General features: G+C 40.3%; 1 long non-coding RNA gene across 1 annotated transcript; it reads left to right on the top strand.

The window, feature by feature from the left end:
* The first annotated feature begins 3,273 nt into the window (after window positions 1–3,273).
* On the top strand, window positions 3,274–37,296 carry LOC307181505. Its single transcript, XR_013826931.1, has 11 exons — window positions 3,274–3,291; window positions 8,966–9,032; window positions 12,606–12,836; window positions 14,716–14,782; window positions 18,362–18,592; window positions 20,472–20,538; window positions 24,118–24,348; window positions 26,228–26,294; window positions 29,884–30,114; window positions 31,994–32,060; window positions 35,628–37,296. It is a non-coding gene; the product is annotated as an uncharacterized lncRNA (long non-coding RNA).
* Window positions 37,297–63,569: the final 26,273 nt, after the last annotated feature.

Here is a 63,569-nt window from a genome sequence, read left to right as displayed (position 1 = left end):
TGTGTCTTTCTAATTGTGTCTTCTTAGGTCATAGGCCCGGGAGCGTGCCTGCTGAATCCTATGGTGCTTCGATGGGTATCTGTTAAAGGCAGCTCCATTCTGTTTTCATTAGTGGCTCTTTCCAGTTTAGTCCCACTTAGAGATGAGGGTACGCATTTCTCCACAGCCCCTTCAGCATTTATTGTTTGCAGAATTTTTGCTGATGGTCATTCTGACCGGTGTGAGCTGATACGTTTTTGAAGATTGGATTTGCATATCTTTAACATTTCCTCATGATGAGCATTTTTCCATGACTTTTTTGTTGTTGTTGCTGTTAAAAAGGAAAAAAAAAAACCAGTGCGTGTAAAATATACCTCTTGAAATTGTCTTCTTGAAACCTTGCCCTCTTTTGAAACTTTGGGTCGATTTTCGACCGCAGGATTTTTTTTGAAGGCGTGTGGCACTTACAAGTTTGCAATTGTTGTTAATATTTAGTGACCATTAGCACTGGGTTGAATGCTGCCGCTGTGGGAAACGGCCGCACGGCGGCAGCGTTTCTCCTTTCCCAAACCTTGTTACTAGGGCAGCAGAGCTTTCCTGGAACTCGTGTTCCTAGGTTGTAAATTAGAGTGGAATGTGCCAGGAAAACAACGCATAAGTTTATGTCTCAGGACATCTTCTTCATTGTTATAATTTAACTTTTTTTAATCAGGGTAATGATTAGAATATTATTTGTTCTAGGTGTACACACACTGGTTCATTTCTAATATATATATATATATATACATATATATACACACACACACACACACACACATACATATATATATTCATGTACAGATCCTCTTTCCATGTAAATTAATACAGAGTGTTCAGTAGACCTCCCTTCGTATATGGTGAGTCTCTTATATGTATGTATTTCATATGTATTTGTGTACGTATGGCAGCCCTAACCTTAATTTGCCCATTGCTCCCACCTTTCGTTTTAGATAACCATAGTTGTTTTCTAAGTGTTTGTCTTTCTCTGTGGAAATAAGTTCATTTGTATCAGTTGTTAGATGCCACCCAGAAGTGGTATCATAAGATATTTGTCTTTTGCTTTCCGACTTACCTCATGTTCTGTGATTATCTCTAGGATCATCTATGGTGCTGCAAAGAGCAGTGTTTCCTTGTTTTCCACGGCTGATATTCCACTGTGCACATGGACCACTTCTTCTTTGTCCACTCATCTGCTGATGGCCATTTTGGTTGCTTCCGTGTCTTGGCTTTTGTGCATATTGCTGCAGTGCACCTTTGCCAGCCTGTGTCTTCTCGACTCTGGTCTGCTCGGGTGAAAGGCCCAGCGGTGGGCCTGCTGGATTGAACGGTACCTCAATTTTTACTTTGAAACACAGTTCCTTTGTGTTCTCATGATGGCCTCTTACTCCTTTACACCTCAACAGCAGCTAGAGGGTACACAGTTCTCTAAAACCTCTTCAGCATTCATTGTTTGTAGACCTTTTGCTTAGGGTCATTCGAGTGGTGTGTGTTGAAAGCTTTTCATAGATTAGATTGGCATGAGTCTAATAATTCCTGACGTTGAGCTTGTATCCATTTCCCTTTTTATTTGTAAAGAGTGTGTAAATCTTACCTCTCATAGGATCTTTTTGAAAACTTTGCTCTCTTTTAAGTGTTTTGGCCACTCCCTGCCTCAGAACATTTTTTTGAGGGCAGGTGTCCTTTACAGCCCTGAGTCCTTGTGAGTATGAAGTGACCATTAGCCGTGGTTTAAAGCCGCTCTTGCGGGAAACGGCCACAAGGCGGCACAATTTCTCCATTTACAACTCAGGGCATTTGGGCAACAGAGGCTTCCTGGAAATCGTGTCAGTAGGCTGTAAATTAGAGTGGAATGTGCCAAGGCAAACCCCTGACAGCTTATATCTCCTTACTTCTTGTTTGTTTTTTAAATGTAATTTTTCTTTTTCCTCAGCGCAAATGAGATAAAAATGTTGTGTATGTTCTAGGTGTACAGAATCTGGTTCATTATATCTATGTATCTATCTATTCATCTTTGCCTCCTTTCCCATGGACGTTATTACAGAGTGTTGAGTGGACCTCTCTTGGTATTCCATAGGTCTTTGGTGATTCTAGGTTTCATATGTATTAGTAGAGGTCTGACACCCCCATATCCTAATTTATCCATTCTTACCACCTTTCCGTTTGGTTAAACATAATCTTGATTTCTTAATCCATGAGTGTCCTTTTCTTTGAAATAAGTTCATGGGTATCATTTTTTAGGTAACACGTATAAGTGATATCATAGGATGTCTTTCTTTCGGTTTCTTTCTCACTTCAAGGTGTGTGATTATCTCTGGGTCCTTCTATGGTGGTGCAAACAGCACTGTTTCATGCTTTTCCATGGCTCATGTTCCACTGTGTACATGGACCACTTCTTCTTTGTCCATTCATCTGTTGACGGCCATTTTGGTTGCTTCCAAGTCTTGGCTGTGGTAAATATCACTGCAGTGTAGGATTGCCAGCCTGTGTCTTTTGGATTCTGGTCTTCTCAGGTGAGAGGCACAGCAGTGGGTCTACCAGACCCTATGGTAGCTCAATTTTTCCCTTGAAACGCATGTTCTTTCTGTTCTAACTACTGGCTGTTACCAGTTTACCTCCCACCAGCAGCTACAGGGTACACAGAGTTCTCTAAAACCCGTTCAGCATGTGTTGTTTGTGGACTGTTTTGCTGATGATCATTCTGACTGTTGTGAGGTGAACGCTTTCATAGATTGGATTTGCGTGACTTTATTAATTTCTGATGTTAAGCATTTTTTCCATGCACTTGCCTTGGTTAAAGAAAAAAAAACAGAAGAAAAGACAAAATGTGTGTCAAATATGCCTCTTGAAATTGTCTTCTTGAAAGGTTGCCTCTTTTGAAGTTTTTGGTCGATTTTCGACCCCAGAATTTTTTTTTGAGGACAGGTGTCATTTACAGGCCTGCAATTCAGGTGAATTTTAACTGACCATTTGCACTGGGTTTAAAACTGCTGTTGGAGGAAGGCCAAAATGCTGCAGGATTTCTCCACTCTGAAATCTGGTTACTAGGTCAACAGAGCCTTCCTGGGAGCTGTGTTCCAAGGTTGGAAGGTAGAATGGCATGAGCCAGGAAGAACGCCCATAATTTTATGCCCCATTATTTCTTGTTCATTTTTTTAATATAATCTTTTATGACAGCAAATTTGATTGCAATGTTTGCTTTGTTCTAGGTGCGCAAGATGTGTGTGTTTTTTACACCGAGACATATATGTATTCATCTTGGGATCCATTTGCCAGGTAGGTTATGACACAGTGTTGAGTAGTCTTCTCTTGGAATTCTGTAGGTCTTTGGCGATTATATATTTCACGTGTGTTTGTATACCTCTGTCGACCCCAATATCCTAATATATCCAATCTTTACAACTTTCCGATTGGTTAAGCATAAGTTTGTTTAATAAATCTGTGATTCCTGTTATCTGTGGAAATATCTTCGTTGGTATCCATTTCTAGGTAACACCTATAATTGATATCATAGGATATGTGTCTTTCGCTTTGTGACTTACTTCAAGTTGTGTGATCACCTCCAGAGTCATCTACGGTTCTTCAAACTGCTTCGTTTCACGTTTTTTCCATGGCTCATGTTCCATCTGTACACGTGCCAGTTCTTCTTGGTCCATTCGTATCTTGATGGACTTTTTGGTTGTTTCCATGTCTTGGCGATTGTAATACTGCTGCAGTGCCGTTTTGCCTGAATGTGTCATTCCATTTCCGTCTTCCTAGGTTATAGGCCAAGGAGTGGGCCTGCGGGATCATATGGTATCTCAGTGTTTACCTTTTAAGGGCTGCTCCATTCTCTTTTCATTGGTGGCACTTACCAGTTTACGAGCCACTTAAAGGTGAGAGTGCATTTGCTCACAGCCTCTGCAGCATGTATTGTTTGTATTTCTTTGCTGAGGGTCATTCTGACTGGTGTGAGCTGATACCATTTTGTGGCTGGATTTGCGTATGTCTAATAATTCCTTATATTGAGCTTATAGCCATGCATTTTTATTGTTTTTTAAAGAGTGAGTACAGCTTACCTATTCAAATAGTTTCTTGAAGTATGCGGCATATTTTGAATTTATTTTGCCATTACCTCCCTCAACACATTTTGTTGGCAGGTGTCATTTATAGCCCTGCAGTCCTTGTGAATGCGAAGTGACCTTTAGCACGGGTTGTAAAACTGCTGTTGCGGCAAACGGCCACAGGGCGGCAGCATTTCTACATTGCCTACCCTAGTTACTAGGGAAACAGTACCTTCTGGGAAGTAGTGTTCCTTGGTTGTAAATTAGAGTGGAATGTGCCCGGATAAACACACAAAGCTTATGTCTCCTCAGTTATGTTTGTTTTTTATATTGACTGTATTTATTGTATCGGAGTAATACTCCGTTGTGTACACGGACCACTTCTTTTTCGTGCATGGACCTTTTGGTTGTTCCAAGTCTTGGCTAGGGTAAATAGTGCTGCAGTGTAGGATTGTCAGCCTGTGTCTTTTTGATTCTGGTCTTCTCAGGTGATGGAGCCAGTAGTGGGCCGACCAGATCATATGGTAGCTCAATTTTTACCTCCTTTCTGTTCCCACTACTGACTGTTACCATTTGACATCCCAGCAGCAGCTAGAGGGTATACAGTTGTCTAAAACCCCTTGAGCATTTATTGTTTGGAGATTTTTTGCTGATGAACGTTCTGACTGTTGTCCCGTAAACGTTTTTGTAGATTGCATTTGCATGTCTTTAGTAATTCCTGATGTGGAGCTTTTTCCACGGCCTTTTTTGTTAAACGGAAATAAAGAAAAAAAGAAAGAATGTGAGTTAAATGTGCCTCTTGAAATCGTCTTCTTGAAAGATTGCCCTCTTTTGAATTTTTTCGTCGATATTCGAACCCAGGATTTTTTTGAGGGCAGGTGTCATTTACAGAGGTGCAATTCTTGTGGATAGTAAGAGACCCTGAACACTGTGTTTAAAGCTGCTTTTGCAGGAGACAGTCACAAGGCTGTGGCATGTCTCCATTCCCAAATCTGGTTACTAGGGTAAAAGAGCCTTCCTAGGTGTAATGTTCCAACCTGTAAGTTAGAATGGAATGGGCCAGGAAAAACCCCCATGAGTTTATGTCTCATTACTTCTTGTTGGTTTTCTTAATTTAATTTTTATTTGTTATCACAGCAAATTTGAATACAATGTTTTGTTTGTTCTGGGTGTGCAAGATGTGGTTCTTTTACATATATGCATATTATCTGTTCACCTTCGGATCCATTTCCCATGTGGGTTAGGACACAATGTTGAGTAGTCTTCTCTTGGTATTCCATAGGTCCTTGGTGCTTATATATTTCACATGTGTTGGTGTAGCTCTGTTTTCCTCAATATGCTAATTTATCCAGTCCTCAAACCTTTCCATTTGGTTAACCATACGTTTGTTGATCGTATCTTTGATTGCCTTGCTCTGTGAAAAATCTTCATTGGTATCAATTTTCAGGTAACATCATTAAGTGATGTCATAGGATATGTGTCCTTCGCTTTCTGACTTACTTCATGTTGTGATTACCTCCAGGCTCATCTATGGTGCTGCAAACGGCATTGTTTCATTTTTTTCCTTGGCTCCTATTCCATCTGTACATGTACCGGTTCTCCTTTTCCATTCATCTTTGGATGGACGTTTTGGTAGCTTCCCTGTCTGGCCTATTGTCATACTGTTGCAGTGCAGTTTTGCCTGCCTGTGTCTTTCTAATTGTGTCTTCTTAGGTCATAGGCCCGGGAGCGTGCCTGCTGAATCCTATGGTGCCTCGATGGGTATCTGTTAAAGGCAGCTCCATTCTGTTTTCATTAGTGGCTCTTTCCAGTTTAGTCCCACTTAGAGATGAGGGTACGCATTTCTCCACAGCCCCTTCAGCATTTATTGTTTGCAGAATTTTTGCTGATGGTCATTCTGACCGGTGTGAGCTGATACGTTTTTGAAGATTGGATTTGCATATCTTTAACATTTCCTCATGATGAGCATTTTTCCATGACTTTTTTGTTGTTGTTGCTGTTAAAAAGGAAAAAAAAAAACCAGTGCGTGTAAAATATACCTCTTGAAATTGTCTTCTTGAAACCTTGCCCTCTTTTGAAACTTTGGGTCGATTTTCGACCGCAGGATTTTTTTTGAAGGCGTGTGGCACTTACAAGTTTGCAATTGTTGTTAATATTTAGTGACCATTAGCACTGGGTTGAATGCTGCCGCTGTGGGAAACGGCCGCACGGCGGCAGCGTTTCTCCTTTCCCAAACCTTGTTACTAGGGCAGCAGAGCTTTCCTGGAACTCGTGTTCCTAGGTTGTAAATTAGAGTGGAATGTGCCAGGAAAACAACGCATAAGTTTATGTCTCAGGACATCTTCTTCATTGTTATAATTTAACTTTTTTTAATCAGGGTAATGATTAGAATATTATTTGTTCTAGGTGTACACACACTGGTTCATTTCTAATATATATATATATATACATATATATATACACACACACACACACACACACATACATATATATATTCATGTACAGATCCTCTTTCCATGTAAATTAATACAGAGTGTTCAGTAGACCTCCCTTCGTATATGGTGAGTCTCTTATATGTATGTATTTCATATGTATTTGTGTACGTATGGCAGCCCTAACCTTAATTTGCCCATTGCTCCCACCTTTCGTTTTAGATAACCATAGTTGTTTTCTAAGTGTTTGTCTTTCTCTGTGGAAATAAGTTCATTTGTATCAGTTGTTAGATGCCACCCAGAAGTGATATCATAAGATATTTGTCTTTTGCTTTCCGACTTACCTCATGTTCTGTGATTATCTCTAGGATCATCTATGGTGCTGCAAAGAGCAGTGTTTCCTTGTTTTCCACGGCTGATATTCCACTGTGCACATGGACCACTTCTTTGTCCACTCATCTGCTGATGGCCATTTTGGTTGCTTCCGTGTCTTGGCTTTTGTGCATATTGCTGCAGTGCACCTTTGCCAGCCTGTGTCTTCTCGACTCTGGTCTGCTCGGGTGAAAGGCCCAGCGGTGGGCCTGCTGGATTGAACGGTACCTCAATTTTTACTTTGAAACACAGTTCCTTTGTGTTCTCATGATGGCCTCTTACTCCTTTACACCTCAACAGCAGCTAGAGGGTACACAGTTCTCTAAAACCTCTTCAGCATTCATTGTTTGTAGACCTTTTGCTTAGGGTCATTCGAGTGGTGTGTGTTGAAAGCTTTTCATAGATTAGATTGGCATGAGTCTAATAATTCCTGACGTTGAGCTTGTATCCATTTCCCTTTTTATTTGTAAAGAGTGTGTAAATCTTACCTCTCATAGGATCTTTTTGAAAACTTTGCTCTCTTTTAAGTGTTTTGGCCACTCCCTGCCTCAGAACATTTTTTTGAGGGCAGGTGTCCTTTACAGCCCTGAGTCCTTGTGAGTATGAAGTGACCATTAGCCGTGGTTTAAAGCCGCTCTTGCGGGAAACGGCCACAAGGCGGCACAATTTCTCCATTTACAACTCAGGGCATTTGGGCAACAGAGGCTTCCTGGAAATCGTGTCAGTAGGCTGTAAATTAGAGTGGAATGTGCCAAGGCAAACCCCTGACAGCTTATATCTCCTTACTTCTTGTTTGTTTTTTAAATGTAATTTTTCTTTTTCCTCAGCGCAAATGAGATAAAAATGTTGTGTATGTTCTAGGTGTACAGAATCTGGTTCATTATATCTATGTATCTATCTATTCATCTTTGCCTCCTTTCCCATGGACGTTATTACAGAGTGTTGAGTGGACCTCTCTTGGTATTCCATAGGTCTTTGGTGATTCTAGGTTTCATATGTATTAGTAGAGGTCTGACACCCCCATATCCTAATTTATCCATTCTTACCACCTTTCCGTTTGGTTAAACATAATCTTGATTTCTTAATCCATGAGTGTCCTTTTCTTCGAAATAAGTTCATGGGTATCATTTTTTAGGTAACACGTATAAGTGATATCATAGGATGTCTTTCTTTCGGTTTCTTTCTCACTTCAAGGTGTGTGATTATCTCTGGGTCCTTCTATGGTGGTGCAAACAGCACTGTTTCATGCTTTTCCATGGCTCATGTTCCACTGTGTACATGGACCACTTCTTCTTTGTCCATTCATCTGTTGACGGCCATTTTGGTTGCTTCCAAGTCTTGGCTGTGGTAAATATCACTGCAGTGTAGGATTGCCAGCCTGTGTCTTTTGGATTCTGGTCTTCTCAGGTGAGAGGCACAGCAGTGGGTCTACCAGACCCTATGGTAGCTCAATTTTTCCCTTGAAACGCATGTTCTTTCTGTTCTAACTACTGGCTGTTACCAGTTTACCTCCCACCAGCAGCTACAGGGTACACAGAGTTCTCTAAAACCCGTTCAGCATGTGTTGTTTGTGGACTGTTTTGCTGATGATCATTCTGACTGTTGTGAGGTGAACGCTTTCATAGATTGGATTTGCGTGACTTTATTAATTTCTGATGTTAAGCATTTTTTCCATGCACTTGCCTTGGTTAAAGAAAAAAAAACAGAAGAAAAGACAAAATGTGTGTCAAGTATGCCTCTTGAAATTGTCTTCTTGAAAGGTTGCCTCTTTTGAAGTTTTTGGTCGATTTTCGACCCCAGAATTTTTTTTTGAGGACAGGTGTCATTTACAGGCCTGCAATTCAGGTGAATTTTAACTGACCATTTGCACTGGGTTTAAAACTGCTGTTGGAGGAAGGCCAAAATGCTGCAGGATTTCTCCACTCTGAAATCTGGTTACTAGGTCAACAGAGCCTTCCTGGGAGCTGTGTTCCAAGGTTGGAAGGTAGAATGGCATGAGCCAGGAAGAACGCCCATAATTTTATGCCCCATTATTTCTTGTTCATTTTTTTAATATAATCTTTTATGACAGCAAATTTGATTGTAATGTTTGCTTTGTTCTAGGTGCGCAAGATGTGTGTGTTTTTTACACCGAGACATATATGTATTCATCTTGGGATCCATTTGCCAGGTAGGTTATGACACAGTGTTGAGTAGTCTTCTCTTGGAATTCTGTAGGTCTTTGGCGATTATATATTTCACGTGTGTTTGTATACCTCTGTCGACCCCAATATCCTAATATATCCAATCTTTACAACTTTCCGATTGGTTAAGCATAAGTTTGTTTAATAAATCTGTGATTCCTGTTATCTGTGGAAATATCTTCGTTGGTATCCATTTCTAGGTAACACCTATAATTGATATCATAGGATATGTGTCTTTCGCTTTGTGACTTACTTCAAGTTGTGTGATCACCTCCAGAGTCATCTACGGTTCTTCAAACTGCTTCGTTTCACGTTTTTTCCATGGCTCATGTTCCATCTGTACACGTGCCAGTTCTTCTTGGTCCATTCGTATCTTGATGGACTTTTTGGTTGTTTCCATGTCTTGGCGATTGTAATACTGCTGCAGTGCCGTTTTGCCTGAATGTGTCATTCCATTTCCGTCTTCCTAGGTTATAGGCCAAGGAGTGGGCCTGCGGGATCATATGGTATCTCAGTGTTTACCTTTTAAGGGCTGCTCCATTCTCTTTTCATTGGTGGCACTTACCAGTTTACGAGCCACTTAAAGGTGAGAGTGCATTTGCTCACAGCCTCTGCAGCATGTATTGTTTGTATTTCTTTGCTGAGGGTCATTCTGACTGGTGTGAGCTGATACCATTTTGTGGCTGGATTTGCGTATGTCTAATAATTCCTTATATTGAGCTTATAGCCATGCATTTTTATTGTTTTTTAAAGAGTGAGTACAGCTTACCTATTCAAATAGTTTCTTGAAGTATGCGGCATATTTTGAATTTATTTTGCCATTACCTCCCTCAACACATTTTGTTGGCAGGTGTCATTTATAGCCCTGCAGTCCTTGTGAATACGAAGTGACCTTTAGCACGGGTTGTAAAACTGCTGTTGCGGCAAACGGCCACAGGGCGGCAGCATTTCTACATTGCCTACCCTAGTTACTAGGGAAACAGTACCTTCTGGGAAGTAGTGTTCCTTGGTTGTAAATTAGAGTGGAATGTGCCCGGATAAACACACAAAGCTTATGTCTCCTCAGTTATGTTTGTTTTTTATATTGACTGTATTTATTGTATCGGAGTAATACTCCGTTGTGTACACGGACCACTTCTTTTTCGTGCATGGACCTTTTGGTTGTTCCAAGTCTTGGCTAGGGTAAATAGTGCTGCAGTGTAGGATTGTCAGCCTGTGTCTTTTTGATTCTGGTCTTCTCAGGTGATGGAGCCAGTAGTGGGCCGACCAGATCATATGGTAGCTCAATTTTTACCTCCTTTCTGTTCCCACTACTGACTGTTACCATTTGACATCCCAGCAGCAGCTAGAGGGTATACAGTTGTCTAAAACCCCTTGAGCATTTATTGTTTGGAGATTTTTTGCTGATGAACGTTCTGACTGTTGTCCCGTAAACGTTTTTGTAGATTGCATTTGCATGTCTTTAGTAATTCCTGATGTGGAGCTTTTTCCACGGCCTTTTTTGTTAAACGGAAATAAAGAAAAAAAGAAAGAATGTGAGTTAAATGTGCCTCTTGAAATCGTCTTCTTGAAAGATTGCCCTCTTTTGAATTTTTTCGTCGATATTCGAACCCAGGATTTTTTTGAGGGCAGGTGTCATTTACAGAGGTGCAATTCTTGTGGATAGTAAGAGACCCTGAACACTGTGTTTAAAGCTGCTTTTGCAGGAGACAGTCACAAGGCTGTGGCATGTCTCCATTCCCAAATCTGGTTACTAGGGTAAAAGAGCCTTCCTAGGTGTAATGTTCCAACCTGTAAGTTAGAATGGAATGGGCCAGGAAAAACCCCCATGAGTTTATGTCTCATTACTTCTTGTTGGTTTTCTTAATTTAATTTTTATTTGTTATCACAGCAAATTTGAATACAATGTTTTGTTTGTTCTGGGTGTGCAAGATGTGGTTCTTTTACATATATGCATATTATCTGTTCACCTTCGGATCCATTTCCCATGTGGGTTAGGACACAATGTTGAGTAGTCTTCTCTTGGTATTCCATAGGTCCTTGGTGCTTATATATTTCACATGTGTTGGTGTAGCTCTGTTTTCCTCAATATGCTAATTTATCCAGTCCTCAAACCTTTCCATTTGGTTAACCATACGTTTGTTGATCGTATCTTTGATTGCCTTGCTCTGTGAAAAATCTTCATTGGTATCAATTTTCAGGTAACATCATTAAGTGATATCATAGGATATGTGTCCTTCGCTTTCTGACTTACTTCATGTTGTGATTACCTCCAGGCTCATCTATGGTGCTGCAAACGGCATTGTTTCATTTTTTTCCTTGGCTCCTATTCCATCTGTACATGTACCGGTTCTCCTTTTCCATTCATCTTTGGATGGACGTTTTGGTAGCTTCCCTGTCTGGCCTATTGTCATACTGTTGCAGTGCAGTTTTGCCTGCCTGTGTCTTTCTAATTGTGTCTTCTTAGGTCATAGGCCCGGGAGCGTGCCTGCTGAATCCTATGGTGCCTCGATGGGTATCTGTTAAAGGCAGCTCCATTCTGTTTTCATTAGTGGCTCTTTCCAGTTTAGTCCCACTTAGAGATGAGGGTACGCATTTCTCCACAGCCCCTTCAGCATTTATTGTTTGCAGAATTTTTGCTGATGGTCATTCTGACCGGTGTGAGCTGATACGTTTTTGAAGATTGGATTTGCATATCTTTAACATTTCCTCATGATGAGCATTTTTCCATGACTTTTTTGTTGTTGTTGCTGTTAAAAAGGAAAAAAAAAAACCAGTGCGTGTAAAATATACCTCTTGAAATTGTCTTCTTGAAACCTTGCCCTCTTTTGAAACTTTGGGTCGATTTTCGACCGCAGGATTTTTTTTGAAGGCGTGTGGCACTTACAAGTTTGCAATTGTTGTTAATATTTAGTGACCATTAGCACTGGGTTGAATGCTGCCGCTGTGGGAAACGGCCGCACGGCGGCAGCGTTTCTCCTTTCCCAAACCTTGTTACTAGGGCAGCAGAGCTTTCCTGGAACTCGTGTTCCTAGGTTGTAAATTAGAGTGGAATGTGCCAGGAAAACAACGCATAAGTTTATGTCTCAGGACATCTTCTTCATTGTTATAATTTAACTTTTTTTAATCAGGGTAATGATTAGAATATTATTTGTTCTAGGTGTACACACACTGGTTCATTTCTAATATATATATATATATATATATATATATATACACACACACACACACACACACACACATACATATATATATTCATGTACAGATCCTCTTTCCATGTAAATTAATACAGAGTGTTCAGTAGACCTCCCTTCGTATATGGTGAGTCTCTTATATGTATGTATTTCATATGTATTTGTGTACGTATGGCAGCCCTAACCTTAATTTGCCCATTGCTCCCACCTTTCGTTTTAGATAACCATAGTTGTTTTCTAAGTGTTTGTCTTTCTCTGTGGAAATAAGTTCATTTGTATCAGTTGTTAGATGCCACCCAGAAGTGGTATCATAAGATATTTGTCTTTTGCTTTCCGACTTACCTCATGTTCTGTGATTATCTCTAGGATCATCTATGGTGCTGCAAAGAGCAGTGTTTCCTTGTTTTCCACGGCTGATATTCCACTGTGCACATGGACCACTTCTTCTTTGTCCACTCATCTGCTGATGGCCATTTTGGTTGCTTCCGTGTCTTGGCTTTTGTGCATATTGCTGCAGTGCACCTTTGCCAGCCTGTGTCTTCTCGACTCTGGTCTGCTCGGGTGAAAGGCCCAGCGGTGGGCCTGCTGGATTGAACGGTACCTCAATTTTTACTTTGAAACACAGTTCCTTTGTGTTCTCATGATGGCCTCTTACTCCTTTACACCTCAACAGCAGCTAGAGGGTACACAGTTCTCTAAAACCTCTTCAGCATTCATTGTTTGTAGACCTTTTGCTTAGGGTCATTCGAGTGGTGTGTGTTGAAAGCTTTTCATAGATTAGATTGGCATGAGTCTAATAATTCCTGACGTTGAGCTTGTATCCATTTCCCTTTTTATTTGTAAAGAGTGTGTAAATCTTACCTCTCATAGGATCTTTTTGAAAACTTTGCTCTCTTTTAAGTGTTTTGGCCACTCCCTGCCTCAGAACATTTTTTTGAGGGCAGGTGTCCTTTACAGCCCTGAGTCCTTGTGAGTATGAAGTGACCATTAGCCGTGGTTTAAAGCCGCTCTTGCGGGAAACGGCCACAAGGCGGCACAATTTCTCCATTTACAACTCAGGGCATTTGGGCAACAGAGGCTTCCTGGAAATCGTGTCAGTAGGCTGTAAATTAGAGTGGAATGTGCCAAGGCAAACCCCTGACAGCTTATATCTCCTTACTTCTTGTTTGTTTTTTAAATGTAATTTTTCTTTTTCCTCAGCGCAAATGAGATAAAAATGTTGTGTATGTTCTAGGTGTACAGAATCTGGTTCATTATATCTATGTATCTATCTATTCATCTTTGCCTCCTTTCCCATGGACGTTATTACAGAGTGTTGAGTGGACCTCTCTTGGTATTCCATAGGTCTTTGGTGATTCTAGGTTTCATATGTATTAGTAGAGGTCTGACACCCCCATATCCTAATTTATCCATTCTTACCACCTTTCCGTTTGGTTAAACATAATCTTGATTTCTTAATCCATGAGTGTCCTTTTCTTCGAAATAAGTTCATGGGTATCATTTTTTAGGTAACACGTATAAGTGATATCATAGGATGTCTTTCTTTCGGTTTCTTTCTCACTTCAAGGTGTGTGATTATCTCTGGGTCCTTCTATGGTGGTGCAAACAGCACTGTTTCATGCTTTTCCATGGCTCATGTTCCACTGTGTACATGGACCACTTCTTCTTTGTCCATTCATCTGTTGACGGCCATTTTGGTTGCTTCCAAGTCTTGGCTGTGGTAAATATCACTGCAGTGTAGGATTGCCAGCCTGTGTCTTTTGGATTCTGGTCTTCTCAGGTGAGAGGCACAGCAGTGGGTCTACCAGACCCTATGGTAGCTCAATTTTTCCCTTGAAACGCATGTTCTTTCTGTTCTAACTACTGGCTGTTACCAGTTTACCTCCCACCAGCAGCTACAGGGTACACAGAGTTCTCTAAAACCCGTTCAGCATGTGTTGTTTGTGGACTGTTTTGCTGATGATCATTCTGACTGTTGTGAGGTGAACGCTTTCATAGATTGGATTTGCGTGACTTTATTAATTTCTGATGTTAAGCATTTTTTCCATGCACTTGCCTTGGTTAAAGAAAAAAAAACAGAAGAAAAGACAAAATGTGTGTCAAGTATGCCTCTTGAAATTGTCTTCTTGAAAGGTTGCCTCTTTTGAAGTTTTTGGTCGATTTTCGACCCCAGAATTTTTTTTTGAGGACAGGTGTCATTTACAGGCCTGCAATTCAGGTGAATTTTAACTGACCATTTGCACTGGGTTTAAAACTGCTGTTGGAGGAAGGCCAAAATGCTGCAGGATTTCTCCACTCTGAAATCTGGTTACTAGGTCAACAGAGCCTTCCTGGGAGCTGTGTTCCAAGGTTGGAAGGTAGAATGGCATGAGCCAGGAAGAACGCCCATAATTTTATGCCCCATTATTTCTTGTTCATTTTTTTAATATAATCTTTTATGACAGCAAATTTGATTGTAATGTTTGCTTTGTTCTAGGTGCGCAAGATGTGTGTGTTTTTTACACCGAGACATATATGTATTCATCTTGGGATCCATTTGCCAGGTAGGTTATGACACAGTGTTGAGTAGTCTTCTCTTGGAATTCTGTAGGTCTTTGGCGATTATATATTTCACGTGTGTTTGTATACCTCTGTCGACCCCAATATCCTAATATATCCAATCTTTACAACTTTCCGATTGGTTAAGCATAAGTTTGTTTAATAAATCTGTGATTCCTGTTATCTGTGGAAATATCTTCGTTGGTATCCATTTCTAGGTAACACCTATAATTGATATCATAGGATATGTGTCTTTCGCTTTGTGACTTACTTCAAGTTGTGTGATCACCTCCAGAGTCATCTACGGTTCTTCAAACTGCTTCGTTTCACGTTTTTTCCATGGCTCATGTTCCATCTGTACACGTGCCAGTTCTTCTTGGTCCATTCGTATCTTGATGGACTTTTTGGTTGTTTCCATGTCTTGGCGATTGTAATACTGCTGCAGTGCCGTTTTGCCTGAATGTGTCATTCCATTTCCGTCTTCCTAGGTTATAGGCCAAGGAGTGGGCCTGCGGGATCATATGGTATCTCAGTGTTTACCTTTTAAGGGCTGCTCCATTCTCTTTTCATTGGTGGCACTTACCAGTTTACGAGCCACTTAAAGGTGAGAGTGCATTTGCTCACAGCCTCTGCAGCATGTATTGTTTGTATTTCTTTGCTGAGGGTCATTCTGACTGGTGTGAGCTGATACCATTTTGTGGCTGGATTTGCGTATGTCTAATAATTCCTTATATTGAGCTTATAGCCATGCATTTTTATTGTTTTTTAAAGAGTGAGTACAGCTTACCTATTCAAATAGTTTCTTGAAGTATGCGGCATATTTTGAATTTATTTTGCCATTACCTCCCTCAACACATTTTGTTGGCAGGTGTCATTTATAGCCCTGCAGTCCTTGTGAATACGAAGTGACCTTTAGCACGGGTTGTAAAACTGCTGTTGCGGCAAACGGCCACAGGGCGGCAGCATTTCTACATTGCCTACCCTAGTTACTAGGGAAACAGTACCTTCTGGGAAGTAGTGTTCCTTGGTTGTAAATTAGAGTGGAATGTGCCCGGATAAACACACAAAGCTTATGTCTCCTCAGTTATGTTTGTTTTTTATATTGACTGTATTTATTGTATCGGAGTAATACTCCGTTGTGTACACGGACCACTTCTTTTTCGTGCATTCATCGGTTGATGGACCTTTTGGTTGTTCCAAGTCTTGGCTAGGGTAAATAGTGCTGCAGTGTAGGATTGTCAGCCTGTGTCTTTTTGATTCTGGTCTTCTCAGGTGATGGAGCCAGTAGTGGGCCGACCAGATCATATGGTAGCTCAATTTTTACCTCCTTTCTGTTCCCACTACTGACTGTTACCATTTGACATCCCAGCAGCAGCTAGAGGGTATACAGTTGTCTAAAACCCCTTGAGCATTTATTGTTTGGAGATTTTTTGCTGATGAACGTTCTGACTGTTGTCCCGTAAACGTTTTTGTAGATTGCATTTGCATGTCTTTAGTAATTCCTGATGTGGAGCTTTTTCCACGGCCTTTTTTGTTAAACGGAAATAAAGAAAAAAAGAAAGAATGTGAGTTAAATGTGCCTCTTGAAATCGTCTTCTTGCAAGATTGCCCTCTTTTGAATTTTTTCGTCGATATTCGAACCCAGGATTTTTTTGAGGGCAGGTGTCATTTACAGAGGTGCAATTCTTGTGGATAGTAAGAGACCCTGAACACTGTGTTTAAAGCTGCTTTTGCAGGAGACAGTCACAAGGCTGTGGCATGTCTCCATTCCCAAATCTGGTTACTAGGGTAAAAGAGCCTTCCTAGGTGTAATGTTCCAACCTGTAAGTTAGAATGGAATGGGCCAGGAAAAACCCCCATGAGTTTATGTCTCATTACTTCTTGTTGGTTTTCTTAATTTAATTTTTATTTGTTATCACAGCAAATTTGAATACAATGTTTTGTTTGTTCTGGGTGTGCAAGATGTGGTTCTTTTACATATATGCATATTATCTGTTCACCTTCGGATCCATTTCCCATGTGGGTTAGGACACAATGTTGAGTAGTCTTCTCTTGGTATTCCATAGGTCCTTGGTGCTTATATATTTCACATGTGTTGGTGTAGCTCTGTTTTCCTCAATATGCTAATTTATCCAGTCCTCAAACCTTTCCATTTGGTTAACCATACGTTTGTTGATCGTATCTTTGATTGCCTTGCTCTGTGAAAAATCTTCATTGGTATCAATTTTCAGGTAACATCATTAAGTGATGTCATAGGATATGTGTCCTTCGCTTTCTGACTTACTTCATGTTGTGATTACCTCCAGGCTCATCTATGGTGCTGCAAACGGCATTGTTTCATTTTTTTCCTTGGCTCCTATTCCATCTGTACATGTACCGGTTCTCCTTTTCCATTCATCTTTGGATGGACGTTTTGGTAGCTTCCCTGTCTGGCCTATTGTCATACTGTTGCAGTGCAGTTTTGCCTGCCTGTGTCTTTCTAATTGTGTCTTCTTAGGTCATAGGCCCGGGAGCGTGCCTGCTGAATCCTATGGTGCCTCGATGGGTATCTGTTAAAGGCAGCTCCATTCTGTTTTCATTAGTGGCTCTTTCCAGTTTAGTCCCACTTAGAGATGAGGGTACGCATTTCTCCACAGCCCCTTCAGCATTTATTGTTTGCAGAATTTTTGCTGATGGTCATTCTGACCGGTGTGAGCTGATACGTTTTTGAAGATTGGATTTGCATATCTTTAACATTTCCTCATGATGAGCATTTTTCCATGACTTTTTTGTTGTTGTTGCTGTTAAAAAGGAAAAAAAAAAACCAGTGCGTGTAAAATATACCTCTTGAAATTGTCTTCTTGAAACCTTGCCCTCTTTTGAAACTTTGGGTCGATTTTCGACCGCAGGATTTTTTTTGAAGGCGTGTGGCACTTACAAGTTTGCAATTGTTGTTAATATTTAGTGACCATTAGCACTGGGTTGAATGCTGCCGCTGTGGGAAACGGCCGCACGGCGGCAGCGTTTCTCCTTTCCCAAACCTTGTTACTAGGGCAGCAGAGCTTTCCTGGAACTCGTGTTCCTAGGTTGTAAATTAGAGTGGAATGTGCCAGGAAAACAACGCATAAGTTTATGTCTCAGGACATCTTCTTCATTGTTATAATTTAACTTTTTTTAATCAGGGTAATGATTAGAATATTATTTGTTCTAGGTGTACACACACTGGTTCATTTCTAATATATATATATATATATATATATATACACACACACACACACACACACACATACATATATATATTCATGTACAGATCCTCTTTCCATGTAAATTAATACAGAGTGTTCAGTAGACCTCCCTTCGTATATGGTGAGTCTCTTATATGTATGTATTTCATATGTATTTGTGTACGTATGGCAGCCCTAACCTTAATTTGCCCATTGCTCCCACCTTTCGTTTTAGATAACCATAGTTGTTTTCTAAGTGTTTGTCTTTCTCTGTGGAAATAAGTTCATTTGTATCAGTTGTTAGATGCCACCCAGAAGTGGTATCATAAGATATTTGTCTTTTGCTTTCCGACTTACCTCATGTTCTGTGATTATCTCTAGGATCATCTATGGTGCTGCAAAGAGCAGTGTTTCCTTGTTTTCCACGGCTGATATTCCACTGTGCACATGGACCACTTCTTCTTTGTCCACTCATCTGCTGATGGCCATTTTGGTTGCTTCCGTGTCTTGGCTTTTGTGCATATTGCTGCAGTGCACCTTTGCCAGCCTGTGTCTTCTCGACTCTGGTCTGCTCGGGTGAAAGGCCCAGCGGTGGGCCTGCTGGATTGAACGGTACCTCAATTTTTACTTTGAAACACAGTTCCTTTGTGTTCTCATGATGGCCTCTTACTCCTTTACACCTCAACAGCAGCTAGAGGGTACACAGTTCTCTAAAACCTCTTCAGCATTCATTGTTTGTAGACCTTTTGCTTAGGGTCATTCGAGTGGTGTGTGTTGAAAGCTTTTCATAGATTAGATTGGCATGAGTCTAATAATTCCTGACGTTGAGCTTGTATCCATTTCCCTTTTTATTTGTAAAGAGTGTGTAAATCTTACCTCTCATAGGATCTTTTTGAAAACTTTGCTCTCTTTTAAGTGTTTTGGCCACTCCCTGCCTCAGAACATTTTTTTGAGGGCAGGTGTCCTTTACAGCCCTGAGTCCTTGTGAGTATGAAGTGACCATTAGCCGTGGTTTAAAGCCGCTCTTGCGGGAAACGGCCACAAGGCGGCACAATTTCTCCATTTACAACTCAGGGCATTTGGGCAACAGAGGCTTCCTGGAAATCGTGTCAGTAGGCTGTAAATTAGAGTGGAATGTGCCAAGGCAAACCCCTGACAGCTTATATCTCCTTACTTCTTGTTTGTTTTTTAAATGTAATTTTTCTTTTTCCTCAGCGCAAATGAGATAAAAATGTTGTGTATGTTCTAGGTGTACAGAATCTGGTTCATTATATCTATGTATCTATCTATTCATCTTTGCCTCCTTTCCCATGGACGTTATTACAGAGTGTTGAGTGGACCTCTCTTGGTATTCCATAGGTCTTTGGTGATTCTAGGTTTCATATGTATTAGTAGAGGTCTGACACCCCCATATCCTAATTTATCCATTCTTACCACCTTTCCGTTTGGTTAAACATAATCTTGATTTCTTAATCCATGAGTGTCCTTTTCTTCGAAATAAGTTCATGGGTATCATTTTTTAGGTAACACGTATAAGTGATATCATAGGATGTCTTTCTTTCGGTTTCTTTCTCACTTCAAGGTGTGTGATTATCTCTGGGTCCTTCTATGGTGGTGCAAACAGCACTGTTTCATGCTTTTCCATGGCTCATGTTCCACTGTGTACATGGACCACTTCTTCTTTGTCCATTCATCTGTTGACGGCCATTTTGGTTGCTTCCAAGTCTTGGCTGTGGTAAATATCACTGCAGTGTAGGATTGCCAGCCTGTGTCTTTTGGATTCTGGTCTTCTCAGGTGAGAGGCACAGCAGTGGGTCTACCAGACCCTATGGTAGCTCAATTTTTCCCTTGAAACGCATGTTCTTTCTGTTCTAACTACTGGCTGTTACCAGTTTACCTCCCACCAGCAGCTACAGGGTACACAGAGTTCTCTAAAACCCGTTCAGCATGTGTTGTTTGTGGACTGTTTTGCTGATGATCATTCTGACTGTTGTGAGGTGAACGCTTTCATAGATTGGATTTGCGTGACTTTATTAATTTCTGATGTTAAGCATTTTTTCCATGCACTTGCCTTGGTTAAAGAAAAAAAAACAGAAGAAAAGACAAAATGTGTGTCAAGTATGCCTCTTGAAATTGTCTTCTTGAAAGGTTGCCTCTTTTGAAGTTTTTGGTCGATTTTCGACCCCAGAATTTTTTTTTGAGGACAGGTGTCATTTACAGGCCTGCAATTCAGGTGAATTTTAACTGACCATTTGCACTGGGTTTAAAACTGCTGTTGGAGGAAGGCCAAAATGCTGCAGGATTTCTCCACTCTGAAATCTGGTTACTAGGTCAACAGAGCCTTCCTGGGAGCTGTGTTCCAAGGTTGGAAGGTAGAATGGCATGAGCCAGGAAGAACGCCCATAATTTTATGCCCCATTATTTCTTGTTCATTTTTTTAATATAATCTTTTATGACAGCAAATTTGATTGTAATGTTTGCTTTGTTCTAGGTGCGCAAGATGTGTGTGTTTTTTACACCGAGACATATATGTATTCATCTTGGGATCCATTTGCCAGGTAGGTTATGACACAGTGTTGAGTAGTCTTCTCTTGGAATTCTGTAGGTCTTTGGCGATTATATATTTCACGTGTGTTTGTATACCTCTGTCGACCCCAATATCCTAATATATCCAATCTTTACAACTTTCCGATTGGTTAAGCATAAGTTTGTTTAATAAATCTGTGATTCCTGTTATCTGTGGAAATATCTTCGTTGGTATCCATTTCTAGGTAACACCTATAATTGATATCATAGGATATGTGTCTTTCGCTTTGTGACTTACTTCAAGTTGTGTGATCACCTCCAGAGTCATCTACGGTTCTTCAAACTGCTTCGTTTCACGTTTTTTCCATGGCTCATGTTCCATCTGTACACGTGCCAGTTCTTCTTGGTCCATTCGTATCTTGATGGACTTTTTGGTTGTTTCCATGTCTTGGCGATTGTAATACTGCTGCAGTGCCGTTTTGCCTGAATGTGTCATTCCATTTCCGTCTTCCTAGGTTATAGGCCAAGGAGTGGGCCTGCGGGATCATATGGTATCTCAGTGTTTACCTTTTAAGGGCTGCTCCATTCTCTTTTCATTGGTGGCACTTACCAGTTTACGAGCCACTTAAAGGTGAGAGTGCATTTGCTCACAGCCTCTGCAGCATGTATTGTTTGTATTTCTTTGCTGAGGGTCATTCTGACTGGTGTGAGCTGATACCATTTTGTGGCTGGATTTGCGTATGTCTAATAATTCCTTATATTGAGCTTATAGCCATGCATTTTTATTGTTTTTTAAAGAGTGAGTACAGCTTACCTATTCAAATAGTTTCTTGAAGTATGCGGCATATTTTGAATTTATTTTGCCATTACCTCCCTCAACACATTTTGTTGGCAGGTGTCATTTATAGCCCTGCAGTCCTTGTGAATACGAAGTGACCTTTAGCACGGGTTGTAAAACTGCTGTTGCGGCAAACGGCCACAGGGCGGCAGCATTTCTACATTGCCTACCCTAGTTACTAGGGAAACAGTACCTTCTGGGAAGTAGTGTTCCTTGGTTGTAAATTAGAGTGGAATGTGCCCGGATAAACACACAAAGCTTATGTCTCCTCAGTTATGTTTGTTTTTTATATTGACTGTATTTATTGTATCGGAGTAATACTCCGTTGTGTACACGGACCACTTCTTTTTCGTGCATTCATCGGTTGATGGACCTTTTGGTTGTTCCAAGTCTTGGCTAGGGTAAATAGTGCTGCAGTGTAGGATTGTCAGCCTGTGTCTTTTTGATTCTGGTCTTCTCAGGTGATCGAGCCAGTAGTGGGCCGACCAGATCATATGGTAGCTCAATTTTTACCTCCTTTCTGTTCCCACTACTGACTGTTACCATTTGACATCCCAGCAGCAGCTAGAGGGTATACAGTTGTCTAAAACCCCTTGAGCATTTATTGTTTGGAGATTTTTTGCTGATGAACGTTCTGACTGTTGTCCCGTAAACGTTTTTGTAGATTGCATTTGCATGTCTTTAGTAATTCCTGATGTGGAGCTTTTTCCACGGCCTTTTTTGTTAAACGGAAATAAAGAAAAAAAGAAAGAATGTGAGTTAAATGTGCCTCTTGAAATCGTCTTCTTGCAAGATTGCCCTCTTTTGAATTTTTTCGTCGATATTCGAACCCAGGATTTTTTTGAGGGCAGGTGTCATTTACAGAGGTGCAATTCTTGTGGATAGTAAGAGACCCTGAACACTGTGTTTAAAGCTGCTTTTGCAGGAGACAGTCACAAGGCTGTGGCATGTCTCCATTCCCAAATCTGGTTACTAGGGTAAAAGAGCCTTCCTAGGTGTAATGTTCCAACCTGTAAGTTAGAATGGAATGGGCCAGGAAAAACCCCCATGAGTTTATGTCTCATTACTTCTTGTTGGTTTTCTTAATTTAATTTTTATTTGTTATCACAGCAAATTTGAATACAATGTTTTGTTTGTTCTGGGTGTGCAAGATGTGGTTCTTTTACATATATGCATATTATCTGTTCACCTTCGGATCCATTTCCCATGTGGGTTAGGACACAATGTTGAGTAGTCTTCTCTTGGTATTCCATAGGTCCTTGGTGCTTATATATTTCACATGTGTTGGTGTAGCTCTGTTTTCCTCAATATGCTAATTTATCCAGTCCTCAAACCTTTCCATTTGGTTAACCATACGTTTGTTGATCGTATCTTTGATTGCCTTGCTCTGTGAAAAATCTTCATTGGTATCAATTTTCAGGTAACATCATTAAGTGATGTCATAGGATATGTGTCCTTCGCTTTCTGACTTACTTCATGTTGTGATTACCTCCAGGCTCATCTATGGTGCTGCAAACGGCATTGTTTCATTTTTTTCCTTGGCTCCTATTCCATCTGTACATGTACCGGTTCTCCTTTTCCATTCATCTTTGGATGGACGTTTTGGTAGCTTCCCTGTCTGGCCTATTGTCATACTGTTGCAGTGCAGTTTTGCCTGCCTGTGTCTTTCTAATTGTGTCTTCTTAGGTCATAGGCCCGGGAGCGTGCCTGCTGAATCCTATGGTGCCTCGATGGGTATCTGTTAAAGGCAGCTCCATTCTGTTTTCATTAGTGGCTCTTTCCAGTTTAGTCCCACTTAGAGATGAGGGTACGCATTTCTCCACAGCCCCTTCAGCATTTATTGTTTGCAGAATTTTTGCTGATGGTCATTCTGACCGGTGTGAGCTGATACGTTTTTGAAGATTGGATTTGCATATCTTTAACATTTCCTCATGATGAGCATTTTTCCATGACTTTTTTGTTGTTGTTGCTGTTAAAAAGGAAAAAAAAAAACCAGTGCGTGTAAAATATACCTCTTGAAATTGTCTTCTTGAAACCTTGCCCTCTTTTGAAACTTTGGGTCGATTTTCGACCGCAGGATTTTTTTTGAAGGCGTGTGGCACTTACAAGTTTGCAATTGTTGTTAATATTTAGTGACCATTAGCACTGGGTTGAATGCTGCCGCTGTGGGAAACGGCCGCACGGCGGCAGCGTTTCTCCTTTCCCAAACCTTGTTACTAGGGCAGCAGAGCTTTCCTGGAACTCGTGTTCCTAGGTTGTAAATTAGAGTGGAATGTGCCAGGAAAACAACGCATAAGTTTATGTCTCAGGACATCTTCTTCATTGTTATAATTTAACTTTTTTTAATCAGGGTAATGATTAGAATATTATTTGTTCTAGGTGTACACACACTGGTTCATTTCTAATATATATATATATATATATATATATACACACACACACACACACACACACATACATATATATATTCATGTACAGATCCTCTTTCCATGTAAATTAATACAGAGTGTTCAGTAGACCTCCCTTCGTATATGGTGAGTCTCTTATATGTATGTATTTCATATGTATTTGTGTACGTATGGCAGCCCTAACCTTAATTTGCCCATTGCTCCCACCTTTCGTTTTAGATAACCATAGTTGTTTTCTAAGTGTTTGTCTTTCTCTGTGGAAATAAGTTCATTTGTATCAGTTGTTAGATGCCACCCAGAAGTGGTATCATAAGATATTTGTCTTTTGCTTTCCGACTTACCTCATGTTCTGTGATTATCTCTAGGATCATCTATGGTGCTGCAAAGAGCAGTGTTTCCTTGTTTTCCACGGCTGATATTCCACTGTGCACATGGACCACTTCTTCTTTGTCCACTCATCTGCTGATGGCCATTTTGGTTGCTTCCGTGTCTTGGCTTTTGTGCATATTGCTGCAGTGCACCTTTGCCAGCCTGTGTCTTCTCGACTCTGGTCTGCTCGGGTGAAAGGCCCAGCGGTGGGCCTGCTGGATTGAACGGTACCTCAATTTTTACTTTGAAACACAGTTCCTTTGTGTTCTCATGATGGCCTCTTACTCCTTTACACCTCAACAGCAGCTAGAGGGTACACAGTTCTCTAAAACCTCTTCAGCATTCATTGTTTGTAGACCTTTTGCTTAGGGTCATTCGAGTGGTGTGTGTTGAAAGCTTTTCATAGATTAGATTGGCATGAGTCTAATAATTCCTGACGTTGAGCTTGTATCCATTTCCCTTTTTATTTGTAAAGAGTGTGTAAATCTTACCTCTCATAGGATCTTTTTGAAAACTTTGCTCTCTTTTAAGTGTTTTGGCCACTCCCTGCCTCAGAACATTTTTTTGAGGGCAGGTGTCCTTTACAGCCCTGAGTCCTTGTGAGTATGAAGTGACCATTAGCCGTGGTTTAAAGCCGCTCTTGCGGGAAACGGCCACAAGGCGGCACAATTTCTCCATTTACAACTCAGGGCATTTGGGCAACAGAGGCTTCCTGGAAATCGTGTCAGTAGGCTGTAAATTAGAGTGGAATGTGCCAAGGCAAACCCCTGACAGCTTATATCTCCTTACTTCTTGTTTGTTTTTTAAATGTAATTTTTCTTTTTCCTCAGCGCAAATGAGATAAAAATGTTGTGTATGTTCTAGGTGTACAGAATCTGGTTCATTATATCTATGTATCTATCTATTCATCTTTGCCTCCTTTCCCATGGACGTTATTACAGAGTGTTGAGTGGACCTCTCTTGGTATTCCATAGGTCTTTGGTGATTCTAGGTTTCATATGTATTAGTAGAGGTCTGACACCCCCATATCCTAATTTATCCATTCTTACCACCTTTCCGTTTGGTTAAACATAATCTTGATTTCTTAATCCATGAGTGTCCTTTTCTTCGAAATAAGTTCATGGGTATCATTTTTTAGGTAACACGTATAAGTGATATCATAGGATGTCTTTCTTTCGGTTTCTTTCTCACTTCAAGGTGTGTGATTATCTCTGGGTCCTTCTATGGTGGTGCAAACAGCACTGTTTCATGCTTTTCCATGGCTCATGTTCCACTGTGTACATGGACCACTTCTTCTTTGTCCATTCATCTGTTGACGGCCATTTTGGTTGCTTCCAAGTCTTGGCTGTGGTAAATATCACTGCAGTGTAGGATTGCCAGCCTGTGTCTTTTGGATTCTGGTCTTCTCAGGTGAGAGGCACAGCAGTGGGTCTACCAGACCCTATGGTAGCTCAATTTTTCCCTTGAAACGCATGTTCTTTCTGTTCTAACTACTGGCTGTTACCAGTTTACCTCCCACCAGCAGCTACAGGGTACACAGAGTTCTCTAAAACCCGTTCAGCATGTGTTGTTTGTGGACTGTTTTGCTGATGATCATTCTGACTGTTGTGAGGTGAACGCTTTCATAGATTGGATTTGCGTGACTTTATTAATTTCTGATGTTAAGCATTTTTTCCATGCACTTGCCTTGGTTAAAGAAAAAAAAACAGAAGAAAAGACAAAATGTGTGTCAAGTATGCCTCTTGAAATTGTCTTCTTGAAAGGTTGCCTCTTTTGAAGTTTTTGGTCGATTTTCGACCCCAGAATTTTTTTTTGAGGACAGGTGTCATTTACAGGCCTGCAATTCAGGTGAATTTTAACTGACCATTTGCACTGGGTTTAAAACTGCTGTTGGAGGAAGGCCAAAATGCTGCAGGATTTCTCCACTCTGAAATCTGGTTACTAGGTCAACAGAGCCTTCCTGGGAGCTGTGTTCCAAGGTTGGAAGGTAGAATGGCATGAGCCAGGAAGAACGCCCATAATTTTATGCCCCATTATTTCTTGTTCATTTTTTTAATATAATCTTTTATGACAGCAAATTTGATTGTAATGTTTGCTTTGTTCTAGGTGCGCAAGATGTGTGTGTTTTTTACACCGAGACATATATGTATTCATCTTGGGATCCATTTGCCAGGTAGGTTATGACACAGTGTTGAGTAGTCTTCTCTTGGAATTCTGTAGGTCTTTGGCGATTATATATTTCACGTGTGTTTGTATACCTCTGTCGACCCCAATATCCTAATATATCCAATCTTTACAACTTTCCGATTGGTTAAGCATAAGTTTGTTTAATAAATCTGTGATTCCTGTTATCTGTGGAAATATCTTCGTTGGTATCCATTTCTAGGTAACACCTATAATTGATATCATAGGATATGTGTCTTTCGCTTTGTGACTTACTTCAAGTTGTGTGATCACCTCCAGAGTCATCTACGGTTCTTCAAACTGCTTCGTTTCACGTTTTTTCCATGGCTCATGTTCCATCTGTACACGTGCCAGTTCTTCTTGGTCCATTCGTATCTTGATGGACTTTTTGGTTGTTTCCATGTCTTGGCGATTGTAATACTGCTGCAGTGCCGTTTTGCCTGAATGTGTCATTCCATTTCCGTCTTCCTAGGTTATAGGCCAAGGAGTGGGCCTGCGGGATCATATGGTATCTCAGTGTTTACCTTTTAAGGGCTGCTCCATTCTCTTTTCATTGGTGGCACTTACCAGTTTACGAGCCACTTAAAGGTGAGAGTGCATTTGCTCACAGCCTCTGCAGCATGTATTGTTTGTATTTCTTTGCTGAGGGTCATTCTGACTGGTGTGAGCTGATACCATTTTGTGGCTGGATTTGCGTATGTCTAATAATTCCTTATATTGAGCTTATAGCCATGCATTTTTATTGTTTTTTAAAGAGTGAGTACAGCTTACCTATTCAAATAGTTTCTTGAAGTATGCGGCATATTTTGAATTTATTTTGCCATTACCTCCCTCAACACATTTTGTTGGCAGGTGTCATTTATAGCCCTGCAGTCCTTGTGAATACGAAGTGACCTTTAGCACGGGTTGTAAAACTGCTGTTGCGGCAAACGGCCACAGGGCGGCAGCATTTCTACATTGCCTACCCTAGTTACTAGGGAAACAGTACCTTCTGGGAAGTAGTGTTCCTTGGTTGTAAATTAGAGTGGAATGTGCCCGGATAAACACACAAAGCTTATGTCTCCTCAGTTATGTTTGTTTTTTATATTGACTGTATTTATTGTATCGGAGTAATACTCCGTTGTGTACACGGACCACTTCTTTTTCGTGCATTCATCGGTTGATGGACCTTTTGGTTGTTCCAAGTCTTGGCTAGGGTAAATAGTGCTGCAGTGTAGGATTGTCAGCCTGTGTCTTTTTGATTCTGGTCTTCTCAGGTGATGGAGCCAGTAGTGGGCCGACCAGATCATATGGTAGCTCAATTTTTACCTCCTTTCTGTTCCCACTACTGACTGTTACCATTTGACATCCCAGCAGCAGCTAGAGGGTATACAGTTGTCTAAAACCCCTTGAGCATTTATTGTTTGGAGATTTTTTGCTGATGAACGTTCTGACTGTTGTCCCGTAAACGTTTTTGTAGATTGCATTTGCATGTCTTTAGTAATTCCTGATGTGGAGCTTTTTCCACGGCCTTTTTTGTTAAACGGAAATAAAGAAAAAAAGAAAGAATGTGAGTTAAATGTGCCTCTTGAAATCGTCTTCTTGCAAGATTGCCCTCTTTTGAATTTTTTCGTCGATATTCGAACCCAGGATTTTTTTGAGGGCAGGTGTCATTTACAGAGGTGCAATTCTTGTGGATAGTAAGAGACCCTGAACACTGTGTTTAAAGCTGCTTTTGCAGGAGACAGTCACAAGGCTGTGGCATGTCTCCATTCCCAAATCTGGTTACTAGGGTAAAAGAGCCTTCCTAGGTGTAATGTTCCAACCTGTAAGTTAGAATGGAATGGGCCAGGAAAAACCCCCATGAGTTTATGTCTCATTACTTCTTGTTGGTTTTCTTAATTTAATTTTTATTTGTTATCACAGCAAATTTGAATACAATGTTTTGTTTGTTCTGGGTGTGCAAGATGTGGTTCTTTTACATATATGCATATTATCTGTTCACCTTCGGATCCATTTCCCATGTGGGTTAGGACACAATGTTGAGTAGTCTTCTCTTGGTATTCCATAGGTCCTTGGTGCTTATATATTTCACATGTGTTGGTGTAGCTCTGTTTTCCTCAATATGCTAATTTATCCAGTCCTCAAACCTTTCCATTTGGTTAACCATACGTTTGTTGATCGTATCTTTGATTGCCTTGCTCTGTGAAAAATCTTCATTGGTATCAATTTTCAGGTAACATCATTAAGTGATGTCATAGGATATGTGTCCTTCGCTTTCTGACTTACTTCATGTTGTGATTACCTCCAGGCTCATCTATGGTGCTGCAAACGGCATTGTTTCATTTTTTTCCTTGGCTCCTATTCCATCTGTACATGTACCGGTTCTCCTTTTCCATTCATCTTTGGATGGACGTTTTGGTAGCTTCCCTGTCTGGCCTATTGTCATACTGTTGCAGTGCAGTTTTGCCTGCCTGTGTCTTTCTAATTGTGTCTTCTTAGGTCATAGGCCCGGGAGCGTGCCTGCTGAATCCTATGGTGCCTCGATGGGTATCTGTTAAAGGCAGCTCCATTCTGTTTTCATTAGTGGCTCTTTCCAGTTTAGTCCCACTTAGAGATGAGGGTACGCATTTCTCCACAGCCCCTTCAGCATTTATTGTTTGCAGAATTTTTGCTGATGGTCATTCTGACCGGTGTGAGCTGATACGTTTTTGAAGATTGGATTTGCATATCTTTAACATTTCCTCATGATGAGCATTTTTCCATGACTTTTTTGTTGTTGTTGCTGTTAAAAAGGAAAAAAAAAAACCAGTGCGTGTAAAATATACCTCTTGAAATTGTCTTCTTGAAACCTTGCCCTCTTTTGAAACTTTGGGTCGATTTTCGACCGCAGGATTTTTTTTGAAGGCGTGTGGCACTTACAAGTTTGCAATTGTTGTTAATATTTAGTGACCATTAGCACTGGGTTGAATGCTGCCGCTGTGGGAAACGGCCGCACGGCGGCAGCGTTTCTCCTTTCCCAAACCTTGTTACTAGGGCAGCAGAGCTTTCCTGGAACTCGTGTTCCTAGGTTGTAAATTAGAGTGGAATGTGCCAGGAAAACAACGCATAAGTTTATGTCTCAGGACATCTTCTTCATTGTTATAATTTAACTTTTTTTAATCAGGGTAATGATTAGAATATTATTTGTTCTAGGTGTACACACACTGGTTCATTTCTAATATATATATATATATATATATATATATATATATACACACACACACACACACACACACACATACATATATATATTCATGTACAGATCCTCTTTCCATGTAAATTAATACAGAGTGTTCAGTAGACCTCCCTTCGTATATGGTGAGTCTCTTATATGTATGTATTTCATATGTATTTGTGTACGTATGGCAGCCCTAACCTTAATTTGCCCATTGCTCCCACCTTTCGTTTTAGATAACCATAGTTGTTTTCTAAGTGTTTGTCTTTCTCTGTGGAAATAAGTTCATTTGTATCAGTTGTTAGATGCCACCCAGAAGTGGTATCATAAGATATTTGTCTTTTGCTTTCCGACTTACCTCATGTTCTGTGATTATCTCTAGGATCATCTATGGTGCTGCAAAGAGCAGTGTTTCCTTGTTTTCCACGGCTGATATTCCACTGTGCACATGGACCACTTCTTCTTTGTCCACTCATCTGCTGATGGCCATTTTGGTTGCTTCCGTGTCTTGGCTTTTGTGCATATTGCTGCAGTGCACCTTTGCCAGCCTGTGTCTTCTCGACTCTGGTCTGCTCGGGTGAAAGGCCCAGCGGTGGGCCTGCTGGATTGAACGGTACCTCAATTTTTACTTTGAAACACAGTTCCTTTGTGTTCTCATGATGGCCTCTTACTCCTTTACACCTCAACAGCAGCTAGAGGGTACACAGTTCTCTAAAACCTCTTCAGCATTCATTGTTTGTAGACCTTTTGCTTAGGGTCATTCGAGTGGTGTGTGTTGAAAGCTTTTCATAGATTAGATTGGCATGAGTCTAATAATTCCTGACGTTGAGCTTGTATCCATTTCCCTTTTTATTTGTAAAGAGTGTGTAAATCTTACCTCTCATAGGATCTTTTTGAAAACTTTGCTCTCTTTTAAGTGTTTTGGCCACTCCCTGCCTCAGAACATTTTTTTGAGGGCAGGTGTCCTTTACAGCCCTGAGTCCTTGTGAGTATGAAGTGACCATTAGCCGTGGTTTAAAGCCGCTCTTGCGGGAAACGGCCACAAGGCGGCACAATTTCTCCATTTACAACTCAGGGCATTTGGGCAACAGAGGCTTCCTGGAAATCGTGTCAGTAGGCTGTAAATTAGAGTGGAATGTGCCAAGGCAAACCCCTGACAGCTTATATCTCCTTACTTCTTGTTTGTTTTTTAAATGTAATTTTTCTTTTTCCTCAGCGCAAATGAGATAAAAATGTTGTGTATGTTCTAGGTGTACAGAATCTGGTTCATTATATCTATGTATCTATCTATTCATCTTTGCCTCCTTTCCCATGGACGTTATTACAGAGTGTTGAGTGGACCTCTCTTGGTATTCCATAGGTCTTTGGTGATTCTAGGTTTCATATGTATTAGTAGAGGTCTGACACCCCCATATCCTAATTTATCCATTCTTACCACCTTTCCGTTTGGTTAAACATAATCTTGATTTCTTAATCCATGAGTGTCCTTTTCTTCGAAATAAGTTCATGGGTATCATTTTTTAGGTAACACGTATAAGTGATATCATAGGATGTCTTTCTTTCGGTTTCTTTCTCACTTCAAGGTGTGTGATTATCTCTGGGTCCTTCTATGGTGGTGCAAACAGCACTGTTTCATGCTTTTCCATGGCTCATGTTCCACTGTGTACATGGACCACTTCTTCTTTGTCCATTCATCTGTTGACGGCCATTTTGGTTGCTTCCAAGTCTTGGCTGTGGTAAATATCACTGCAGTGTAGGATTGCCAGCCTGTGTCTTTTGGATTCTGGTCTTCTCAGGTGAGAGGCACAGCAGTGGGTCTACCAGACCCTATGGTAGCTCAATTTTTCCCTTGAAACGCATGTTCTTTCTGTTCTAACTACTGGCTGTTACCAGTTTACCTCCCACCAGCAGCTACAGGGTACACAGAGTTCTCTAAAACCCGTTCAGCATGTGTTGTTTGTGGACTGTTTTGCTGATGATCATTCTGACTGTTGTGAGGTGAACGCTTTCATAGATTGGATTTGCGTGACTTTATTAATTTCTGATGTTAAGCATTTTTTCCATGCACTTGCCTTGGTTAAAGAAAAAAAAACAGAAGAAAAGACAAAATGTGTGTCAAGTATGCCTCTTGAAATTGTCTTCTTGAAAGGTTGCCTCTTTTGAAGTTTTTGGTCGATTTTCGACCCCAGAATTTTTTTTTGAGGACAGGTGTCATTTACAGGCCTGCAATTCAGGTGAATTTTAACTGACCATTTGCACTGGGTTTAAAACTGCTGTTGGAGGAAGGCCAAAATGCTGCAGGATTTCTCCACTCTGAAATCTGGTTACTAGGTCAACAGAGCCTTCCTGGGAGCTGTGTTCCAAGGTTGGAAGGTAGAATGGCATGAGCCAGGAAGAACGCCCATAATTTTATGCCCCATTATTTCTTGTTCATTTTTTTAATATAATCTTTTATGACAGCAAATTTGATTGTAATGTTTGCTTTGTTCTAGGTGCGCAAGATGTGTGTGTTTTTTACACCGAGACATATATGTATTCATCTTGGGATCCATTTGCCAGGTAGGTTATGACACAGTGTTGAGTAGTCTTCTCTTGGAATTCTGTAGGTCTTTGGCGATTATATATTTCACGTGTGTTTGTATACCTCTGTCGACCCCAATATCCTAATATATCCAATCTTTACAACTTTCCGATTGGTTAAGCATAAGTTTGTTTAATAAATCTGTGATTCCTGTTATCTGTGGAAATATCTTCGTTGGTATCCATTTCTAGGTAACACCTATAATTGATATCATAGGATATGTGTCTTTCGCTTTGTGACTTACTTCAAGTTGTGTGATCACCTCCAGAGTCATCTACGGTTCTTCAAACTGCTTCGTTTCACGTTTTTTCCATGGCTCATGTTCCATCTGTACACGTGCCAGTTCTTCTTGGTCCATTCGTATCTTGATGGACTTTTTGGTTGTTTCCATGTCTTGGCGATTGTAATACTGCTGCAGTGCCGTTTTGCCTGAATGTGTCATTCCATTTCCGTCTTCCTAGGTTATAGGCCAAGGAGTGGGCCTGCGGGATCATATGGTATCTCAGTGTTTACCTTTTAAGGGCTGCTCCATTCTCTTTTCATTGGTGGCACTTACCAGTTTACGAGCCACTTAAAGGTGAGAGTGCATTTGCTCACAGCCTCTGCAGCATGTATTGTTTGTATTTCTTTGCTGAGGGTCATTCTGACTGGTGTGAGCTGATACCATTTTGTGGCTGGATTTGCGTATGTCTAATAATTCCTTATATTGAGCTTATAGCCATGCATTTTTATTGTTTTTTAAAGAGTGAGTACAGCTTACCTATTCAAATAGTTTCTTGAAGTATGCGGCATATTTTGAATTTATTTTGCCATTACCTCCCTCAACACATTTTGTTGGCAGGTGTCATTTATAGCCCTGCAGTCCTTGTGAATACGAAGTGACCTTTAGCACGGGTTGTAAAACTGCTGTTGCGGCAAACGGCCACAGGGCGGCAGCATTTCTACATTGCCTACCCTAGTTACTAGGGAAACAGTACCTTCTGGGAAGTAGTGTTCCTTGGTTGTAAATTAGAGTGGAATGTGCCCGGATAAACACACAAAGCTTATGTCTCCTCAGTTATGTTTGTTTTTTATATTGACTGTATTTATTGTATCGGAGTAATACTCCGTTGTGTACACGGACCACTTCTTTTTCGTGCATGGACCTTTTGGTTGTTCCAAGTCTTGGCTAGGGTAAATAGTGCTGCAGTGTAGGATTGTCAGCCTGTGTCTTTTTGATTCTGGTCTTCTCAGGTGATGGAGCCAGTAGTGGGCCGACCAGATCATATGGTAGCTCAATTTTTACCTCCTTTCTGTTCCCACTACTGACTGTTACCATTTGACATCCCAGCAGCAGCTAGAGGGTATACAGTTGTCTAAAACCCCTTGAGCATTTATTGTTTGGAGATTTTTTGCTGATGAACGTTCTGACTGTTGTCCCGTAAACGTTTTTGTAGATTGCATTTGCATGTCTTTAGTAATTCCTGATGTGGAGCTTTTTCCACGGCCTTTTTTGTTAAACGGAAATAAAGAAAAAAAGAAAGAATGTGAGTTAAATGTGCCTCTTGAAATCGTCTTCTTGAAAGATTGCCCTCTTTTGAATTTTTTCGTCGATATTCGAACCCAGGATTTTTTTGAGGGCAGGTGTCATTTACAGAGGTGCAATTCTTGTGGATAGTAAGAGACCCTGAACACTGTGTTTAAAGCTGCTTTTGCAGGAGACAGTCACAAGGCTGTGGCATGTCTCCATTCCCAAATCTGGTTACTAGGGTAAAAGAGCCTTCCTAGGTGTAATGTTCCAACCTGTAAGTTAGAATGGAATGGGCCAGGAAAAACCCCCATGAGTTTATGTCTCATTACTTCTTGTTGGTTTTCTTAATTTAATTTTTATTTGTTATCACAGCAAATTTGAATACAATGTTTTGTTTGTTCTGGGTGTGCAAGATGTGGTTCTTTTACATATATGCATATTATCTGTTCACCTTCGGATCCATTTCCCATGTGGGTTAGGACACAATGTTGAGTAGTCTTCTCTTGGTATTCCATAGGTCCTTGGTGCTTATATATTTCACATGTGTTGGTGTAGCTCTGTTTTCCTCAATATGCTAATTTATCCAGTCCTCAAACCTTTCCATTTGGTTAACCATACGTTTGTTGATCGTATCTTTGATTGCCTTGCTCTGTGAAAAATCTTCATTGGTATCAATTTTCAGGTAACATCATTAAGTGATATCATAGGATATGTGTCCTTCGCTTTCTGACTTACTTCATGTTGTGATTACCTCCAGGCTCATCTATGGTGCTGCAAACGGCATTGTTTCATTTTTTTCCTTGGCTCCTATTCCATCTGTACATGTACCGGTTCTCCTTTTCCATTCATCTTTGGATGGACGTTTTGGTAGCTTCCCTGTCTGGCCTATTGTCATACTGTTGCAGTGCAGTTTTGCCTGCCTGTGTCTTTCTAATTGTGTCTTCTTAGGTCATAGGCCCGGGAGCGTGCCTGCTGAATCCTATGGTGCCTCGATGGGTATCTGTTAAAGGCAGCTCCATTCTGTTTTCATTAGTGGCTCTTTCCAGTTTAGTCCCACTTAGAGATGAGGGTACGCATTTCTCCACAGCCCCTTCAGCATTTATTGTTTGCAGAATTTTTGCTGATGGTCATTCTGACCGGTGTGAGCTGATACGTTTTTGAAGATTGGATTTGCATATCTTTAACATTTCCTCATGATGAGCATTTTTCCATGACTTTTTTGTTGTTGTTGCTGTTAAAAAGGAAAAAAAAAAACCAGTGCGTGTAAAATATACCTCTTGAAATTGTCTTCTTGAAACCTTGCCCTCTTTTGAAACTTTGGGTCGATTTTCGACCGCAGGATTTTTTTTGAAGGCGTGTGGCACTTACAAGTTTGCAATTGTTGTTAATATTTAGTGACCATTAGCACTGGGTTGAATGCTGCCGCTGTGGGAAACGGCCGCACGGCGGCAGCGTTTCTCCTTTCCCAAACCTTGTTACTAGGGCAGCAGAGCTTTCCTGGAACTCGTGTTCCTAGGTTGTAAATTAGAGTGGAATGTGCCAGGAAAACAACGCATAAGTTTATGTCTCAGGACATCTTCTTCATTGTTATAATTTAACTTTTTTTAATCAGGGTAATGATTAGAATATTATTTGTTCTAGGTGTACACACACTGGTTCATTTCTAATATATATATATATATACATATATATATACACACACACACACACACACACATACATATATCTATTCATGTACAGATCCTCTTTCCATGTAAATTAATACAGAGTGTTCAGTAGACCTCCCTTCGTATATGGTGAGTCTCTTATATGTATGTATTTCATATGTATTTGTGTACGTATGGCAGCCCTAACCTTAATTTGCCCATTGCTCCCACCTTTCGTTTTAGATAACCATAGTTGTTTTCTAAGTGTTTGTCTTTCTCTGTGGAAATAAGTTCATTTGTATCAGTTGTTAGATGCCACCCAGAAGTGATATCATAAGATATTTGTCTTTTGCTTTCCGACTTACCTCATGTTCTGTGATTATCTCTAGGATCATCTATGGTGCTGCAAAGAGCAGTGTTTCCTTGTTTTCCACGGCTGATATTCCACTGTGCACATGGACCACTTCTTTGTCCACTCATCTGCTGATGGCCATTTTGGTTGCTTCCGTGTCTTGGCTTTTGTGCATATTGCTGCAGTGCACCTTTGCCAGCCTGTGTCTTCTCGACTCTGGTCTGCTCGGGTGAAAGGCCCAGCGGTGGGCCTGCTGGATTGAACGGTACCTCAATTTTTACTTTGAAACACAGTTCCTTTGTGTTCTCATGATGGCCTCTTACTCCTTTACACCTCAACAGCAGCTAGAGGGTACACAGTTCTCTAAAACCTCTTCAGCATTCATTGTTTGTAGACCTTTTGCTTAGGGTCATTCGAGTGGTGTGTGTTGAAAGCTTTTCATAGATTAGATTGGCATGAGTCTAATAATTCCTGACGTTGAGCTTGTATCCATTTCCCTTTTTATTTGTAAAGAGTGTGTAAATCTTACCTCTCATAGGATCTTTTTGAAAACTTTGCTCTCTTTTAAGTGTTTTGGCCACTCCCTGCCTCAGAACATTTTTTTGAGGGCAGGTGTCCTTTACAGCCCTGAGTCCTTGTGAGTATGAAGTGACCATTAGCCGTGGTTTAAAGCCGCTCTTGCGGGAAACGGCCACAAGGCGGCACAATTTCTCCATTTACAACTCAGGGCATTTGGGCAACAGAGGCTTCCTGGAAATCGTGTCAGTAGGCTGTAAATTAGAGTGGAATGTGCCAAGGCAAACCCCTGACAGCTTATATCTCCTTACTTCTTGTTTGTTTTTTAAATGTAATTTTTCTTTTTCCTCAGCGCAAATGAGATAAAAATGTTGTGTATGTTCTAGGTGTACAGAATCTGGTTCATTATATCTATGTATCTATCTATTCATCTTTGCCTCCTTTCCCATGGACGTTATTACAGAGTGTTGAGTGGACCTCTCTTGGTATTCCATAGGTCTTTGGTGATTCTAGGTTTCATATGTATTAGTAGAGGTCTGACACCCCCATATCCTAATTTATCCATTCTTACCACCTTTCCGTTTGGTTAAACATAATCTTGATTTCTTAATCCATGAGTGTCCTTTTCTTCGAAATAAGTTCATGGGTATCATTTTTTAGGTAACACGTATAAGTGATATCATAGGATGTCTTTCTTTCGGTTTCTTTCTCACTTCAAGGTGTGTGATTATCTCTGGGTCCTTCTATGGTGGTGCAAACAGCACTGTTTCATGCTTTTCCATGGCTCATGTTCCACTGTGTACATGGACCACTTCTTCTTTGTCCATTCATCTGTTGACGGCCATTTTGGTTGCTTCCAAGTCTTGGCTGTGGTAAATATCACTGCAGTGTAGGATTGCCAGCCTGTGTCTTTTGGATTCTGGTCTTCTCAGGTGAGAGGCACAGCAGTGGGTCTACCAGACCCTATGGTAGCTCAATTTTTCCCTTGAAACGCATGTTCTTTCTGTTCTAACTACTGGCTGTTACCAGTTTACCTCCCACCAGCAGCTACAGGGTACACAGAGTTCTCTAAAACCCGTTCAGCATGTGTTGTTTGTGGACTGTTTTGCTGATGATCATTCTGACTGTTGTGAGGTGAACGCTTTCATAGATTGGATTTGCGTGACTTTATTAATTTCTGATGTTAAGCATTTTTTCCATGCACTTGCCTTGGTTAAAGAAAAAAAAACAGAAGAAAAGACAAAATGTGTGTCAAGTATGCCTCTTGAAATTGTCTTCTTGAAAGGTTGCCTCTTTTGAAGTTTTTGGTCAATTTTCGACCCCAGAATTTTTTTTTGAGGACAGGTGTCATTTACAGGCCTGCAATTCAGGTGAATTTTAACTGACCATTTGCACTGGGTTTAAAACTGCTGTTGGAGGAAGGCCAAAATGCTGCAGGATTTCTCCACTCTGAAATCTGGTTACTAGGTCAACAGAGCCTTCCTGGGAGCTGTGTTCCAAGGTTGGAAGGTAGAATGGCATGAGCCAGGAAGAACGCCCATAATTTTATGCCCCATTATTTCTTGTTCATTTTTTTAATATAATCTTTTATGACAGCAAATTTGATTGTAATGTTTGCTTTGTTCTAGGTGCGCAAGATGTGTGTGTTTTTTACACCGAGACATATATGTATTCATCTTGGGATCCATTTGCCAGGTAGGTTATGACACAGTGTTGAGTAGTCTTCTCTTGGAATTCTGTAGGTCTTTGGCGATTATATATTTCACGTGTGTTTGTATACCTCTGTCGACCCCAATATCCTAATATATCCAATCTTTACAACTTTCCGATTGGTTAAGCATAAGTTTGTTTAATAAATCTGTGATTCCTGTTATCTGTGGAAATATCTTCGTTGGTATCCATTTCTAGGTAACACCTATAATTGATATCATAGGATATGTGTCTTTCGCTTTGTGACTTACTTCAAGTTGTGTGATCACCTCCAGAGTCATCTACGGTTCTTCAAACTGCTTCGTTTCACGTTTTTTCCATGGCTCATGTTCCATCTGTACACGTGCCAGTTCTTCTTGGTCCATTCGTATCTTGATGGACTTTTTGGTTGTTTCCATGTCTTGGCGATTGTAATACTGCTGCAGTGCCGTTTTGCCTGAATGTGTCATTCCATTTCCGTCTTCCTAGGTTATAGGCCAAGGAGTGGGCCTGCGGGATCATATGGTATCTCAGTGTTTACCTTTTAAGGGCTGCTCCATTCTCTTTTCATTGGTGGCACTTACCAGTTTACGAGCCACTTAAAGGTGAGAGTGCATTTGCTCACAGCCTCTGCAGCATGTATTGTTTGTATTTCTTTGCTGAGGGTCATTCTGACTGGTGTGAGCTGATACCATTTTGTGGCTGGATTTGCGTATGTCTAATAATTCCTTATATTGAGCTTATAGCCATGCATTTTTATTGTTTTTTAAAGAGTGAGTACAGCTTACCTATTCAAATAGTTTCTTGAAGTATGCGGCATATTTTGAATTTATTTTGCCATTACCTCCCTCAACACATTTTGTTGGCAGGTGTCATTTATAGCCCTGCAGTCCTTGTGAATGCGAAGTGACCTTTAGCACGGGTTGTAAAACTGCTGTTGCGGCAAACGGCCACAGGGCGGCAGCATTTCTACATTGCCTACCCTAGTTACTAGGGAAACAGTACCTTCTGGGAAGTAGTGTTCCTTGGTTGTAAATTAGAGTGGAATGTGCCCGGATAAACACACAAAGCTTATGTCTCCTCAGTTATGTTTGTTTTTTATATTGACTGTATTTATTGTATCGGAGTAATACTCCGTTGTGTACACGGACCACTTCTTTTTCGTGCATGGACCTTTTGGTTGTTCCAAGTCTTGGCTAGGGTAAATAGTGCTGCAGTGTAGGATTGTCAGCCTGTGTCTTTTTGATTCTGGTCTTCTCAGGTGATCGAGCCAGTAGTGGGCCGACCAGATCATATGGTAGCTCAATTTTTACCTCCTTTCTGTTCCCACTACTGACTGTTACCATTTGACATCCCAGCAGCAGCTAGAGGGTATACAGTTGTCTAAAACCCCTTGAGCATTTATTGTTTGGAGATTTTTTGCTGATGAACGTTCTGACTGTTGTCCCGTAAACGTTTTTGTAGATTGCATTTGCATGTCTTTAGTAATTCCTGATGTGGAGCTTTTTCCACGGCCTTTTTTGTTAAACGGAAATAAAGAAAAAAAGAAAGAATGTGAGTTAAATGTGCCTCTTGAAATCGTCTTCTTGCAAGATTGCCCTCTTTTGAATTTTTTCGTCGATATTCGAACCCAGGATTTTTTTGAGGGCAGGTGTCATTTACAGAGGTGCAATTCTTGTGGATAGTAAGAGACCCTGAACACTGTGTTTAAAGCTGCTTTTGCAGGAGACAGTCACAAGGCTGTGGCATGTCTCCATTCCCAAATCTGGTTACTAGGGTAAAAGAGCCTTCCTAGGTGTAATGTTCCAACCTGTAAGTTAGAATGGAATGGGCCAGGAAAAACCCCCATGAGTTTATGTCTCATTACTTCTTGTTGGTTTTCTTAATTTAATTTTTATTTGTTATCACAGCAAATTTGAATACAATGTTTTGTTTGTTCTGGGTGTGCAAGATGTGGTTCTTTTACATATATGCATATTATCTGTTCACCTTCGGATCCATTTCCCATGTGGGTTAGGACACAATGTTGAGTAGTCTTCTCTTGGTATTCCATAGGTCCTTGGTGCTTATATATTTCACATGTGTTGGTGTAGCTCTGTTTTCCTCAATATGCTAATTTATCCAGTCCTCAAACCTTTCCATTTGGTTAACCATACGTTTGTTGATCGTATCTTTGATTGCCTTGCTCTGTGAAAAATCTTCATTGGTATCAATTTTCAGGTAACACCATTAAGTGATATCATAGGATATGTGTCCTTCGCTTTCTGACTTACTTCATGTTGTGATTACCTCCAGGCTCATCTATGGTGCTGCAAACGGCATTGTTTCATTTTTTTCCTTGGCTCCTATTCCATCTGTACATGTACCGGTTCTCCTTTTCCATTCATCTTTGGATGGACGTTTTGGTAGCTTCCCTGTCTGGCCTATTGTCATACTGTTGCAGTGCAGTTTTGCCTGCCTGTGTCTTTCTAATTGTGTCTTCTTAGGTCATAGGCCCGGGAGCGTGCCTGCTGAATCCTATGGTGCCTCGATGGGTATCTGTTAAAGGCAGCTCCATTCTGTTTTCATTAGTGGCTCTTTCCAGTTTAGTCCCACTTAGAGATGAGGGTATGCATTTCTCCACAGCCCCTTCAGCATTTATTCTTTGCAGAATTTTTGCTGATGGTCATTCTGACCGGTGTGAGCTGATACGTTTTTGAAGATTCGATTTGCATATCCTTAACATTTCCTCATGATGAGCATTTTTCCATGACTTTTTTGTTGTTGTTGCTGTTAAAAAGGAAAAAAAAAAAACCAGTGCGTGTAAAATATATCTCTTGAAATTGTCTTCTTGAAACCTTGCCCTCTTTTGAAACTTTGGGTCGATTTTCGACCGCAGGATTTTTTTTGAAGGCGTGTGGCACTTACGAGTTTGCAATTGTTGTTAATATTTAGTGACCATTAGCACTGGGTTGAATGCTGCCGCTGTGGGAAACGGCCGCACGGCGGCAGCGTTTCTCCTTTCCCAAACCTTGTTACTAGGGCAGCAGAGCTTTCCTGGAACTCGTGTTCCTAGGTTGTAAATTAGAGTGGAATGTGCCAGGAAATCAACGCATAAGTTTATGTCTCAGGACATCTTCTTCATTGTTACAATTTGACTTTTTTAATCAGGGTAATGATTAGAATATTATTTGTTCTAGGTGTACACACACTGGTTCATTTCTAATATATATATATATATATATATATACACACACACACACACACACACACATATACATATATCTATTCATGTACAGATCCTCTTTCCATGTAAATTAATACAGAGTGTTCAGTAGACCTCCCTTCGTATATGGTGAGTCTCTTATATGTATGTATTTCATATGTATTTGTGTACGTATGGCAGCCCTAACCTTAATTTGCCCATTGCTCCCACCTTTCGTTTTAGATAACCATAGTTGTTTTCTAAGTGTTTGTCTTTCTCTGTGGAAATAAGTTCATTTGTATCAGTTGTTAGATGCCACCCAGAAGTGATATCATAAGATATTTGTCTTTTGCTTTCCGACTTACCTCATGTTCTGTGATTATCTCTAGCATCATCTATGGTGCTGCAAAGAGCAGTGTTTCCTTGTTTTCCACGGCTGATATTCCACTGTGCACATGGACCACTTCTTCTTTGTCCACTCATCTGCTGATGGCCATTTTGGTCGCTACCGTGTCTTGGCTTTTGTGCATATTGCTGCAGTGCAGCTTTGCCAGCCTGTGTCTTCTCGACTCTGGTCTGCTCGGGTGAAAGGCCCAGCAGTGGGCCTGCTGGATTGAATGGTACCTCAATTTTTACTTTGAAACACAGTTCCTTTGTGTTCTCATGATGGCCTCTTACTCCTTTACACCTCAACAGCAGCTAGAGGGTACACAGTTCTCTAAAACCTCTTCAGCATTCATTGTTTGTAGACTTTTTGCTTTGGGTCATTCGAGTGGTGTGTGTTGAGACCTTTTCATAGATTAGATTGGCATGAGTCTAATAATTCCTGATGTTGAACTTTTATCCATTTCCCTTTTTATTAGTAAACAGTGTGTAAAACTTACCTCTCATAGGATCTTCTTGAATAAGCTTTTTGGCCACTCCCTGCCTCAGAACATTTTTTTGAGGGCAGGTGTCCTTTACAGCCCTGAGTCCTTGTGAGTATTAAGTGACCATTAGCCGTGGTTTAAAGCCGCTCTTGCAGGAAACGGCCACAAGGCGGCACAATTTCTCCATTTACAACTCAGGGCATTTGGGCAACAGAGGCTTCCTGGAAATCATGTTAGTAGGCTGTAAATTAGAGTGGAATGTGCCAAGGCGAACCTCTAACAGCTTATGTCTCCTTATTGTTTGTTTTTTAAACGTAATTTTTCTTTTTCCTCAGAGTAAATTAGATAAAAATGTTGTGTATGTTCTAGGTGTACAGAATCTGGTTCATTATATCTATGTATCTATCTATTCATCTTTGCCTCCTTTCCCATGGACGTTATTACAGAGTGTGAGTGGACCTCTCTTGGTATTCCATAGGTCTTTGGTGATTCTAGGTTTCATATGTAGTAGTATAGGTCTGACGCCCCCATATCCTAATATATCCGTTCTTACCACCTTTCCGTTTGGTTAAACATAATCTTGATTTCTTAATCCATGAGTGTCCTTTTCTTCGAAATAAGTTCATGGGTATCATTTTTTAGGTAACACGTATAAGTGATATCATAGGATGTCTTTCTTTCGGTTTCTTTTTCACTTCAAGGTGTGTGATTATCTCTAGGTCCTTCTATGGTGGTGCAAACAGCACTGTTTCATGCTTTTCCATGGCTCATGTTCCACTGTGTACATGGACCAATTCTTCTTTGTCCATTCATGTGTTGACGGCCATTTTGGTTGCTTCCAAGTCTTGGCTGTGGTAAATATCACTGCAGTGTAGGATTGCCAGCCTGTGTCTTTTGGATTCTGGTCTTCTCAGGTGAGAGGCACAGCAGTGGGTCTACCAGACCATATGGTAGCTCAAGTTTTCCCTTGAAACGCATGTTCTTTCTGTTCTAACTACTGGCTGTTACCAGTTTACCTCCCACCAGCAGCTACAGGGTACACAGAGTTCTCTAAAACCCGTTCAGCATGTATTGTTTGTGGACTGCTTTGCTGATGATCATTCTGACTGTTGTGAGGTGAACGCTTTCATAGATTGGATTTGCGTGTCTTTATTAATTTCTGATGTTAAGCATTTTTTCCATGCACTTGCTTTGGTTAACGAAAAAAAAAACAGAAGAAAAGACAAAATGTGTGTAAAATATGCCTCTTGAAATTGTCTTCTTGAAAGGTTGCCTCTTTTGAAGTTTTTGGTTGATTTTCGACCCCAGAATTTTTTTTTGAGGACAGGTGTCATTTACAGGCCTGCAATTCAGGTGAATTTTAACTGACCATTTGCACTGGGTTTGAAACTGCTGTTGGAGGAAGGCCAAAATGCTGCAGGATTTCTCTACTCTGAAATCTGGTTACTAGGTCAACAGAGCCTTCCTGGGAGCTGTGTTCCAAGGTTGGAAGGTAGAATGGCATGAACCAGAAAGAATGCCCATAATTTTATGCCCCATTATTTCTTGTTCATTTTTTTAATATAATCTTTTATGATAGAAAATTTGATTGTAATGTTTGCTTTGTTCTACGTTCGCAAGATGTGTTTGTTTTTTACACCGAGACATATATGTATTCATCTTGGGATCCATTTGCCAGGTAGGTTATGACACAGTGTTGAGTAGTCTTCTCTTGGAATTCTGTAGGGTTTGGCGATTATATATTTCACGTGTGTTTGTATACCTCTGTCGACCCCAATATCCTAATATATCCAATCTTTACAACTTTCCAATTGGTTAAGCATAAGTTTGTTTAATAAATCTGTGATTCCTGTTATCTGTGGAAATATCTTCGTTGGTATCCAGTTCTAGGTAACACCTATAATTGATATCATAGGATATGTGTCTTTTGCTTTGTGACTTACTTCAAGTTGTGTGATCACCTCCAGAGTCATCTACGGTTCTTTAAACTGCTTCGTTTCATGTTTTTTCCATGGCTCATATTCCATCTGTACATGTGCCAGTTCTCCTTTGTCCATTCGTATCTTGATGGACTTTTTGATTGCACCATGTCTTGGTAACTGTAAAACTGCTGCAGTGCATTTTGCCTGCCTGTGTCTTTCTAATTTTGTCGTCTTAGGCCACAGTCCCAGGTGTGGGCCTGCGGGATCATTTGGTAGCTCATTGTTTACCTTTTAAAGGCACCTCCATTCTGTTTTCATTAGTGGCTCTTACCACTTTATGTCCCAGTTTAGGTTAAGGGTATGCATTTCACCACAACCCTTTCGGCATTAATTGTTCCCAGTTTTTTTTGCTGATGGTCATTCTGACTGGTGTGAACTGATAGCTTTTTGTGGTTGGATTTGCATGCATGTTATAATTCCTTATATTGAGAAATTAGCCATGTCCTTTTTTTTAAAGAGTACAACTTACCTATTCAAAGAGTTTTCTGGAGTTATGTGTCATATTTTGAATATTTTAGACCATTACCTCCCTCAAGACATTTTGAGGGCAGGTGTCATTTGCAGCCCTGCATGCCTTGTGAATATCAAGTGATCATTAGCACAGGTTTTAAAACTGCTGTTGCAGGTTACAGCCACAGGGAAGCAGCATTTCTACATTCCCCACTGTGGTTACTAGGATACAGAACTCTTCTGAAAGTTGTGTTCCTCGGTTGTAAATTAGAGTAGAAGGTCCCTGGAGAAACCCCCAAATTTTATGTATGCTTACTTATGTTTGTTTTCAAAATTTAATTTATATTTTTTATCGGAGTTTATTTAATTAGAGTGTTCTGATTAATTGGGTGTATAGAATCTGGTTAAATATTCATATATATATATATATATATATGTGTGTGTGTGTGTGTGTGTTCATCTTCGGAACCTGTTCCTATGTAGGTTATTACAGGGTGTTGAGTAGACCTCCTGGTAACTGGTAGGTGTTTGGTGATTATGTATTTTATGTGTATCATATATATTATGTGTATAATGTGTATAATCATACACATTATATGTATAATATGTATGATTATATATTTTATATGTATGTATTTTATATGTATCAGTGATTATATAATTTATATATTTTATATGTTTATATACATATATGAGTATATGAATGTTACCTCATGTTAATATACATATACTCATAAATATACTCACACAAATGCATTTACTCACGTTATACATGAGTACAGATAGCCCATAATCCTAATTAATCCATTCCTCCCACCTTTCATTTTGGTTAACCATTAGTTTGTTTTATAAGTCTGTGAGTGTCTTTTTCTGTGGAAATATGTTCATTGGTAACAATATTAGGATAACATGTGTAAATGTTACAATACGATATTTACCTTTCCCTTTCAACTTATTTCACATAATATGATTATTTCTAGGCTCATTAAATGACATGAAAATGGCACTGTTTCATTTTTTCCAGGTTAATAATTCATTAGGTACTTGTACCACTTCTGCTTTGTCCATTTATCTGTTGATGGACATTTTGTTTGCTTCCATAACTTGGCTATTGTAAATATTGCTGCAGTGCAGGATTACCATCCTTTTCCTTTTGGTTTCTGGTCTTCTCTCGTGATAGGCCAAGCTGTGGGCATACCAGATAATATAGTAACTGACTTTTTACCTTTATACCCACCTCCATTCTGCTTTCACCTTCGGCTGTTACCAGTATACATGCCCCACCAGCTAGAGGGTACACAGTTCTCTAAAACCCCTTAAGCATTTGTTGTTTGTAGACTTTGTTGCTGATGATCACTCTGATAAAACTCAACATCAGGAATTATCAGACTCATGCAAATCTAATCTATGCAGAGGTTTGAACATACAGCAGTTGAATGCCCATCAGCACTAAGTCTAGAAACATAAAATGCTGAAGGGGTTTTAGAGAACTCTGTACACTTTTGCTGCAGGTGAGATGTTAAGTAGTAGCAGCTAATAATAAGAAACAAAGAAGCTGCATTTAAAAGTAAAAATTGAGCTATAATTCGATCTATCAGGCCCATTGCGGTGCCTATCACCTGAGAAGACCAGAATCCAAAAGACACAGGCTGGCAATCCTACACTGGAGTGATATTTACCACACCCAAGACTTAGAAGCAACCAAAATATCCATCAACAGCTGAATGCATCAAGAAGACCTGGTCCATGTACACACCGGAACATTAGTCATGGAAAAGCATGAAACAGTGCTGTTTGCACCACCATAGAAGGACCTAGAGATAATCACACACCTTGAAGTGAGAAAGAAACCGAAAGAAAGACATCCTATGATATCACTTATACGTGTTACCTAAAAAATGATACCCATGAACTTATTTCGAAGAAAAGGACACTCATGGATTAAGAAATCAAGATTATGTTTAACCAAACGGAAAGGTGGTAAGAACGGATAAATTAGGATATGGGGGCTCAGACCTATACTACTACATATGAAACCTATAATCACCAAAGACCTATGGAATACCAAGAGAGGTCCACTCAACACTCTGTAATAACGTCCATGGGAAAGGAGGCAAAGATGAATAGATAGATACATACATATAATGAACCAGATTCTGTACACCTAGAACATACACAACATTTTTATCTAATTTACTCTGAGGAAAAAGAAAAATTACATTTAAAAAACAAACAAGAAGGAGATATAAGCTGTTAGGGGTTTGCCTTGGCACATTCCACTCTAATTTACAGCCTACTAACACGATTTCCAGGAAGCCTCTGTTGCCCAAATGCCCTGAGTTGTAAATGGAGAAATTGTGCCGCCTTGTGGCCGTTTCCCGCAAGAGCGGCTTCAAACCAGGGCTAATGGTCACTTAATACTCACAAGGACTCAGGGCTGTAAAGGACACCTGCCCTCAAAAAAATGTTCTGAGGTAGGGAGTGGCCAAAAAGCTTAAAAGAGAGCAAAGTTTTTAAGAAGATCCTATGAGAGGTAAGTTTTACACACTCTTTACAAATAAAAAGGGAAATGGATACAAGCTCAACGTCAGGAATTATTAGACTCATGCAAATCTAATCTATGAAAAGGTTTCAACACACACCACTCGAATGACCATAAACAAAAAGTCTACAAACAATCAATGCTGAAGAGGTATTAGAGAACTGTGTACCCTCTAGCTGCTGTTGAGGTGTAAAGGAGTAAGAGCCAATAAAGAGAACACAAACGAGCTGTGTTTCAAAGCAAAAATTGAGGTACCATTCAATCCAGCAGGCCCACCGCTGGGCCTTTCACCCGAGCAGACCAGAGTCGAGAAGACACAGGCTGGCAAAGGTGCACTGCAGCAATATGCACAAAAGCCAAGACACGGAAGCAACCAAAATGGCCTTCAGCAGATGAGTGGACAAAGAAGAAGTGGTCCATGTGCACAGTGGAATATTAGCCGTGGAAAACAATGAAACACTGCTCCTTGCAGCACCATAGATGATGCTAGAGATAATAACAGAACATGAGGTAAGTCGGAAAGCAAGACAAATATCTTATGATATCACTTCTGGGTGTCATCTAACAACTGATACAAATGAACTTATTTCCACAGAGAAAGACACACACTTAGAAAACAACTATGGTTATCTAAAACGAAAGGTGGGAGCAATGGGCAAATTAAGGTTAGGGCTGCCATACGTACACAAATACATATGAAATACATATATATAAGAGACTCACCATATACGAAGGGAGGTCTACTGAACACTCTGTATTAATTTACATGGGAAGAGGATCTGTACATGAATATATGTGTGTGTGTGTCTGTGTGTGTGTGTGTGTGTGTGTATATATATATATGTATATATTTTAGAAATGAACCAGAGTGTGTACACCTAGAACAAATAATATTCTAATCATTACCCTGATTAAAAAAATTAAATTATAACAATGAAGAAGATGTCCTGAGACATAAACTTATGCGTTTTTTTTCCTGGCACATTCCACTCTAATTTACAACCTAGGAACACGAGTTCCAGGAAAGCTCTGCTGCCCTAGTAACAAGGTTTGGGAAAGGAGAAACGCTGCCGCCGTGCGGCCGTTTCCCACAGCGGCAGCATTCAACCCAGTGCTAATGGTCACTAAATATTAACAACGATTGCAAACTTGTAAGTGACACATGCCTTCAAAAAAAATCCTGCGGTCGAAAATCGACCAAAAGTATCAAAAGAGGGCAAGGTTTCAAAAAGACATTTTCAAGAGGTATATTTTACACGCAGTGGTTTTTTCTTTCTTTTTAACAACAACAACAAAAAAAAAGTCATGAAAAAATGCTCATCATGAGGAACTGTTAAAGATATGCAAATCCAATCTTCACAAGTGTATCAGCTCACACTGGTCAGAATAACCATCAGCAAAAATTCTGCAAACAATAAATGCTGAAGGGGCTGTGGAGAAATGTGTACCCTCATCTCTAAAAGGAACTAAACTGGGAAGAGCCACTAATGAAAACAGAATGGAGCTGCCTTTAACAGATACCCATTGAGGCACCATAGGATTCAGCAGTCACACCCCCGGGCCTATGACCTAAGAAGACACAACCAGAAAGACACAGGCAGGCAAAACTGCACTGCAACAGTATGACAATAGGCAAGACAGGGAAGCTACCAAAACGTCCATCCAAAGATGAATGGAAAAGAAGAACTGGTACATGTACAGATGGAATAGTAGCCAAGAAAAAAAATGAAACAATGCCGTTTGCAGCACCATAGATGAGCCTGGAGGTAATCACAACATGAAGTAAGTCAGAAAGCGAAGGACACATATCCTGTGATATCACTTAATGGTGTTACCTGAAAATTGATACCAATGAAGATTTTTCACAGAGCAAGGCAATCAAAGATTCGATCAACAAACGTATGGTTAACCAAATGGAAAGGTTTGAGGACTGGATAAATTAGCATATTGCGGGAAACAGAGACACACCAACACATGTGAAATATATAAGCACCAAAGACCTATGGAATACCAAGAGAAGACTACTCAACATTGTGTCCTAACCCACATGGGAAATGGATCAGAAGGTGAACACATAATATGCATATATGTAAAAGAACCACATCTTGCACACCCAGAACAAACAAAACATTGTAATCAAATTTGCTGTGATAACAAATAAAAATCAAATTAAGAAAACCAACAAGAAGTAATGAGACATAAACTCATGGGGGTTTTTCCTGGCCCATTCCATTCTAACTTACAGGTTGGAACATTACACCTAGGAAGGCTCTTTTGCCCTAGTAACCAGATTTGGGAATGGAGACATGCCATAGCCTTGTGACTGTCTCCCGCAAAAGCAGCTTTAAACACAGTGTTCAGGGTCTCTTACTATCCACAAGAATTGCACCTCTGTAAATGACACCTGCCCTCAAAAAAATCCTGGGTTCGAATATCGACGAAAAAATGCAAAAGAGGGCAATCTTGCAAGAAGACGATTTCAAGAGGCACATTTAACTCACACTCTTTCTTTTTTTCTTTATTTTCGTTTAATAAAAAAAGGCCGTGGAAAAAGCTCCACATCAGGAATTACTAAAGACATGCAAATGCAATCTACACAAACGTTTACGTGACAACAGTCAGAATGATCATCAGCAGAAAATCTCCAAACAATAAATGCTCAAGGGGTTTTAGACAATTGTATACCCTCTAGCTGCTGCTGGGATGTCAAATGGTAACAGCCAGTAGTGAGAACAGAAAGGAGGTCAAAATTGAGCTACCATAAGATCTAGTCGGCCCACTACTGGCTGATCACCTGAGAAGACCAGAATCGAAAAGACACAGGCTGACAATCCTACACTGCAGCACTATTTACCCTAGCCACGACTTGGAACAACCAAAATGTCCATCAACCGATGAATGCACGAAAAAGAAGTGGTCCGTGTACACAACGGAGTATTACTCCGATACAATAAATACAGTCAATATAAAAAACAAACATAACTAAGGAGACATAAACTTTGTGTGTTTATCCGGGCACATTCCACTCTAATTTACAACCAAGGAACACTACTTCCCAGAAGGTACTGTTTCCCTAGTAACTAGAGTAGGCAATGTAGAAATGCTGCCGCCCTGTGGCCGTTTGCCGCAACAGCAGTTTTACAACCCGTGCTAAAGGTCACTTCGTATTCACAAGGACTGCAGGGCTATAAATGACACCTGCCAACAAAATGTGTTGAGGGAGGTAATGGCAAAATAAATTCAAAATATGCCGCATACTTCAAGAAACTATTTGAATAGGTAAGCTGTACTCACTCTTTAAAAAACAATAAAAACTGCATGGCTATAAGCTCAATATAAGGAATTATTAGACACATGCAAATCCAGCCACAAAATGGTATCAGCTCACACCAGTCAGAATGACCCTCAGCAAAGAATACATGTTGAAGAGGTTGTGAGTAAATGCACTCTCACTTTTAAGTGGCTCGTAAACTGGTAAGTGCCAGTAATGAAAACAGAATGGAGCAGCCTTTAAAAGGTAAACACTAAGATACCATATGATCCCGCAGGCCCACTCCTTGGCCTATAACCTAGAAAGACGGAAATGGAATGACACATTCAGGCAAAACTGCCCTGCAGCAGTATAACAATCGCCAAGACATGGAAACAACCAAAAAGTCCATCAAGATACGAATGGACAAAGGAGAACTGGCACGTGTACAGATGGAATATGAGCCATGGAAAAACATGAAATGAAGCAGTTTGAAGAACCGTAGATGACTCTGGAGGTGATCACACAACTTGAAGGAAGTCACAAAGCGAAAGACACATATCCTATGATATCAATTATAGGTGTTACCTAGAAATGGATACCAACGAAGATTTTCCACAGATAACAGGAATCGCAGATTTATTAAACAAACTTATGCTTAATCAATTGGAAAGTTGTAAAGATTGGATATATTAGGATATTGGGGTTGACAGAGATATACAAACACACGTGAAATATATAATAACCAAAGACCTACAGAATTCCAAGAGAAGACTACTCAACACTGTGTCATAACCTATGTGGCAAATGGATCCCAAGATGAATACATATATGTATCGGTGCCAAAAACACACACATCTGGCTCACGTAGAACACACAAAACATCATCATCAAATCTGCTGTGATAAAAAATAAAAATTTCATTAAAAAAACGAACAAGAAATAATGAGGCATAAAACTATGGGGGTGCTTCCTGGCTCATTCCATCCTAACATACAACCTTGGAACACAGCTTCCAGGAAGTCTCTGTTGACTTAGTAACCAGATTTAAGAATGGAGAAATGCCGCAGCCTGGTGACCGCCGCCTGCCAAAGCAGCTTTAAAGACAGGGCTAAGGGTCCCATTATATTCACAAGAATTGCAGGCCTGTAAGCGACACCTGCCCTCAGAAATACCTGGGTTGGAATATCTACCTAAAAATTCAGAAAGGGCAACCTTTCAAGGAGAAAATTTCAAGAGGCCTATTTAACTCGTTTTTTCCATTCTTTCTTTTTTTCTTGTTCAGCATAGAAGGCCATGGAAAAAGCTTAACCTCAGGAATTAATGAAGACATGCAAATCCAGTCTACAAAAACGTATACCTGCCAACAGACAGAATGATCATCAGCAAATAATCTCTAAACAGTAAATGCTCAAGGGGTTTTAGAGAACTGTGTAGCCTGTAGCTGCTGGTGGGATATCAAATGGTAATCAGCCAGTAGTGAGAACTGAAAGGAGGTGCGTTTAAAGGTAAAAATTAAGCTACCATATGATCTGGTGGGCCCGGTACTGGGCCTCTACCCTGAGAAGACCAGAATCAAAAAGACACAGGCTGACATACTTACGAGGCAGCACTTTTTACCCTAGCCACGACTTTGAACAACCAAAATGTCCATCAACACATGAGTGCATACAAAAGAAGTGGTCCATGTATGCAATGGACTATTACTCTGATAAAAAATATAAATTAAATATAAAAAACAAACATAAGTAAGGAGACATATGCTTTGGGTGTTTATTCATACACATTCCACTGTAATGTACAGACAAGGAACACGACTTCAGAGGCGTATTGTTTCCCTAGTCACCAGAGTGGGGAATGTAGAAATGCTGCCGCCCCGTGGCCCTTTGCCGCCACAGCGGCTTTAAAACCTGTGCTAAAGGTCAATTCATATTCCCAAGGACTGCAGGGCTATAAACGACCCCTGCCAACCAAATGGTTGAAGGAGGTAATGGCCAAAAACATTCAAAATATGGCGCATACTTTAAGAAACCATTTGAATAGGTAAGCTGTACTCTTTACAAAACAACAAAAAAAAGTCCATAGCAATAAGCTCAATATAAGGAATTATTAGATATAGGCAAATCCAGCCACAAAAAGCTATCAGCTCACACTGGTCAGAATGACCATCAGCCAAAAAATACAAACAATAAATGCTGAAGAGGTTTTGAAGAAATTCATATCCTCAACTTTAAGTGGCTCGTAAACTGGTAAGTGCCACTAATGAATATAGAACGGAGAGGCCCTTAAAAGGTAACCATTGCGATACCACATGATCGCGAAGACCCACTCCTTGGCCTATAACCTAGGAAGACAGAAATGGAATGACACATTCAGGCAAAACTGCACTGCAGCAGTATAACAATAGCCAAGACATGGAAACAACCAAAACGTCCATCAAGAGACGTATGGACAAAGAAGAACTGGCACTTGTACAGACGGAATATGAGCCACGGGCAAAAAAAATGAAACAATGCCGTTTGCAGCACCATAGATGAGTCTAGTGGTAATCACAACTTGAAGCGACTCAGAAAGTGAAGGACACATATCCTGTGATACCACTTAATGGTGTTACCTAAAAATTGATACCAGTGAAGGTTTTTCACAGAGAAAGGCAATCAAAGATTCGATCAACAAACGTATGGTTAACCAAATGGAAAGGTTTGAGGATTGGATCAATTAGCATATTGCGGGAAACAGAGATACGCCAACACATGTGAAATATATAAGCACCAAATACCTACGGAATACCAAGAGAAGACTACTCAACGTTGTGTCGTAACCCACATGGGAAATGGATCCGAAGATGAACAGATATGTGTATTTGTGTGAAAGAACCACATCTTGCACACCTAGAACAAACAAAACGTTGTAATCGAATTTGCTGTGATAACAAATAAAAATTAAATTAAGAAAAGCCAACAAGAAGTAAAGAGACATAAACTAATGGGGGGTTTTCCTGGCATACTCCATTCTAACGTACAAGTTGGAACGTTACACACAGGAAGGCTCTCTTGCCCTTGTAACCAGATTTGGGAATGGAGAAATGCCGCAGCCATGCGACCGTCTCCTGCAAAAGCAGCTTCAAACACAGGGCTAAGGGTCACCTAATATTCACAAGGATTGCAGATCTGTAAATGACACCCGCCCTCAAAACAAATCCTGGGTTCGAATATCGACGGACAATTCAAAAGAGGGCAACCTTTCAAGAAGACAGTTTCAAGAGTATGTTTAACTCACATTTTTTTCCCTTCTTTGTTTTTTTTTGGTTTCACAAAAATGGAAGAAGCTCAACACCAGGGATTAATAAAGACATGCAAACTCAATCTACAAAAACGTTTACCTGACAACAGTCTGAATGATCATCAGCAAAAAAGCGCTACACAATAAATGCTCAAGGGGTTTTAGAGAACTGTGTACCCTCTAGCTGCTGCTGGGATGTCAAATAGTAGCAGCCAGTGGTGAGAACTTAAAGGAGGTGCGTTTAAGGGTAAAAATTGAGCTACCATATGATCTGGTAGCTCGCTACTGGCTCTATCACCTGAGAATACCAGAATCAAAAAGACACAGGCTGACAATCCTACGATGCAGCACTATTTACCCTAGCCAAGACTTGGAACAACCAAAATTTCCATCAACACATGAATGCACAAAGAACAAGTGGTCCATGTACAAGATGGAGTATTACTCCGATAAAAAATATAAATATAAAAAACAAACATAAGTAAGGAGACATAAGCTTTGGGTGTTTATCCGGGCACATTCCACTCTAATTTACACCCAAGGAACACTACTTCCAGGAAGGTACTCTTTCCCTAGTAACCAGAGTGGGGAACGTAGAAATGCGGCCGCCCTGTGCCCGTTTGCCCCAAGAGCACTTTTGAAACCTGTGCTAAAGGTCACTTCGTATTCACAAGGACTGCAGTGCTGTAAATGACACCTGCCAACAAAATATGTTGAGGGAGGTAATGGCCAAAAAAATTCAAAATGTGGCACATACTTCAAGAAACCATTTGAATAGGTAAGCTGTACTCACTCTTTAAAAAACAATAAAAAAGTACATGGCTATAAGCTCAATATGAGGAATTATTAGACACATGTAAATCCAGCCACAAAAACCTATCACCTCACACCAGTCAGAATGACCATGAGCACAAAAGATACAAACAGTAAATGCTGAAGAGTTTGTGAAGAAACGCATACCCTCAACTTTAATTGGCTCAGAAACTTGTAAGTGCCGCTAATGAAAATAGAATGGAACAGTCTTTAAAAGGTAAACCTTGAGATACCATATGATCCCACAGTTCCACTCCTTGGCCTATAACCTAGGAAGACAGAAATGGAATGACACATTCAGGCAAAACTGCACTGCAGCAGAGCTACAAGAGCCAAAACCTAGAAACAAACAAAATGTCCATCAGGAGACGAATGGACAAAGAATAACTTGTACATGTACAGATGGATTATTAGCCATGGGGAAAAAATGGAACAATGCAGTTTGCAGACCCATAGATGACTCTGGAGGTAGTCACACAACTTGAAGTAAGTCAGAAAGCCAAAGACACGTATCCTATGATATCAATTATAGGTGTTACCCAAAAATTGACACCAATGAAGATATTTCCACAGAGAAAGGCAATCACAGATTTATTAAACAGACTTATGATTAACCAGCTGGAAAGTTGCGAAGATCGGATACATTAGGATATTGGAGGTAACGGAGATATACAAACACACGTGAAATATGTAATCACAAAATACCCGCAGAATTTCAAGAGAAGACTAGTCAACACTGTGTCATAACCTACGTGGCAAATGGATCCCAAGATGAATACATATATGTATCGCTGCCAAAAACACACACATCTGGCTCACGTAGAACACACAAAACATCCTCATCAAATCTGCTGTGATAAAACATAAAAATTAAATTAAAAAAACGAACAAGAAATAACGGGGCATAAAACTATGGGGGTGCTTCCTGGCTCATTCCATCCTAACATACAACCTTGGAACACAGCTTCCAGGAAGTCTCTGTTGACTTAGTAACCAGATTTAAGAATGGAGAAATGCCGCAGCCTGGTGACCGCCGCCTGCCAAAGCAGCTTTAAAGACAGGGCTAAGGGTCCCATTATATTCACAAGAATTGCAGGCCTGTAAACGACACCTGCCCTCAGAAATACCTGGGTTGGAATATCTACCTAAAAATTCAGAAAGGGCAACCTTTCAAGGAGAAAATTTCAAGAGGCCTATTTAACTCGTTTTTTCCATTCTTTCTTTTTTTCTTGTTCAGCATAGAAGGCCATGGAAAAAGCTTAACCTCAGGAATTAATGAAGACATGCAAATCCAGTCTACAAAAACGTATACCTGCCAACAGACAGAATGATCATCAGCAAATAATCTCTAAACAGTAAATGCTCAAGGGGTTTTAGAGAACTGTGTAGCCTGTAGCTGCTGGTGGGATATCAAATGGTAATCAGCCAGTAGTGAGAACAGAAAGGAGGTGCGTTTAAAGGTAAAAATTAAGCTACCATATGATCTGGTGGGCCCGGTACTGGGCCTATACCCTGAGAAGACCAGAATCAAAAAGACACAGGCTGACATACTTACGAGGCAGCACTTTTTACCCTAGCCACGACTTTGAACAACCAAAATGTCCATCAACACATGAGTGCATACAAAAGAAGTGGTCCATGTATGCAATGGACTATTACTCTGATAAAAAATATAAATTAAATATAAAAAACAAACATAAGTAAGGAGACATATGCTTTGGGTGTTTATTCATACACATTCCACTGTAATGTACAGACAAGGAACACGACTTCAGAGGCGTATTGTTTCCCTAGTCACCAGAGTGGGGAATGTAGAAATGCTGCCGCCCCGTGGCCCTTTGCCGCCACAGCGGCTTTAAAACCTGTGCTAAAGGTCAATTCATATTCCCAAGGACTGCAGGGCTATAAACGACCCCTGCCAACCAAATGGTTGAAGGAGGTAATGGCCAAAAACATTCAAAATATGGCGCATACTTTAAGAAACCATTTGAATAGGTAAGCTGTACTCTTTACAAAACAACAAAAAAAAGTCCATAGCAATAAGCTCAATATAAGGAATTATTAGATATAGGCAAATCCAGCCACAAAAAGCTATCAGCTCACACTGGTCAGAATGACCATCAGCCAAAAAATACAAACAATAAATGCTGAAGAGGTTTTGAAGAAATTCATATCCTCAACTTTAAGTGGCTCGTAAACTGGTAAGTGCCACTAATGAATATAGAACGGAGAGGCCCTTAAAAGGTAACCATTGCGATACCACATGATCGCGAAGACCCACTCCTTGGCCTATAACCTAGGAAGACAGAAATGGAATGACACATTCAGGCAAAACTGCACTGCAGCAGTATAACAATAGCCAAGACATGGAAACAACCAAAACGTCCATCAAGAGACGTATGGACAAAGAAGAACTGGCACTTGTACAGACGGAATATGAGCCACGGGCAAAAAAAATGAAACAATGCCGTTTGCAGCACCATAGATGAGTCTAGTGGTAATCACAACTTGAAGCGACTCAGAAAGTGAAGGACACATATCCTGTGATACCACTTAATGGTGTTACCTAAAAATTGATACCAGTGAAGGTTTTTCACAGAGAAAGGCAATCAAAGATTCGATCAACAAACGTATGGTTAACCAAATGGAAAGGTTTGAGGATTGGATCAATTAGCATATTGCGGGAAACAGAGATACGCCAACACATGTGAAATATATAAGCACCAAATACCTACGGAATACCAAGAGAAGACTACTCAACGTTGTGTCGTAACCCACATGGGAAATGGATCCGAAGATGAACAGATATGTGTATTTGTGTGAAAGAACCACATCTTGCACACCTAGAACAAACAAAACGTTGTAATCGAATTTGCTGTGATAACAAATAAAAATTAAATTAAGAAAAGCCAACAAGAAGTAAAGAGACATAAACTAATGGGGGGTTTTCCTGGCATACTCCATTCTAACGTACAAGTTGGAACGTTACACACAGGAAGGCTCTCTTGCCCTTGTAACCAGATTTGGGAATGGAGAAATGCCGCAGCCATGCGACCGTCTCCTGCAAAAGCAGCTTCAAACACAGGGCTAAGGGTCACCTAATATTCACAAGGATTGCAGATCTGTAAATGACACCCGCCCTCAAAACAAATCCTGGGTTCGAATATCGACGGACAATTCAAAAGAGGGCAACCTTTCAAGAAGACAGTTTCAAGAGTATGTTTAACTCACATTTTTTTCCCTTCTTTGTTTTTTTTTGGTTTCACAAAAATGGAAGAAGCTCAACACCAGGGATTAATAAAGACATGCAAACTCAATCTACAAAAACGTTTACCTGACAACAGTCTGAATGATCATCAGCAAAAAAGCGCTACACAATAAATGCTCAAGGGGTTTTAGAGAACTGTGTACCCTCTAGCTGCTGCTGGGATGTCAAATAGTAGCAGCCAGTGGTGAGAACTTAAAGGAGGTGCGTTTAAGGGTAAAAATTGAGCTACCATATGATCTGGTAGCTCGCTACTGGCTCTATCACCTGAGAATACCAGAATCAAAAAGACACAGGCTGACAATCCTACGATGCAGCACTATTTACCCTAGCCAAGACTGGGAACAACCAAAATTTCCATCAACACATGAATGCACAAAGAACAAGTGGTCCATGTACAAGATGGAGTATTACTCCGATAAAAAATATAAATATAAAAAACAAACATAAGTAAGGAGACATAAGCTTTGGGTGTTTATCCGGGCACATTCCACTCTAATTTACACCCAAGGAACACTACTTCCAGGAAGGTACTCTTTCCCTAGTAACCAGAGTGGGGAACGTAGAAATGCGGCCGCCCTGTGCCCGTTTGCCCCAAGAGCACTTTTGAAACCTGTGCTAAAGGTCACTTCGTATTCACAAGGACTGCAGTGCTGTAAATGACACCTGCCAACAAAATATGTTGAGGGAGGTAATGGCCAAAAAAATTCAAAATGTGGCACATACTTCAAGAAACCATTTGAATAGGTAAGCTGTACTCACTCTTTAAAAAACAATAAAAAAGTACATGGCTATAAGCTCAATATGAGGAATTATTAGACACATGTAAATCCAGCCACAAAAACCTATCACCTCACACCAGTCAGAATGACCATGAGCACAAAAGATACAAACAGTAAATGCTGAAGAGTTTGTGAAGAAACGCATACCCTCAACTTTAATTGGCTCAGAAACTTGTAAGTGCCGCTAATGAAAATAGAATGGAACAGTCTTTAAAAGGTAAACCTTGAGATACCATATGATCCCACAGTTCCACTCCTTGGCCTATAACCTAGGAAGACAGAAATGGAATGACACATTCAGGCAAAACTGCACTGCAGCAGAGCTACAAGAGCCAAAACCTAGAAACAAACAAAATGTCCATCAGGAGACGAATGGACAAAGAATAACTTGTACATGTACAGATGGATTATTAGCCATGGGGAAAAAATGGAACAATGCAGTTTGCAGACCCATAGATGACTCTGGAGGTAGTCACACAACTTGAAGTAAGTCAGAAAGCCAAAGACACGTATCCTATGATATCAATTATAGGTGTTACCCAAAAATTGACACCAATGAAGATATTTCCACAGAGAAAGGCAATCACAGATTTATTAAACAGACTTATGATTAACCAGCTGGAAAGTTGCGAAGATCGGATACATTAGGATATTGGAGGTAACGGAGATATACAAACACACGTGAAATATGTAATCACAAAATACCCGCAGAATTTCAAGAGAAGACTAGTCAACACTGTGTCATAACCTACGTGGCAAATGGATCCCAAGATGAATACATATATGTATCGCTGCCAAAAACACACACATCTGGCTCACGTAGAACACACAAAACATCCTCATCAAATCTGCTGTGATAAAAAATAAAAATTAAATTAAAAAAACGAACAAGAAATAACGGGGCATAAAACTATGGGGGTGCTTCCTGGCTCATTCCATCCTAACATACAACCTTGGAACACAGCTTCCAGGAAGTCTCTGTTGACTTAGTAACCAGATTTAAGAATGGAGAAATGCCGCAGCCTGGTGACCGCCGCCTGCCAAAGCAGCTTTAAAGACAGGGCTAAGGGTCCCATTATATTCACAAGAATTGCAGGCCTGTAAACGACACCTGCCCTCAGAAATACCTGGGTTGGAATATCTACCTAAAAATTCAGAAAGGGCAACCTTTCAAGGAGAAAATTTCAAGAGGCCTATTTAACTCGTTTTTTCCATTCTTTCTTTTTTTCTTGTTCAGCATAGAAGGCCATGGAAAAAGCTTAACCTCAGGAATTAATGAAGACATGCAAATCCAGTCTACAAAAACGTATACCTGCCAACAGACAGAATGATCATCAGCAAATAATCTCTAAACAGTAAATGCTCAAGGGGTTTTAGAGAACTGTGTAGCCTGTAGCTGCTGGTGGGATATCAAATGGTAATCAGCCAGTAGTGAGAACAGAAAGGAGGTGCGTTTAAAGGTAAAAATTAAGCTACCATATGATCCGGTGGGCCCGGTACTGGGCCTCTACCCTGAGAAGACCAGAATCAAAAAGACACAGGCTGACATACTTACGAGGCAGCACTTTTTACCCTAGCCACGACTTTGAACAACCAAAATGTCCATCAACACATGAGTGCATACAAAAGAAGTGGTCCATGTATGCAATGGACTATTACTCTGATAAAAAATATAAATTAAATATAGAAAACAAACATAAGTAAGGAGACATATGCTTTGGGTGTTTATTCATACACATTCCACTGTAATGTACAGACAAGGAACACGACTTCAGAGGCGTATTGTTTCCCTAGTCACCAGAGTGGGGAATGTAGAAATGCTGCCGCCCCGTGGCCCTTTGCCGCCACAGCGGCTTTAAAACCTGTGCTGAAGGTCAATTCATATTCCCAAGGACTGCAGGGCTATAAAGGACCCCTGCCAACCAAATGGTTGAAGGAGGTAATGGCCAAAAACATTCAAAATATGGCGCATACTTTAAGAAACCATTTGAATAGGTAAGCTGTACTCTTTACAAAACAATAAAAAAAAGTCCATAGCAATAAGCTCAATATAAGGAATTATTAGATTTAGGCAAATCCAGCCACAAAAAGCTATCAGCTCACCCTGGTCAGAATGACCATCAGCCAAAAAATACAAACAATAAATGCTGAAGAGGTTTTGAAGAAATTCATATCCTCAACTTTAAGTGGCTCGTAAACTGGTAAGTGCCACTAATGAATATAGAACGGAGAGGCCCTTAAAAGGTAACCATTGCGATACCACATGATCGCGAAGACCCACTCCTTGGCCTATAACCTAGGAAGACAGAAATGGAATGACACATTCAGGCAAAACTGCACTGCAGCAGTATAACAATAGCCAAGACATGGAAACAACCAAAACGTCCATCAAGAGACGTATGGACAAAGAAGAACTGGCACTTGTACAGACGGAATATGAGCCACGGGCAAAAAAAATGAAACAATGCCGTTTGCAGCACCATAGATGAGTCTAGTGGTAATCACAACTTGAAGCGACTCAGAAAGTGAAGGACACATATCCTGTGATATCACTTAATGGTGTTACCTAAAAATTGATACCAGTGAAGGTTTTTCACAGAGAAAGGCAATCAAAGATTCGATCAACAAACGTATGGTTAACCAAATGGAAAGGTTTGAGGATTGGATCAATTAGCGTATTGCGGGAAACAGAGATACGCCAACACATGTGAAATATATAAGCACCAAATACCTACGGAATACCAAGAGAAGACTACTCAACGTTGTGTCGTAACCCACATGGGAAATGGATCCGAAGATGAACAGATATGTGTATTTGTGTGAAAGAACCACATCTTGCACACCTAGAACAAACAAAACGTTGTAATCGAATTTGCTGTGATAACAAATAAAAATTAAATTAAGAAAAGCCAACAAGAAGTAATGAGACATAAACTAATGGGGGGTTTTCCTGGCATACTCCATTCTAACGTACAAGTTGGAACGTTACACACAGGAAGGCTCTCTTGCCCTTGTAACCAGATTTGGGAATGGAGAAATGCCGCAGCCACGCGACCGTCTCCTGCAAAAGCAGCTTCAAACACAGGGCTAAGGGTCACCTAATATTCACAAGGATTGCAGATCTGTAAATGACACCCGCCCTCAAAACAAATCCTGGGTTCGAATATCGACGGACAATTCAAAAGAGGGCAACCTTTCAAGAAGACAGTTTCAAGAGTATGTTTAACTCACATTTTTTTTCCTTCTTTGTTTTTTTTTTTGGTTTCACAAAAATGGAAGAAGCTCAACACCAGGGATTAATAAAGACATGCAAACTCAATCTACAAAAACGTTTACCTGACAACAGTCTGAATGATCATCAGCAAAAAAGCGCTACACAATAAATGCTCAAGGGGTTTTAGAGAACTGTGTACCCTCTAGCTGCTGCTGGGATGTCAAATAGTAGCAGCCAGTGGTGAGAACTTAAAGGAGGTGCGTTTAAGGGTAAAAATTGAGCTACCATATGATCTGGTAGCTCGCTACTGGCTCTATCACCTGAGAATACCAGAATCAAAAAGACACAGGCTGACAATCCTACGATGCAGCACTATTTACCCTAGCCAAGACTGGGAACAACCAAAATTTCCATCAACACATGAATGCACAAAGAACAAGTGGTCCATGTACAAGATGGAGTATTACTCCGATAAAAAATATAAATATAAAAAACAAACATAAGTAAGGAGACATAAGCTTTGGGTGTTTATCCGGGCACATTCCACTCTAATTTACACCCAAGGAACACTACTTCCAGGAAGGTACTCTTTCCCTAGTAACCAGAGTGGGGAACGTAGAAATGCGGCCGCCCTGTGCCCGTTTGCCCCACGAGCACTTTTGAAACCTGTGCTAAAGGTCACTTCGTATTCACAAGGACTGCAGTGCTGTAAATGACACCTGCCAACAAAACATGTTGAGGGAGGTAATGGCCAAAAAAATTCAAAATGTGGCACATACTTCAAGAAACCATCTGAATAGGTAAGCTGTACTCACTCTTTAAAAAACAATAAAAAAGTACATGGCTATAAGCTCAATATGAGGAATTATTAGACACATGTAAATCCAGCCACAAAAACCTATCACCTCACACCAGTCAGAATGACCATGAGCACAAAAGATACAAACAGTAAATGCTGAAGAGTTTGTGAAGAAACGCATACCCTCAACTTTAATTGGCTCAGAAACTTGTAAGTGCCGCTAATGAAAATAGAATGGAACAGTCTTTAAAAGGTAAACCTTGAGATACCATATGATCCCACAGTTCCACTCCTTGGCCTATAACCTAGGAAGACAGAAATGGAATGACACATTCAGGCAAAACTGCACTGCAGCAGAATTACAAGAGCCGAAACCTAGAAACAAACAAAACGTCCATCAGGAGACGAACGGACAAAGAATAACTTGTACATGTACAGATGGATTATTAGCCATGGGAAAAAAATGAAACAATGCAGTTTGCAGACCCATAGATGACTCTGGAGGTAGTCACACAACTTGAAGTAAGTCAGAAAGCCAAAGACACGTATCCTATGATGTCAATTATAGGTGTTACCCAAAAATTGACACCAATGAAGATATCTCCACAGAGAAAGGCAATCACAGATTTATTAAACAGACTTATGATTAACCAGCTGGAAAGTTGCGAAGATCGGATACATTAGGATATTGGAGGTAACGGAGATATACAAACACACGTGAAATATGTAATCACAAAATACCCGCAGAATTTCAAGAGAAGACTAGTCAACACTCTGTCATAACCTACGTGGCAAATGGATCCCAAGATGAATACATATATGTATCGCTGCCAAAAACACACACATCTGGCTCACGTAGAACACACAAAACATCCTCATCAAATCTGCTGTGATAAAACATAAAAATTAAATTAAAAAAACGAACAAGAAATAATGGGGCATAAAACTATGGGGGTGCTTCCTGGCTCATTCCATCCTAACATACAACCTTGGAACACAGCTTCCAGGAAGTCTCTGTTGACTTAGTAACCAGATTTAAGAATGGAGAAATGCCGCAGCCTGGTGACCGCCACCTGCCAAAGCAGCTTTAAAGACAGGGCTAAGGGTCCCATTATATTCACAAGAATTGCAGGCCTGTAAGCGACACCTGCCCTCAGAAATACCTGGGTTGGAATATCTACCTAAAAATTCAGAAAGGGCAACCTTTCAAGGAGAAAATTTCAAGAGGCCTATTTAACTCGTTTTTTCCTTTCTCTCTTTTTTTCTTGTTCAGCAAAGAAGGCCATGGAAAAAGCTTAACCTCAGGAATTAATGAAGACATGCAAATCCAGCCTACAAAAAC

This window comes from Stenella coeruleoalba (assembly GCF_951394435.1).
Source record: "Stenella coeruleoalba genome assembly, contig: scaffold_46, whole genome shotgun sequence".
In the NCBI taxonomy this organism is placed as follows: Eukaryota; Metazoa; Chordata; class Mammalia; order Artiodactyla; family Delphinidae; genus Stenella; species Stenella coeruleoalba.
The sequence above is the reverse complement of the archived record's forward strand: the minus strand, read 5'-3'. Positions and strand labels throughout refer to the sequence as shown.